Source organism: Pinus tabuliformis, chromosome X, assembly GCF_031772625.1.
Source record: "Pinus tabuliformis cultivar Carrire ecotype Pingquan chromosome X, CPIR1, whole genome shotgun sequence".
Taxonomy (NCBI): Eukaryota; Viridiplantae; Streptophyta; class Pinopsida; order Pinales; family Pinaceae; genus Pinus; species Pinus tabuliformis.
The window spans coordinates 274,351,100-274,423,188 of record NC_142308.1 but is presented as its reverse complement, the minus strand read 5'-3'; the positions used below and the strand labels follow the sequence as shown (position 1 = coordinate 274,423,188).

The 72,089-nt window shown below is 39.1% G+C and overlaps 1 protein-coding gene across 1 annotated transcript; it reads left to right on the top strand.

Moving 5' to 3' along the window:
• The first annotated feature begins 15,461 nt into the window (after positions 1-15,461).
• LOC149139457 (structural maintenance of chromosomes protein 4-like) lies at positions 15,462-61,293 on the top strand. Its single transcript, XM_089450723.1, has 21 exons — positions 15,462-15,626; positions 15,713-15,815; positions 15,871-16,024; positions 16,111-16,179; positions 25,790-25,850; positions 25,920-26,083; positions 26,302-26,338; positions 26,618-26,728; positions 26,823-26,957; positions 27,101-27,385; positions 27,566-27,634; positions 57,678-57,842; positions 57,949-58,154; positions 58,363-58,684; positions 58,865-59,550; positions 59,740-59,836; positions 59,953-60,179; positions 60,298-60,463; positions 60,552-60,663; positions 60,772-60,953; positions 61,074-61,293. Exons 1-21 carry the CDS (start codon positions 15,462-15,464, stop codon positions 61,194-61,196), a joined length of 3,639 nt encoding a protein of 1,212 aa, XP_089306849.1. The 3' UTR covers positions 61,197-61,293.
• The last annotated feature ends 10,796 nt before the right edge of the window (positions 61,294-72,089 follow it).

Genomic DNA, 72,089 nt, shown 5'->3' with positions numbered 1-72,089 from the left:
GATCTCACGCTCTCGAGGCAGCACACTTGGTTCCTGAAAAATACCATTATAGTCAGAAACAATTTCATACAATTATTTTTTATGAGTGGGATCACAACCTTGGAAAGCTTCAGATGCCTCCACATATTTTGCTCTCACAACCATGAGCATGCACCCTTTACGAGAATTGATCAATCTCTTCATATGATCTTTACTTACAATATTTGCACTAATCTTGGCATGATGAGCCCTAACAATGTATTCCACCTCATATTTCATGAGATGATACTTGTTTTCATGGCGAAAGAAGATTGCTTTCCTGTCATGCAAATATGGACTCCCCAATACAGTGCCATAAATATGAAAAGGTACAATATCAAGTTCAACCTCATCTACTAGTTTGGATGCAATCACAAATCTATCCCTACACTGTTTGGTCAGATGCAATTTGGCTTTGTCACACACCCAACTAAGAGGGTATGGTTTCAGATGAGGCTTGGTCTCCAACCCCATTTTCTTAATCAAGGATTATGAAATCAAGTTTACTTGTGAGCTCGGATAAACAAGGTTTCCACTTTAGTATGTTTCATCACAACTCTAATGTTGAACAATTCAGTCCTCTTTCATTTATTAACAAGAGACTCATTCGAATAACTTGTACTTGCATGCAATTTATAATTTACATTAGCATGAAGAGAAAGGTTACCTTATATGCCCACTATTGTGATTTGTGTCTTGTCACCGGAATTAGATCCAAGGTCTCGTTGCACAGTTGCCACCATCTTTTGCTTGCCCTTCCCACCAAATCTCTTTGGCTTCAACTTTGAATGAAACTTCCAACAAAGTTCATCATCACATCCTTCCTTATTTCAATGTGTGCAGGATGATTTTGCTCCTTCTTCTTTCCTGGTTGTAGGTTCCTTCTTGTCCTTTCCCTTGCCTTTTTCCTTTGAACTCACCATTATGAGGTTTGAAAGAAGATTTCTTGGGTTGATCCTCTTTGTCATTCTTGCCCCTGCTTTCAAGGTGAATGGCCTTCACACTAGCCGCATTAATAGTAGTAGGCTCAAATAACAACAAAGAATGCCTGATGTAACTATGTAAAGCACCAATATACTTTGCTATAGTTTCTGGTGAATCAAGTGAAGTGCCAAAATTCAAAGCTTGTTTTTTAAACTTTTATGTGAAGCTTTGTACATTTTGATCCTTTCTGTGTCTCAAATATTGCCATTCCATTAAAGCCTTTTGTCGATAAACCAAAAGATAGAATTGATCTATTAATGCAAAAACAAAATTGGACCAAGAAGAAACGAGATTACCCAAGTTATTGCTACCTTTCTGCAACTTGCTCTCCTGCCATATGAGAGCGGTGCTAATTGGATCATGGCCTCATCTTCCTCGATCTGCTGAATCTTAAAATAGACCTCAATCTGTCTAATCCAATTATTTAACTTCTCTACATTACATTCTGCATTATATGTAGGCAAATCAAACTTTACATCTAGCTTAAAAAAATGCTTTTTAGATGCATTCCTCTGATGCCTGTTAGAATGATGAGAAGAGTAAGAAGAATAACTATCACTGGAAGATGGAGAGGGATGGGGCTCTTCTCCTCCACCTCCATGGTTTATCGAGGCATGATCATTTCTTCTCATATTTTGCAAACGATTTGTCCACTTTCTCTGCCATGGTGAAGAATATCTTATGATAATTTCTCTCTTCCTCCATTCGAGCTTCCTCGTCTACCATTTTTCGTTTTCACGCTGCATTCCCCACTTCAGGATCAAAGGATTTGAGTTTTTGTTCACCTCTTTGGAGCTTGTTCCTAGTTAGCATTCACTCATGTAACTCACATCAAGAAGACCTGCTCTGACACCAAACTTGATCCAAATGTTTTACTTCAAGGATGCATACAAAATTTCATTTTAAAAGAGCATGTAACCAAGTGAGACATACACATGAAACAAGCGGAAATCAAGATCAACTATGAGATCAAAGGCACACAAACAATTTGATAAAAAATTTCACTCAGTGTGGGTTACATCTTCGGGCCCTACTCAATGTGGGGAGGCCTCTTTCATTAATTGGCAATGAAATCAAATTACAAGCAATTACAAAATGACAACTTATACCTCCACTTCCGGGCATGGCCTGAAAATGTAGACCTTTACTGAAGAAACAAACTGCATGGTTGGATTCCTGGCAAAAAATCGTGAAAAATGACTATAAAATCGATTGTATTATGTGTTGGTGACCTCTAGGGAATCTTTTAGATTCCCTACAATATTCCTTGTGGGAATATTCCCCAATACTCCCAAGGAATCTATCTCAAAAAAACACCCAGGTGGGGTGCCAATTTGGCTCTGGTCCTCCCACACGCTCTAAAATCTAGCCTCTGTCACTCCACGCGTCCTTCCCCCTCTTCGACACTTTGAGTGGTGTTTAAGTAGGTGTGGGTGGGTGGACCTATCAAAGTCCGACACCAGTGGGCCAACGGTTGGAGCCCGATTTAGGGTTCGGGTGACCCGGGATCGAACCCCAACTTGCACGTTGAAAGGTTTTTGGGCGCGTTATTTTTTTTATTTGAATTGATGTCGGTGCCAGTCCACAGCGGACTCGTCAAGCAAGTTCGACTCTTATCGTCGGCTTATATATAATATATATATGTTGTTAACCTCTGTCGTTGGCCGGTTGACGGGGTTTGACCGCCCGCCCACTAGTTTTTTTTTTTTTTTGTTAAGAGCCTCGACTATTTTCCTGCCTATTTTTAGGGGTCACTAGTCATTTTAAATAGGAGACAAATTTGTTGCTGTTGCCGAAAAGGTCCAAATTGTCGCCTCCTTAAGGAAATCTAGCGATGTTGACTGGGCTGCCACATGTCACACTCTTAGTGGTCCATACGACTGACTGGGCTGCTGAGGTCACCTTCCATGTGTCATGTTCTGGTTGGCTCTCCTTCATCCATACGACCACATGACCCTCTTGATGTCATCGTCGTAGATTGACGCCAGAATGCCAAGTGTCCATGTGGGTCCTTCTTGTAAGAAATTTAACTATTTCCAAAAAAACTTCAACGGGCCATAACTTTTTCATATGATATCAGATTAAGGTCATCCACACCATTGGATTCAGAATGACGAGCTCTTTGATTTTAGATTGGTTTCCCCGCATTCGAGGAATTTGAAAATTTGGCCTTTTAGGATCCTCTTGGATCATCGAGGTCCATTGCTATAATATCTCTCTCATACCACCCTGTAACCACTCCATCCCACATTTACCCGTCTTTACAAGCTCTCTAGGGTAAACATGAGTTGAGTGTTACTATGACATGACCTGACCTCCAAGTTCTAGTGATGGAAGTAGGGTCTACTAACCGGAAACATACTTCCATCCCTCAAGGAGACTAGGTTACCTAGGTGACTAACAACAACCACTGGTGATCAATCCCTGAACTAGAAATTTCTCTTCTCCAGATTTACACCCTAATTGCAGGCTTGACACACTCTGCATATGGTTGGAAGGCTTCAACCGCATGCATAAGCTTTCCTCCATGTGATTATAATCGAAATTATCTAGTTCATAGGGTGCAGTTGCGAGGTTTGGGCCACTTTTTCAAGGCTAGCCTACAAGCCACTTCCCAGTACCACCCATTGATCTTTAGAAGTCATTCTAGAATTCTAACCAAGTATGTACAATGAATACTAAAGCAAGAACTTGCTAAAACATGCCAATCACATGATAACCATTTCGTCAAACATGTAGTAAATATAGTAACTACAATTCATGAATGCATATCTGATCGTGATCTTCTTAACGTCATCAGAGAAATCATCAAGAAGGCTCAATGCCCTCTCAAGATATCTGCAACAACACATGTTAGCCCATGCATACATTAGCCATTCCATAACTAATCAAATCATGAAAAAGATCTATAATAAGAGCACATCATTCAACCATGACTGCAACCAACATATAACCAGAATAAAATCCATGACAAAACAACCATAAGATCAACACAATAACCATTACATGTGCTCATAGATCGCAATAGGAAATAATTCATACTAACCATATGCAAAATCCAACTACGTTAGGGACTTCCACGTACCACCCAACCATAGATTGGGCTCAACCAAACCTCTCCTTCAGCCAATCACCCTGGTGCCATATTCCAAGCATGAATGTGGGATCATATGGGTTAAACCAAAATAGAACCAACCAGGGCTTCTAAAGTCCAAACCACCTCAACCCTCAACCACAGTGATTTCACCTAAACCAGTCCAGAAATCACTGACATCAAAACAAGCTTGGTTGCCTTTGACTTCCTTCACTAGCTTTAGAGGAATTTTCCTGTCTCCACCCAACCATCAAGAGTTCCAGAAGAAATCCAACCTCCACCCTTGACCCTTGGGAATTTTCTTGAGACCACCTCAACTGGGATCCAAGCCTACTGACCATCCAAAGCTTAATCAAAATAGAGAACCCACTACATCAGGGTTGTCTAGGAAATGACAAGGCAAGACTAAAACCACTGTCAATCCAGGAAAATCCCATGTTAATGACAAAAAAATAACCAAAGAACTAGATTCATGTACCATGTATCCAAATCTCAACAAGGAAATCAAACATGCAAACTATTACCTGCAATGAATTCCAGTTGTAGCTGTTGATCCAACCTTCTTTTCCGTTGCCTGCAATTACTTTACTTGTCCTTTGCTTGCTTCTCTCCAAGTCCCAGTGAATGAAAAAATGTTGGGTGTGTGTTATATTCTTTCCATCAATAGATCCACATGTCGTAAGTTGCGTCGGGCGCAGTAGGGGATGATATCCCCCTGCACGAGGTTCGGGGAGACACCCCTGGATTTTTTTATTTTTTAATGCAGATCCAATAATAGTTGGGCAGACCTAAGGATGGGGGGCGGACCTAAAGATGACGGGCGGGCCTACCCATGGTTTTGTGCATGAGTTTTACACATGGTTTTGGGCATGATGGTTTTTTTCCCATGGTATTTTATAGATCCGGTCAAGAGAACTAGGGTTATGTTGTAATCTAGGTTAATGGATTAGGGTTTATGAATGATTCAACGTGTATATACATGTATTGTAACATTGAAATGAACATAATGAAAACTCAATCTGGTAGTCTCGGTTTTGGGATCCTGGGGAAAATCTCTATGTATATTTGTTTTTTGTTCTCGCCATTGTTTATTTTTTTGTTTGAAGAATTCGTTTGCAGGTAATTTCTGTACAAGGTTAAACCTACATGATGGTCCAAGAATGCTCTAAGTGTGCAAGAGTGTAAGAGAGCTAGAATGAATAAGAGCTTAGCAAAAAACTATCAAAAGCTATGAACTAATCAAAAGCCGAGCAAAAGCCCTCAATTGTTTCTGAGTGCCTTTTTATTATTGATGTCTAGTCTCTTCCTTTACATTTTCCTTTTTCTTTCCCTTTTCTCTAATTTCTTTTTAATTTGCTTGCATGCATATTTGTGTCTCTTCACCTTCCTTTTCTCCTATTTTCTTTTATTTCCTTAATTAAATGACATTTATTGCCTTTTTGCCTTTGCCAATTTCTATAGCCATTAATAAACCACAAGCAACGCTGACTATAATGTTTACCCACCATTTGGCTTGGAATACATGTCCCATGACCTTGGTTTAATTTACTTACATGGAAAATCAACCCAGGGTTGTTACACAATAAACTTAGGAATCTGCCTTTTCTTATAAGTTGGGGAATTTGGCTTGGGAGGAACAAAGTAATTTTTCATGATAAAGGTATATGCCCAAACCATATTGGAGCACAAATAATTGAATTATACGATCTCATTCCTACTGACGATGCAAATACAAAATCCCATACCATAGTGGAAGAACAAATAAAAAAATATTGACCTCTCAAAATGGAGGCATTGGGTCCTCTCAAGATGGAGGTATATGTGGGTGATGATCCATTCTCTACTTAAATGAAAATCACTCTTTTAAGCTAAAGAGTGTCTTGGGTCATGGATCCAACAATTATGCTGAAATTTTAAGCCCAAAGCTTCTTCTCTTCGCCATTGAGAAAGGACGCCAACAATTGCAGGCTTTTGGTGATTCCTGGGTGGTTATAGATTGGTTTAATCAACATAATATCTGTCGTGTGCACACACTCAAACCTATATTGGAGGAATTTATGTTGATTAAAAGGAAATTTAATCTTATCGCTTGTCATCATATTTAGAGGGAGAGAAACACTATTTTTGATGGACTTTCCAAGGAAGGCATGCTACAAGCATGGGGTGTATGGCAGATTCTAGAACAGGTTGGGAACGATCATTATGAGTATTATCATAGAACTTATGTCGATGATATTTAAGTGAATGTTTCTCGTGAATGATATGGATGCACAATTTTATCTGTTTCTAGATAGTTTGGTTTTTGGATAGTGTTATGCACCTGATGGAGACACTTTGACCATTTTTGTTTATCGAAACAATTAGATATTATGCCCTATTGCATTTTTTTTTTTGTATAAAAGCATATGCAGATTATATATATGGACATAAACTTATGATATGGTTGCAAAAGTCAACAATCTTTTTAATGTGCTTTTTTGAGCACCTTCAACATGTAATTTTCATCTTTATCTAATGGAAATTACGATTTTTCCTTGTGGAAAAAAAATCATAGGGTTTATAATATTAATCTTAGGTTTTATAATATTAATCCTAGGGTTTATAATATTAATCCTAGGGTTCGTAATATTATTCTTAGGGTTTAATATTAATATTAAGGTTTATGATATTAATCTTATGGTTTGTAATCATAGGGTTTATAATATTAATCTTGCTAGATTTTGTTTAGCTTGGAAAATATTTTCGAGAGAATGAAACCCATCGAACTGAGTTTGTTGGGCAATTCACCCAAAGTTGGGGTTTTGGACCCAAAGTAGTGGGTTTAAGACCTAAAGAAACTAATTATTTATTCTAAAGGGTTGAGAGGTTAAACCCTAAGTTCTAGTAGTTTCCTAAATGACCCAAGAGAAAAGAATAATTAGAGGAGACTTATGGAGAGGCTCATTATATCTCAAGTGAAATGGACTTCACTTGAGGAGTTCCTTTTTTCTAAGAGGGCCACATATCAAGAGAGAGTACTACATCCTATGACCGAATTTGAAATCTACTTAGTGGACGCATAACTAGGGTTTTCGGTCAAGTAATAGTCTAAGAAAGGTCGAGTAAAGAAGGGTTTCTGCCCTAGGAAGAGGCCGAATTGAGAAACTCTTCTTAAGGAGGTCGAGTTTGCTGGTTAGGATCTTGAAGGAAGGATATAGGTGCCAACAACTAGATAGTGTTGGTTAGTCGTGACCTAAAAGAACAATCTAAAGGTAGATCAAGGACTCAAAAGCATGGTGGTTGTGGTTACTTATGGCAGGGCTAAGTTAGGGTCTGAAATAAAAGTCATAGCAATCCATCCTTGTGTGATTGTTGAACCAAAAAGAGAATCCACAACAAGTAGAGGACGATTTGGGGGGTTTGTTATGTGTTTGAGAAGAGATTGAGTCTGCCCCAAGAGCAAGGTCAAATTACTTATATATGCAAGAGAGGCTAGAGGAAGAGAGAGGCTGCCAAGTGTTATGTCTATTGTGCAATTCTCTTAGCCGAGCCATGTTTCTAAAGGAGTGGGTTGAAGCCCTAAAAGCGACCTAATAGCCTCAAGTGTACCTACTACAGGAGGTCGAAAAGTCTCTGGTTTTGTGTAATAGGTTTTTTTTTTTTTGGGGGGGGGGGTGTAACCCTAAAGGAGGCTAAAAGAGGCCTCAACTTAGCAAACGATCAAGGCCAAAGAGATTTCGGTGTTGAATAGACAATTATAGCAAGGCCACAGGCCTAGAAGGAGTTCGAGAGGCCTCAGAAGCCTTAGGAGTAGGGTCGAGGCATCTCAACCAGAGAAAGAGGTTCGCACAAATGGTATTATAAGAAGGAAGAAGGTTTGTTGAGTTATTCATGAAGTCTGTTCACAAATGGAATTGTGAACAACATGTTCTCGAGGGCTAATATGTAGTGAGTTTGAAGGACAAAGCCACTATGTGTAGTTGAAGTACTTGGGATGATTATGTAGAGTATTTAAAGGACTGAATACCCTATGAGAAGTTGTGTATGATAGAGATCTAGAAGGATCTAGATCACTATGTGAAGGAGGTAAATGACTTCCAGGTAACAAGTAACAAAGAAGCTTGTTTTGTTCTTATTATGATGAGCAGATTGAAGATCTAATGGATTTGATGTCAAGCCATAATTTTGTATGTTGTGTATACTAGTTGTAATAGTAATTTGAAGGGCCATGATCCCTAGTACGAGATCCCTATGATTCTTTTATTTCCAGACTAATAAAAAGTGAGCTTTGGGCTCAATATCTCTATGTACATGATTGATTTCACTATTATAGATTTCAGTTGTGCAAAGTGCTTGTAAGTTGGGGGTTCCCAATGTGTTTGCATGTGTGATTAGCCTCATAATAGATCTAGGGCCTAAGGAAAATTCAACATGGTATCATAGCTACTTTGAAAAACACATGGATCAGAGTGTGTATAAGTAGTAGAGTGAGCTTGTGGAGGTTGTGTAGGCTTAAAGGGAGTATAGCTTCAGAGGGAGACTACAAATGATTGTTGGTTGCCCTATAGAATTTTGAATCTTTAGGTTCTAACAAGGTGAAGGAGTTTTTAGCCCATGCAAGGATATTCACAAACCATGAGAGAACATTCATGATAGTGCAAGGAAAAACCACATTGTATGCGAGGAAAGTCATGCACCATGCAAGACAAATCTTGATCAAGTGCAAAGAATATGTGGCACATGCAAGGACAAAATGGCCACGCAAAGGAAAGCCATGACTCATGCGAGGACGGTCATGCGAATGCAAAGAAAGTCACGGAGCTGGAAGAGCGAAGGGAATACCTTCATCACTAAGAGGGAGTGTTAGATTTTGGGTACCTCATAAGGCATTTTCAAGAGAAGGAAACCCATTAAAGTGGGTTTGGGTCCAAACTTGGGGTTTTGGACCCAAAGTAGTGGGTTTAGAACCTAAAGAAACTAATTATTTATTCTAAAGGGTTGAGAGGTTAAAACCCTAAGTTAGAGTGGTTTCCTAAATGACTCAAGAGAAAATAATAAATAGAGGATACCTATGGAGAGGCTCATTGTATCTCAAGTGAGATTAACTTCACTTGAGGATGTTGTTTTCTCTAGGAGGGATGAAGATCAAGAGAGAGTGCTACAACCTATGACCGAATTTGGAAGATTGTCACAGGAAGTCAAGCTAGGGTTTTTGGTCAAGCAATAATCTAAGAGAGGACATGTAAAGAAGGGTTTCTACCCTAGGAAGAGGCCAAAATGAGCGAGTCTATTGGTTATGAGCTTGAAGGAGGGTCGTAGATGCCAACAGTTAGATAGCGCTGGCTAGTCATGACCTAAAATAACCTTCCAAAGGCAGACAAAGGGCTCAAAAGCATGGTGGTTGTGGTTACTTGTGGTAGGATCGAGTTAGAGTCTGAAATAAAAGTCATAACAATTTATCCTTTTGTGAATTTTGAACCAAGAAGAGAAGCTGGCATAAGTAGAGGATGATTTGGGAGGTCTGTTATGCATATGAGAAGAGGCTAAGTCTGTCCCAAGAGCAAGGTCAAATTACTTATCTATGTGTTGGAAGAAGAGAGGGGCTACCAAGTGTTATGTTTGTTGTGTGATTCTCTTGGCCAAGTTCTATTTTTGAAGGAGTGGGTCGAAGCCCTAAAAGAGGCCTAATAGCCTCAAATGTAGCTACTGTAGGAGGCCGAAAGGCCTTCGATTTTTTGCAGAAGATATTTTTTTTTTTTTGGGGGGGGGGGGTTAGCCCTAAAGGAGGCTGAAATAGGCCTCAAATTAACAAACAATCAGGGCCGAAGAGATCAGCGTGCTGAATAAACAATTATGACAAGGCTACAGGTCTAGAAGGAGCCCGAGAGGCCTCATAAGCCTTAGGAATAGGGCTGAGGTGTCTCAACTAGAGAAAGAGGTTTATGCATGTGGTATTTTGAGAAGAAAGAAGGTTTGTTGAATTATTCATGAAGGCTATTCACAAACGGAATTGTGAACACCATGTTCTCAAGGGCTAATATGCAGTGACTTTGAAAGACAAATCCATTGTGTTAGTTGAAGTATTTGAGTTGATTATGTAAAGTATTTGAAGGACCAAATACCTTGTGAGAAGTTGTGTACGACAAATATCTAAAAGGAGCTTGGTCATTGCGTGAAGGAGGTAAAGGAATGCTAGGTAACTATCACAATGTCTCGATTGAGGTCATGTTTAAACGTTTTTTGTGGGAGTATGATGTAAAACAATGGCTCGATTGAGACATGTTCTTGGTTGAGCTACATTCCTTGATCGAGACATTGTTTTTCTTAACTCGCAAGTAGTTTGATTGATGGTTTATTAAATCCTCAATCAAGCTATTTCAAATTTTACATAAAGCTCTCGATCGATCTTTTTAAGTGTTTGATCAAGCTTTTGAGGGCCTAAAAAACATAGTTTTAGCTCCCCTTCTATAAATTTCTCTGCAACACCATCTTGTAGCATGATAGACTTAAGACAATATTTGTCCTTAGGTTGCGGAGTTGATCACATTAGATTTGTGAAGGAATCCTCTATCTAATGGCATACGAGTTTGACATTTTCGAACTCATATGATATTTTTAATTTAATTTCTTTTAAACCTTATGCTTGAAATTTTTTTGGACAATTTCGAAGGGGTTGAATGAAAAATCAATAACATAAAATACACAAAATGAAACAATTTCAAAAAATTGCATTCACTTCATTTATGCATCCTCTTCAAAGGGGTACTCTTGGTTTTTGAATTTATTTAAACAATAGAACAAATTCATGTATGAACACGTGTTTGAAAAATGCAATTCAAATATTAATTCGCCAACTTCGAAAAATATTAAAAAAAATAATTTTGCATAAAAAAATAAAGTTTCAATATGCATTGATTAATGCTCTTTGTGTAGATCATGCTCATAAATATAATTTTGCATAAAAAATGAATTTTCAATATGCATTGATTAGTGCTCTCTGTGTAGATCATGCTTGTATATATATACATTTTAGACTAAGTTATTTCGCATGAACACATGCATACATAGTAAGATGCGCGAAAAATTGCAAGGACAAACATTTAATTTAATGGAAATTTGACAAATTATATGAAACTAATATTTTTTGAAAAAAATATCATTTGAACAACAACATAATTCTCCACAAATTGTCTTTTTTACTCCAAATCAAAATTCACAAAGCTTATATGAATTTCTAGGGCTTCAATTCGATAAAAAAGTAAAAATTTGAAATTTCATCGTCACATTTGGCCCAAATGTGTAACTAATCTTCATGGATTTACTCACCAAGTAACAAATAAGCATGTTTTGTTCTTGTTCTGATGGGCAGATTGAGGATATAATGGATTTGACCTCAAGCCCTAATTTTGTAGACTGTGTACACTAGTTGTACCAGTTATTTGAAGGGCCATGATCCCTGGTATGGGAGCCCCACAATTCTTTTAATGATGGATTGATAAATAAATGAGCTTTGGGCTCAATATCTTTGTGTACTTTATTGTTTTTGTTGTTGTAGATTTCTGTTGTGCAAAGTGCTTGTAAATTGGGGGTTCTTAGTGTGTTTATGCGTGTGATTAGCCTCAGACCAAATCTAAGGCCTAAGGAAAATTCAACAAATCTTGGGGTTTAATATTAATCTTAGGGTTTATAAAATTAATCACATGGTTAAAACTTAGGGTTTATAATATTAATCTTTGCCTTTATAATATTAATCCTAGGGCTTATAATCCTAAGGTTTATAATATTTATCCCAGGTTTAGTATTAATCTTAGACTTGATAATATTACACTTAAGGTTTATAATCCTAGGATTTGTAATATTAATCTTAAGGTTTAATATTAATCCTAAGGTTTATAATATAAATCTTCGGGTTTATATTATTAATCTTATGGTTTATAATATTGAGTTTTATAATATTAGGGTTTTATAATATTAAGATATTAATATTAGAGTTTATAATATTAATGTTACGATTTAATATATTAAATTCTAACACTGTGACAATAAATGTTGCAATGTTTATAAGCTTAGGGTTTATAATATTAATCATAGGGTTTATAATCTTAGGATTTATAATCTTAATCCTAAGGTTTATAATATTAATAGTAGGTTTTATAATCCTAGAATTTACTATATTAAATATAAGGTTTATAATATTGGGTTTTATAATGTTAGGGTTATAATATTTGGTTTAATCTTAGAGTGTAATGCTCTGAAGTTGGAATGATATGAAAATCTATCCAACATTGCATTGTGATAAGCATTGTTACAATGAGACAATCAATGTCACAATGTTACATTATATTGCAATTTATTCAATGTCGCATTGCGACATTTCAATATTATGATTTATAATATTGGATTTAATATTAATCTTAGGGTTTATAATATTAGTCTTAGGGTTTAATATTAATTTTAGTTTTTATAATTCTAGGATTTAATATATTAAACATAAATTTTGATATATTAATTTTAAGGTTTATAATATTAATACTTAGGATTTATAACATTAATATTAGAGTCTTAATATTTATTCTAGGGTTTATAATATTAATTTTAGAATTTAAAATCATAGGGTTTATAATGTTAATGTCAAGGCTAAAAATATATTAATCTTCACGTTGATACTATTGACTATAAAATTTATATATTTATTCTAGGGATTATAATATTAATAATATATATAATAATATTAAATCTTAACTATTTATATTATTGTTATATTAAAATTAAGATTATAAACCCTATATATATATATATATATATATATATATGATGATGATGATGATGGTGGTGGTTAACGTCCGCTGAGACCAAACAAAGGTCTATCGAACCTAAAGAAACAAATTATTTATTTTGATTTAGGATTTTATTCCTATGCTCAAAAAGCTTGGAGAGAAGCCTCCCGAGCTCACTATAATTTTGACATTGTAAAAGGCTAGGAAGGTCAGTATTGTAACAAAGATTGTGAAACTGAGATCTAATGTGGTTGTACGCGGGGCACTCTAGGAGGAAGTGGTTTTCATCCTCGATGTTCCTATTCTCACATATATGGCAGATCCTTTCCATCCATGGCGTTTTAGGCACTGCCCAACGACCTGTTTCACTATGGAGCTCATGAGAATTCGTTCTAATCTTTGCTATATTAATTTTCTTCTTTGAGCTAGTTAAAATAGAGAGATACTTTTGATCTTCTAGGGTGGGGTTGATGACCTTCTTATAAGAACTTCATTTTCTTTTAGCCGCTAAATCTTTCTCACACCACATTTTTTCTTTGAACTTAGAAGTAACAATATCTTTAATGTTATTTATGTTTTGCAATGCATCATTTTCGTTGATCTCCCAATAGTTTAACCAGGCCCTTGTGTCTTTATGCCACCCTCGATTGAGCCTTAGGTGGTTTTGGCTGGAATTTAAAGCTAGCTTAGGAAGTCTATGATCGTCTATGTTATTGAGTTTGTGCTTGTACAACAGAAACCTAAGCATAGCTAGGCTCTCAATAGGGGAAAGACCTGCTTCTATAAGGAGAATAGGATAGGGTGTATTACTTTTAATTTTCAGGTTATAAGTTATAAAACGCTTCTGGATTTGCTCAATCTTTCTCCATGATTCTTTGGAAATGCTGCAACCCCAAACCTCACAGCCATATAAGATAACAGGAGTGACTAAAGTTTCAAAGAGGAACTTCTTTTTATCCCACATTACGAGGTTTGCTGTTTTACAATTATTTTCAAGACCAAAATAAGCTTTCCACCCCCCATTAATCCTTTTCTCAATGCTATGGTTCCAGTTGAGCTTGTGATGAATATCAATTCCTAGGTACTTGTAAGAATACACTTCCTCCAAGTTATTATTGTCATACATAAAATTAGCGTAAGTGTCCTTCTTGGATTTGATAATCATAACTTTTGTTTTGTCAGTGTTAACAGTCATACCCATGGTAGAGCAGAAATCCTTAAGAAGCCTGAGTTGCTTATCAAGATCAGATGGGCACCTTGCCAAAAGAACAATATCGTCAGCATAGAGAAGAAGGATGACGACTATCCCGGCTAAGATCGTGTCATCACATCCTGCTTCCTCTAAATAGCCTTCGAGCTTATCAATGTAAATGCCAAATAGGGTAGGGGAGAGTGGGCAACCTTGTTTAACTCCGATGTTACACTTAATATCTTTCGACCACCCCTCATTGCTCTTTAGCTTGGCAATTACATTCTCGTATAACCTTATAGCGACAGCTCTCAACTCGAGAGGAACCTTTAGCTCTAATAATCTATTCCAAAGGTTGTATCTAGGAACCGTATCGAAAGCCTTTCTAAAGTCCACAAAGCAACAAAATAAATTGGATTTATCATTACGACATTCCTCTGCAATGATCCTAAGCGTAACAAGGTGGTCTGTTGTTGAGTGATGCCTTTTGAACCCTGCTTGGCCTTTAGCCCGCTTACCTTCACTTTCAAGCCATATGCTTAACTTCTTTTCCAAAATACTACCATATATATATTAAGATTTATAATATTAATATTAATATTTAATAGTTTATAATATTAATATTAAAATTTAATAGTTTATAATATTAATATTAAGATTTAATCTATTAATATAAAAATAATAATTATCATATAATAATAATTTATTAATTACTATCAATATTAATATTAAATCTCTATCCTGTATATTTATCTATGTATATCAATCACATTTATTAATATGGTTGTGCATATATACTTCTTTTTTTACACTGTGGTTCATGGACAAGGGTGGCCGTTACATCTACGGGAAAATCTTGACATATCAACCCTCAAAGAAATCTTTTAAAGCCCGTCGATCAAACTAGCAAGGTCTAACCTCAAAGGCCTCGAGGAAAATTGACCCTGTGACTTCCTGAAAGAAATCTTTTAAAGCTCGTCAGTGAAACTAGCAAGGTCTAACCCCAAAGGCCTCAAGGAAAATTGACCCTGTAACTTCCCAATCGGCGAGGGACTTAACAACGAGGACTAGGCCACTAAAACTAATCCTTAAGGCTCTTGTGCATATATACTTATATGTATGTTAACTACATTTACAAATATAATTGTGTATATGATAATATATACTTATCATTTATAAATTGCATTAACACTAATAAAACTCAACAAATATGTTTTAATAAATATATCTTATATACCTTTTTCAAAATTAAAATTAAATGTGAAGGCTTGACGGCTCTCCCGCCAAACCACAAACCAACCGCATAATAAGAATTGGTATCTTTTAATCACGGCAATAGATTTCTCGCCATGGGAATACCGGACTTATGAAAGGTGAAGTGACCGCAGAGAGTTGCAACACAAGCTACTGAGTAATAAAAATGAGTTGCATAGCAGAAGAGGAAGGAGGGGAAGCTACTCAGCTCCAGCCGCTGCTTATTTACTCAATATCAGTGCGTGCCTTTAAGTCCTTTGAACGGAAAATCAAGATCTTTCCTCTGACGCCCTTCGCATGCATTGTCGGTCCCAATGGCACCGGCAAGAGCGTATCCATTAACATAATTGAAAACGAGTGTCATTTAGACCGAAGAATTCGCATGAAAATGAATTCCCTTAACCAATTCAATTGCAGGTCATCGGCGAAGCCCTGGCATTTGCTCTCGGGGCATCGCCCAAAGCCCTAAGAGTCAATGCATTTTCTTCGCTCGTCAATCATCGTTCGGCTTCAGCTTCAGCTTCTGCCAAGGTCAAACTCGTCTGAATTCAATTTTTATTTTCTTCCTCTTGGTATGAATTATAGAGGTGAATATACAGTGCAAGGGAAATTGCAGGTGAGTGTAGGCTTGGAAAAAAGCGATGGCAGTGAGAAGGTGAAGATTTACAGGGTTTTGTCTGGATCCACCACTAAATTCTACTGGAAGGATGATAATCAAGCCCCCAAGAGGCATGCCTGCTCAAATTAATTCAAATCTCATAGTTTACCTCTTTCTGCTTTGTCTTTCATGTCTGATGAGCATTTTCAAATGGCAGGGAAATTTCATTATTCGAGTTGAAACAGAAGCTGGCTAGTTTCAGTATTCCCGCCAATAATCTAGATAGGTGATATTTTTCATTCTTGATCTCTCTCTATATATATGGTTAATTTAATTTAATTTGAACATAACAATTAAGCCAAATTTTATGTTATTAATTTTAAAACGGACAACAATATATGTATAGCTATACTTCTTATATTTTAAAGAATTTATTTAATTTGTATAAAGAATTTAGCTATTTTAAATTAAATTTAACTTTTAATAAAACTTTTTCCTCGCTAGTAAATCCAGGTCCTGTTGGCCTTTTCATGATTTTTAAACAATCACACTTCTCTTTGGCTTTTCCAAGTAAACACATATTTTCTTTGTCTCGGCTCCTTCAAGTAGAAATCCCTGTGCTTTTCAGCAGCCTCGAAGACACATATGTCGCTCTTCATAACAAAGAAAAATAACTTATTGACTATGCATACTGACCTCACCTCCGTCATTTTCTCTCAGGTAAAAATGATCTACCTCTGACATTTTCACATAAAAACAGTCTCCTTACAGCCATACATTATTCAGTGTCAAAACCACCATCACATTACGGTCTTCCAACGTAACGTTTGGCCGCACTCACTAAAAACAAAAGATTCATCAGAATCTCTCTGCAGGAGCTTTGAATCAGCGTAACTTATGAAAGATATTTCTCCAGGAAGAGATTCCCATTCTCTTGTTTCCGCTGCCGTGAGCCCTCTTCTTGGAGAGTTAAAGCTTATTTCGATTCTTTATCCGCTCTTTCTGTCTCACTGAGCTCTCTGAACTATGCAGAAATTAATATGTCTTCGTACCTGCTTCTTACTTCTGACTATTCCATTAGAAGATTTAAAATTAGGTTCTCTATCTTGCAAAGCTTGCTAACTCCATTAGCCCAGTCGATTTCGAGCCTTGAATCTTCCGTGATCTGTATGCCTTTTACTCCTTTGTCAACAGCTAGGATTAATAGCATCCAAAATGCACACATTTCAGCTCTTTTGTTTGTTCCTTGGGCACATTCTACTTTGAAAGAGATATGATGAGTTGCAGATAAATAAAAAATACTACCAGATCAACAAATGCCGAGTTTTCCTTGACTTGCTCCATCAAAGTAACCCTGGTTTTTTTGTGTAATCAATATCTGGGAGTTTCAAGATTCTTGAGTTTTTGTCTTTGCTGGATTCCATATTCCATCTTATGCGCCTTATTTGATGGCTTACCTGAATTGGCAGGAACTCTTTTCCTCGCAATATCATTCCATTCCTAGCTTACCATAAAGCCCATGCAACTGTACATGGCAAAGCTTTGTGATCTGTAACTGCTCTGTCCAAACGCTGATTTCTGAAGCAAACAGAGATAGATTCTCCTTTCCTTTTCCCCTTGACATTAATTAGTTCTGAAGTTTCTTCTCAAGTTTCTTGTCACACTGTTTTCGCAAATTGACAATGCACTAATAGATGGTCCAGTAACTCATTGATTTTACAGAGCACAGACTTCTTTGGACCTTCCTGAGACCGCTTTCTGCAATTATACCAAGTTAACACTTTGTTTGCTAATACAAGCAATACCAATATTCTAGTTTTCAGAGAACGTCTCAGTTTCCAGATTACTTTCCACCACCATTTTCTTTCACCTTCCTCAGTCTCAACTGCCTTTGGTTCATAGCCCAATTTAGCTGTGTACATTCCTGAAGCTTTATTCGTTGACCGTATTATCTCGTCTTCCTCATCTTTTATGAAGTTTCCTCTCACCTTCTTCACTCTCAACTGTCTTTGGTTCATAGCCCAATTTAGATGTGTACATTGCTGAAGTTTTATTCTTTGACCATATTATCTCGTTTTCCTCATTTTTTATTTTCATAGCACTGTGAGTTTATGGTAGCATCAGACAGGTCTAAGAGGTCAAGGAACACTAGATCTCCAAAACATATAGAAAGTTTTGTGAGATAAGCTTGGGAAACACTTTAATTAAATTAATTTGCCATCGATAAATTATTTCTTAAGTCTAACTTAAGAAAAGTGGTAAATTAAAGTTAATTAATTAAGAATGTTGTCTTTGGTTCATAGCCCAATTTAGATGTGTACATTGCTGAAGTTTTATTCTTTGACCATATTATCTCGTTTTTCTCATTTTTTTATTTTCATAGCACTGTGAGTTTATGGTAGCATTAGACAGGTGTTCTAGTTTTAGATGATGCTAAGAGGTTAAGGAACACTAGATCTCCAAAACATATAAAATTTTTTGTGAAATAAGCTTGGGAAACACTTTAATTAAATTAATTTTCCATAGATAAATTATTTCTTAAGTCTAACTTAAGAAAAGTGGTAAATTAAAGTTAATTAATTAAGAATGTTCAAGATTGGTCTAGAGACTTCTATTGATGAAGTCTAATTGATCCTAAAATTATAAGAGCAGCTGGAAGGGATAGAGAAAGACACATTGACCATTAATTAGATCAGTGTGATCAAGGCAGATCGAGCTACCCAGTTTGCAGCTTTCAGTGAGGACGCGGTTCGAGCTAGGAAAAGAGCATCAAAGAGAGGAACCAATAGATATTGGGGAAGAGCAAGATTTCGAGTAGTTTCCCCATGTTTTTCTAGTGTTAGAATTACAAGAGAAAGGAGGTCGAATTATCTATAGAGAGGCCTGCTATAGCTAGTGGGAATAGCCATAAACTCCAGCAAGAGTTGTCGGAAGAGGGTTTGTTTAGTCGTTGGAGGCAAGATCTAGTTCCAGAAGGCAGAGCAAATTTATTCCAAAGGTAGTGGGAGGCAAGATCTAGTTCCAGAAGGCAGAGCAAATTTATTCCAAAGGTAGTGGGAGGTAAGACGGCTCATCCAGAGTTAGATTCCAGACTGTACGAATTTACCTTCAGCCAGTAGTGTGCATTTCAGGTGGCCAGTGCAGTGAGTGCGAGCAGGCCAAGGGAGGCCGAGTTGATTGCAGAAGAAGATGTTTTACTTGTATATTTGTCCGAGGATTGCCAGTTGGCATCCATTTGAAATTATTTTCAAATTGCTGCATAATAAAATAAACTCTCATTTAATGCACCAATGTTTTTCTAGGGACGTTTTTTTTCTAAAAATATTGGTGTCATTATTTTGTGTGTGTGCATCTATTTTTCAATTCTTGATTTTATACTCTGCAAATTATTTTGTTGTGAAGAATGCATCAGCGATTCGTTATTTGCCGTAAATAAATAATCCGCTAATCAATTATAAGAATAAACTCCAGTTGGTGAGTTCAAGGAAATTTCACAAGCACTAGGTCTGAGACTGGTCTTATACATCCCAGGGTCGTATACATCCCAGTACTCATTTGGTAAATCCCCTAAAGGCCTAGTTGTGAATCAGATTTACGTACTTGGTTCCAAAGTGTAGAAGCCTGATTTGCTGCATCTAATAGACTATAAATTTCAAGAGATGATTAGCAGTTTTAAGAGGATTTGATAACCTATATTTATCTGAACAACCAAGCAAGCGTCTTCCCTTATTTTATTTTACTTCCTCCTCTAATCTTCCATGGCAGACATTTACCTACAAATGGATATGCTTTAACTAATGCCTTTTATAACACAGATGCCCTAGCCTTAGATGGGGTGACATTCGAGAATGAGGGGGGGAGGGGGTTACAAAGGTCTGTGCGGCCATTATGAACTATCCAAATGCGCAAATGAAGGGACAACGACAGGGTATTTGTGGTCTATTCGAGGAGATGAAGTGTGCGGAGTGCGTGTTCATTATGAATATTTCTTGATGTCTTATGCCTGGGAGTGTACAGAGAAAGTTGTAGTGGTAAACGAAAATTAAAGTGTGCCACGGTCGCGATCAGTAGCGAAGGAGACTAAACTCGAAAGATTCTGGGATGTAAGTAGCAGTGAGAGTAAGTGTAGAACGGGAGAGCAACCAACCCAATTGAGGATATACCAAGACGAGATTGTAGTCAGCTTCCAGACTTGGCATATTCAACTGACAAAAGGTAAAAATGTATGGTGCCTGTATTGGTTTTCTCAAGTTCAATTGGCTAATTTGTAGGAGTGTTAAGTGGGAAATCGGGTTGCCACCGCCCCACCTGGCTAATGAGGTCTGTGCGGCCATTATGAACTATCCATATCTGTAGTGAAGGGACGACGATAGGGCATTTGTGGTCTATTTGAGGAGATGAAGCGTGTGGAATGCGTGTTCACTATGAATATTTGCCTGATGTCTCATGCCTGGGAGTGTATAGAAGAAGTTGTAGTGGTAAAAGAATATCAAAGTGTGCCACGGTTGCGATCAGTGGTGAAGGAGACTGAACTCGAAAGGTTTTGGGATCTCAGTAGCAGCAACAGTAAGTGTAGAATGGGAGAGCAACCAACCTAGCTGAGGATATACCAAGGTGCGGTTGCAGTCAGCTTCCAGAATTAGCAGATTCAGTTGACAAAAGGTAAAAATGTATGGTGCCTCAGTGTTGGTTTACTTTAGTTCAATTGGCTAATTTGTAGGAGCGTAGGCGAGGAAATCAGGTGAGATAGAAACTTGTAGCTTTTTCCTTCTCATTCTTGGTATTTGTTAATTACCACTCCTTTTTGGTGTTTGTTGTGGAATTGGGTCCATTCCTTGACTGAAGATCAGAGGTATCGATCTTGGTTTCCTTTCTCTGGTAGTGGATATGATTGTTGTTTCCTTTCAACGACATAGAGATTATTTCCTTTTTACAAGTTTGTTACAGTGACTGCATGGAGATTCTGGGGTTGTCTATAATTCTCTGGCTTGGGGTTGGGTAAATTGTTGGTGGTGGCAGTTGTTAGGTGGTACTTCAGGTGGTGCATTACCTTTTTAGCTAGCGACTGTCTCTGTATTGTCTCCTTGGCAGTGGGTTGTGGTTAGTTTGGTTCTCCTGCTATTTCATTTATTTGTTTGGGGCTGGGTGGTGGATCGTTTCCAGGAGGTTGGGGGATTGTAGCATTGTCTCTTGTGGTGTTGTTTTAATCTAGGAGAGGCTTCGAGTTCTCGGTCTTCCTTTGATTTGTTATTGGTAGTTTTGCCATTGGGTTTGGGAGTTCCTTTGTGGGTTTGTGGGTTTCGAGTGGGGCAGAAGTGTGGTGGAGAGGGGCAATTGGGTTAATTCATTTGTGCTAGTCCCTGCTCCTTTCTTAGCCTAGTCCGGATTTTGTAGTTTGGGGTGTTTTCCTTTCCGCTATGGTCTAATTAGGCTGGTAGAGTCTTGGTCCACTTCGGGGATTTCAGTTGATTGGTCAGTCATGCAAGACAAAGGGCTCGTGTTAGACAACGGGGAGCCTATTACTAGGAGAGGGCCCACTAGGGACATATATGGATGCACCACTGTATAGAGGGGTTCACTTCTTGCAATCGAGAGCTAACACTAGGTATAGAAGAAGAACTTACCCGGATGGAAGGGGAGGCCTCCTCTCATAGGACCTCCCTTGTAGACACTGCATGAGGTCTTGACTGAATGGGCTAACTGGATCCCGGACATTGGTCATACAAAGGGCAGGTTTAACCACTATATGTAGATGGCAGACTTTTACTGGCAAATGACGTTTCTATTGGGGAGGACTATCTTGGATTGTCATGAATCCCACTTGGACATTCTCCAATCTTTGGAATATCTTATAGACATTTACGTGATCTAGATTGGTGGATGAAGAGGATTGAGCACCACTTAGGCATTTCCCCAGTGGCAGGAGACCTCTAGATGATCCACATGTACACATATAGGTTGTAGGCTCGGAATTGGACCCCTCAGCATGATGTTGATATGGATATGTTTTCTGCTTTCCTTAGTTTTGTTACTCTTGTACAAGGCTAGATAGGCTAGCGTGTCAATTTTACCTTGGATATTTTTGTCCCTATTTGCTCTCAGCTGTCTCAGCTGTCTATATCCTCTTTAAGGAGAATTTATTTTTGGCTATAGTCAGGTCTCCCATGCGAGAGACGGATTTGATGTAATCCCTGATATAAACTCCAGTTTTTTCAGTTAATAGAAATTCACCTCACAAAAACAAATATCCTATACTGGCCATGGGGATCTTTCACCACCCTACCAATGATCAAATTCGAAGGGCCGGTCTTAATTTTATTTGGAAGGGCATATATTTATCTAAACCTTCAAGGATGAAAAGTTATAAAAAAAATTGTATTCTATTAAAAAGTGTATATTAAATAAACTCTTTATAAAAAAAATTGCCAAAATGAAATGGTGTCCTTCTAAATCTTTAAAATTTAAAAAGTGGCTACATTAAAACACTATAAAATTTCAATAGAATTTAGTAAATAGGCAAACATTTTTCTCAAATTCTATTAAAAAAGGTAAACATATGTTTCTTCTATTCATTAGATAATCTTCAAAAGTATTTGAATTTACATCATTGAAAATATAAATCTATTTGCACAATGGAAAAAGTTTTTTTAGTTTTCATTTGTTTCTAATTTATACTATATGTTTTGTTCAGCTTGAAACAATTTAAAGCAAACAAAAAAAACAAATATATACCTTCAACAACCAAGGGAATTGAACTTTTCTCTTAACATTGCTCAATCAAAGAACACTATCAATAGACTTTCATCTCCATTAAAAACTTCAAGCTCTATAGATTCAAAAATTTATGTAATTAAAAGGAAAGTTTTCCATATCTAATAGGGAAATATTGTAATATGTAATACACATCTGCAGTGTTGTTGTTGTATGGCTTGGTTGGTTGTTTTTTTTGTTTTGTTTAAGAATGGTTTTCAAATTTGGTCCTTACAATGAATTCAAGTTTGGTTGATATATTTTTCTAATAATATGGTTTCTTTTCGTTGATGTATTTTTATAATAATATAATTTCTTTTCATTAACAATGTCGTTTAATTTTTCTATGATTTCAACATCTCCTTAAAAACCCTTCATAGCAGCAGCTACATGGACACCCACATGCACAACTTATTTCCTAGATGCCGAATGGAGAGAATGAAGCGGGAGACACAATAGTAGTTGTATGGATAGCTATTAGCATTCTATATCTTTTGGGAAGACCAACCGGAAAAAGAAAATTAAGTTATAGCCATGTAGGCAGACCAATCTTCAGTTGTATGGTTATTAATATAGCCCTAAAGTTTCATTTTAACACTTCTCCTTGGTTCAAAACTCTACATAATTTTATGGGAAGCACACTTATTATTTCTCAATTTTTTTTTTTTTTTTAGCATTAATTTCTTTGTTTTCAAAAAATAAAGAGTTAATAAAGAAAAATGCTTTTTAAGATAAGAGAAGAAATATGGGGTTTTAAATAAAGTTTGATTTTACAAATGCTAGGCTTAATAGTAAGCTTGAGTATGGTAAGTTCAAATGGAAGCAATGTTAGGTTTTTGTAAGCATTATGGTTGTCAGTCATGAAATCATCTAAAAATAGAAAAGAGATGGTAGTAGTTATTTACAAGAATATAAAAAATGTTTGAATCATTAAGCATAGTTACCACCATCTAATGGGTAATTTCATAATTGAACAATCTTGTCTGAATGGTTGGTTGAGAAGAAAGAAAGAAAGAAAATTTTGTAAATTAAGAAAGAAAATGAAGATACAACAGAAAATGTAGTTATGATGTAAAAATATAATATTATCACTTTAATCTATTTTTAAACACGATAAAATTACATCTTTAACTAATTGATTTCATTTATTACTATAAAATGAAAAATTATTCATTTATTACTATAAAATGGGAATGTATTCATTTATTACTATAAAATAAGAATTCAAATTAATAAAGAGATTACTTTGTCTATATACCAATGTTCGCTAAAAAGAAACCCTAAAGAAAGAACCTTATCTGTCTTATTATGCTATCTCAAGATTTCCATGTCGAACATAAGAGTTTCAAAGTAATGATGTCTTCATGGAAAATGTAAGGAACCCTATCGGCTTTATTATACTATATCAAGGTATCTATGTGAAACATCAAAGTAATGTCATGAATATGTCCTCATAAAGGTAGGATGGAAGATGTTTTCATAGCGGTAGGATTATCAATACTCGGATATATTCGGCATGATCAGTACTCGAATATATTCGGCATCCTTGAAGATGTAGTAGATAGTAGTAGTTATTTACAAAATGAAAAAAAAATGTTCGAATATATTCGACATCCTTGAAGATGTAGTAGATAGTAGTAGTTATTTACAAAATGAAAAAAAAATGTTCGAATATATTCGACATCCTCAAAGATGTAGTAGATAGTAGTAGTTATTTACAAGATGAAAAAAAAGGTTTGTGAATTAGTAAGCATAATTATCACCATCTAATGGGGTAATCTCATAATTGAATAATCTTGTGTTAATGGTGGGTTGACAAGAAAGAATAAAATTTTACAAATTAAGGAAGGAAAATGGAGATACCACAGAAAATGTAGTATGTGGTTATGATGTAAAAATGTCAATACTGTCACTTTAATCTATTTTTAAGCGTTGAACAAGTATGAAAAATATTGTTTCAAACGCTGAACTGCATACCTGGTGAAGGCCATTGATTGGGACCGTGAAATTGCTTGTCGTTATCGACGCTTCAGAAGCTTCATAACTCCCCTTCCAATCCCCTAGAAAAACGAATATATGAAAAAATATGAAGTGAAGTATTTCAATGGATTGATTTTTCAAAGTTGAGCAGAGCAAGATGTAACTACAAGCAAGAGTAAATATAAAGAGATACAAATCCAAATCAAACCTTCGGGTTGAATGGAAATATTAAGAGATTTTGCTTGATACAAAGTGTAACCTTGATGGTTCTCATTCCATAGCAATTTCATCGTTTCCTTCTCAGGAAGGGAAAAAAGCCGTCGACTTTGCTCAAAGACTTAGTCCAAAAAATCTTCATCGATGACATGATGGACTATATAAAAAAATCCCGAGTCTATGCATGACTATATAAAGATCAATCAACCATTCCATACATAATAATTTTAATCGATTCCGCCTAAATCAATCAACTAAATGAAAGCGCAGGGAAATGAAAGTTGAAAATTAACACTGAGAGTTAAAAATACCTTGTGAACTTGTGCTGCACTCGCCGTAAGGTTGGGATTGGAAAAATCAATGCATGCAAGATTCACAGGCTCAAAATAATCTATCTGAGTCATTGTTTATTATGTCTTGTCATTTGTTTTTTCTAGATCTCCTATACCTTCAAAATATGCCATGTTCACGGATACCAATACATAGATACTTCTCCTCTGCTATCAATGAATGTGAAAAGAAACCTCTGTTATCAACGAATGCGAACATAAACTTCATATCATGAATGCTAACTCTGTCAGTGTTGCCATTATGACTGATGGCCTGGGAATAGATAAACAACCTCCATTACATCCCATTGAATTTTCGTTGCCAAAACCTTCTGCAAACTTTAAAATGTTACATCAGTCAGACAACTGGAATTTTTTGAAATTTCCTACGCACAGGCAACCCTTCAGGGGGCATTTTATAATATTATTTAAATTTAAAAAAAAAAAACCTGTAAAATTCAAAATTTAAAATTTAAATTTCTTTTGACTGGTAAATTTCATTGAGCACTTCTCTGACGTGCTAGAGTGCTTCAAAAGGGTTGTGATGTGTTCAAATTTGAACACTGCACCCTACCCTTTAAATAATCATAATTATATGTCCCATCTCGTTCTATTCTGCAGGTTTATAGTGACGCAGAACCGAGTTTCTGCAAAAATTAAACAACCACAAGAGTTGATCAAGGTATATGGTCTTAAAACTGTGTCTGTTTCGCGATTTCATGTGCTGTGTCTAAATATTTATGGTTAGCAGCATTTGGAACTTGTGATCGGAACGGCCCACTACGAAGAGGAGATTAAAGAAGCGGACGAACAAATTGGTAAACAAATCACCGAGCTGGAATGTATGCAGCAAAGCTTGTCGGAGATTGAATTGAAAAGACAACAGCTAAACCCCGAAGTCGAGAAATGGAAGGGGTGAGTGTAATTCTTCCGTCAAGTCAGTTTTATGTTTGTTCATGTCAAGTTGGTTGTTGAAAATTCATAAGTAACCTGTTGGAACCTCGCAAATCACCATGAGAATATGTTTGCATAATCAGCATGGAGTTACATTTGTGCCTTTAGCTTCTCCCCGCCAAAATCATATGTATAGTAAATGAACTGAGAAGCCACGCTAACCCCACGTCGACTTTCAGGTTTACAGAAAAATGGGATCAATTCTGCGAGAGGAAGGTAAGCTGTCTCTAGTTTTAGGAAGCTTTAAAGTTTCAATACAGAAAAAATTCTTGCTAGCACAGAGACAGAAGAAACAGTATACTATATAAACATATATTGTATTTGTATATCTGATACAACTCTATATAGAACTGTACAGATTTTATGTACTCTGTTTCGAATGATGTCTCATAGATCCTGTTTTCCTTCCAAGGACGATAATAAAAAAATCATTCATTCATTTGCATTTTGTCTCTCTCTTTGCCGCTCACGTTTTTTTTTCCTTAATTTGGGCAGTCACTATTTCTCAGACGCCAAGAGAAATCCCTGCATGCAAATTTGCAAATATATAGTGACCAGAAGAAAGAGAAAGAACATGAATTCCTTCAAATTCAAAACAACCTCAATGTATCTACAACTTTCTCTGCCTTTGCTTGTCACAATTGAATTTATTGAACTGAAGTGTTATCCAGCATTGTCTTTCTTAAACATGATTCATTAGACTTTACAAGGGTCATTAACCAAGTTGAATTTGGAGAATACTGAATTGCATACAATCCTGCAAGATTGTCAAAGCAAACACAAAATTGCAAAAAAACAGTACGATTTGCAAAGGATCAAAATGATCAAAGAAGAGGTACAAATTACAGAAGTGTCAGCCTTTCTGATTTTTTCTGAGCCTAATGTTTTGTGATAAGATTAGATCATCATATGGGTTTTTTCCTTTTACTTCCAGAAATTAATTCCTGAAGTGGACATGCTATGCATTAATATTTACAGGTTCAGTTAAAAGAAGCTGAAAAGGAGGTTGCCCTGCAGAAAGACCACGATCAGAAGGAACAGAAATCTCTTGCAAAACGTGAGAAAGAAGTCCAGAAAGAAATTAACTTGCTTTCTATGGATATGAATGAGCTTGAAAGGAAGAAACAAGTGATTTGCAAGGAAAAGGAAGAGTCTGAGCAAAAACGAGAACTGATTTTAAATTCAGGGTCAAATAACTTGAAACTTTATGATTCTACTGTACAAGAGGAAGCTTTCCTTACCATGAAGATTGCAAGAATGCAGGCATGTCATAATCTAATTGAGTTCATACCTTAGTAATGTTACAAAGAAGTATGTGCATTCTCAAGTGTTTTTATTCAGTTGCTTGTTCAGTACTCAAAGGTACTGGCAATGGCTATATTCTGGGAACTGCTGTTTATCCAAGAATATCTAATGCTAGAGGCATATGTTGAAGCTTTGCAGGAACGACTAAACATCTCAAATGAGAGGAGGAGAGACAATATTTCACGAGCTGCACAGTTAACATTGGAGGTACTGTTTGGATTACTGATTTAGAAAAGCTGTTTTAAGAAGCCAGGAAGCCATACTTTACTGGCTTCCCTAAATGATTAAGGTACTTATTTCCCAGAAGAGATTTATCTATGATGCAGCAGTAACTGTGTAGTTCCTTGCTTTCTTATGTAGACAAACTTGCCTCCTCCACAAGCTGATTTACCCTGCAACACACATCTGTTTACACTGCAAAGAAAAGAGAAAAAGAGGGAAAAAAATACACAGCTGTTTTACACTGCCAAATAAATAAATAAAAAAAAATGAAAAGAAAAGAAAAAAGAAAATAAATAAGAAGCAGCTTTGTAGAACCAACACAATTTTATCAGTATAAAACAGAGACGGCAGAAAATCTGATATTCTTTAGGTTTGAAACTTTGATTCATATCTCAGAAAGAAAATATAAGAACAACCCCTCACCAAAGAAAATCTCATAGTATAAATACACATCGTGCAACCTGAAAACCTTACATGCCAAGAATGGACAGTTTCAGTAAAGATAAACAGGCTGCTATGGCTAAACATAAAACGCAGAAAGGATCTGTCCACTTGGCATTTGCGTCACATCCTCCCATGGCCAAAAAATTCTGAAATTCCTCATTCAGATTCATAGGGATTTTGGAGCTATTCTGAATGTACTTCATCAACTTCTTTTCAGCTATCCAATCATTGTCTGAATTTGGTAAGCCTTTCCACTTGACTGAATAGAGTTTGTGAATTCCTGCCTGCATAATTCAACTAAGTGTCCACAAGTTGTTTAATTTCTCCATTTCTTCTTTGCTAGCTGCTTTATTCAGTGCATCTTCTCCACAGTTACAACGGAATCACCAATTGGTCCTGCATGATATATATAAATGTCTGAAGCGTTGATTATTCAACTCATTTCCAACTCCTCTGGCAGGGCAATAACATATGAATTGTCACTTATTTGCTTCACACTTTTGCATGGCTCAATCATTTTCTACTTCAGCTTATTGTAGATACCCTCATGATGAGACTTACTAAATAGTATATTTTATATGTTTGCACATCTCATCTACCAATTGTAAATATCTTGCTTAAATCTTCATAAAATATACTTCACCAACCACTTTTGTACTTGTAGTAAATATATACCTAATGAACTATAAAAAATGTAGTTTGTATAGGTCGACAGCGATTTTCTTGCTCTTCGCTTCTCATGTGAGTATCTTTCCTTGCTGTTTCACTTATGCACATATCAATTGGCATCAGAGCTAAGTGACACATCCAATGGCAACCATTCTAGATTTTCAGCCTCCTTTGACTGAAGATACTCTATTTCAAAATTCATATCTATCCTTGAATCATTATTACTAGACAAATTTAGACAATCACTTGGTTTGCTCCAAAGGCTTCTTAACCACCTAGGCTAAGTGGATGTCCCATTCAGTTTTTGGGTAGGAGTATCCTCATCTATAATGGAAACTGAGGACGTGTCTCTCTATGCAGGAAAGAAATGATGGGACTTAGTCAAATGAATAAGCTTACTCAATATTGTTTAATGTTTGCATTTTGTATTTCTATTTTTGTATATTTGACCTACCTCAGTGATTGATTGTAAATGTTGAAAATGTAGCGAGCAAGGTCTTTTGGCTTGTGCCTTAGCCAGTGAAGACCCCGAATTGTCCTCATGAGTTAGACTTTAGTTAGGATGAGTTAATTCTAGTTTACAGGAATAGTAGAGTTGGAGCTTCAATTAAAGAGGAGTCTTCATCAGTTTGACTACAGAACGAGGTGGCAGTTAGAAGTTCAGTTAGAGCGAGTTAGTCTTCAGTCTTGACTGAAGGAAGGACGAGTTAAGAACTCCAGTGTTGATTGGAGAGAGAATCAGTTGGACTCTCAATTAAATTGTCAATCAAAACTCGAGTTTTGAATTTGAATTGGGCCTACTTGCATGTTTGATTTGGGCCTAGCACAAAGGTTTGTGACAAGACAAAGCTCACGAGTTTGTGAGAGAGCCTTGATTGCGGAGAGTGCAAGAATTGTGTCCTAAGAAATAGGAGGCACAAGTGTGCTAGGATTTAGGATTTGGTTGTGCACAGGGAAGAGGAGTTGGATCCTAAGAAATAGGAGGCAGGAAAATGTGCAAGGATAGAGGGATTTTCCCTATAAAATAGGAGGAATTGCGCCCGGATTTAGGGGCCTCCAGTGTGCTAGGAAATAGGGACCTAGTGCGCAAGGATTGAAAAGGCTTCTATTGCGCAGAAGTGAGCAAGTTTTGTAGAGCAAGTCAAGGAGGCAATAGAGAAACAATTGTGTGCTAGAGGGCTGAGTTCAAGTAGTGATCAAGGTAAGCTGAGATTAATTGTGTTAGCTGAGATTTGTGTGAGAAGCAAAACACTTCCTCAAGAGAGACAGATTGCTTTGTAATAGATCCAAGTGCTCAAGAACAATCAATAAAATAGCCACATCAAGCAAGCAGGTTTTCCCTATTGGGTTTCTTGAGAAAACAAGTGTGCCAATTTGTGTTTATGTGTTTTTACCTCTAGTGTTTTTATTCCATTGCTTATGAATTGTTAAAATGCTCTGTATCTTGGTGAAAGTAAACTAGATTTCAGCTTTCAGATATTCATCTTAGTAGTTGCAAAGTTTCATGGAAATTTAACATGGTATCAAAGCAAAGTTCAGTATAAAGACCAACTGCCAACACCAGATTGACTAGTTAGTGGACAATGCAGATCAAGCAAAAGGCTTGTGCTAGAGTTTGAAGAGTAGAGCAGTTCTTTGGATAGCAGTATGGTGTTCCAAGGACTAAGGTCAAATCACAGTTTAGAGGGAGCCTCGAATTTCTGTGCATGGAAGGAGCGCATATCACTGGTGTTGGAAGATAGCGGGGTGCTAGAGCTTGTGAAGTAGCAAATAGTGCCATCTATAGATCCCCAACAATTGGCCTAGCATAACAAGAATGACACTAAGGCGAGGAGGATCATTCTTGAGGGGATCAGAGACCATATTATCCCTCATCTGTATGAGAAGAAGACAACATATGATATGTTTAAAGCCATCTTAGATTTGTATCAGGGTTTTGGTGATGCTAGGAAGCTTTCTATCAAGTGGAAGCTAAGAAGTCTTTGGATGAGAAAAGGAGAGCCCATCATCACATATCTTTCAAAGTTCACTCAGGTTCGGGATGAGCTAGGTGGTGTGGGCGAGATGGTAGCAGAAAAAGACCTTGTGAGTCTTGCACTTTTGGGACTCCACAAGTCTTGGTATAGTTTCCAGGATGCAGTAAGTGGCAGAGAGAATATTCCCAGTTGGGAAAGGTTATGGAGTGACCACGTTCAAGAAGAAATCCGAAGAGGAACAAGAGATGCTAAAGAAGCTCCAATAGAGGACGAGGAGAACTTTGCCCTGACAAGCAAAGGTAGCAGAGCCAAGGGCAATAAGGGTGAAGGAGAGGCCGAGTCCAGTTAGAAGGGCGAGAAGAAGAAGAAGGATATGAGCAAGATCAAGTGCTTCCATTGCCATGAGTTTGGGCACTGTGCGACTAAGTGCCCTAATTAGAAGGAGTCCAGTAAGGATCATGTGGTTGCATTAGTGCTGCCCAGTTCGAGAAAGATTTCTCATTGATAGCTTGCATGGCAAGCTCAGCAGATAACAATGTATGGTATATTGATTCAGGGGCATCCTTCCACATGATCGAGAACAAGAAGTATTTCCGCCACCTAAAGGAGAAGGACATGCAATTTATTGAGCTAGGAGATGATGTCATGTATGCGACTAGAGGAGTTGGTACTGTAATTTTTCAGAGGGAGTCAATTAATCATCTCCATATTAGAGATTTACTCTATGTTTTAGGCCTGAAGCAAAATCTTGTTTCAGTAGCTACCCTTGCGGACAAGGGTTAGGATGTCATCTTCAACAGAGGTAAGCCTTACTTCCAACACTTAGCTTCTGGATGTAAGAAACAAATAGGTGTGAGGATGAAGAATCTCTACAAGTTTCAGTTAGAGACAGGCACACCCTTGAGCAGTAAGGCAGGAAGTGCTCGGAGTAAAGAAGTGATGGTTGATGAGAGTAGGGCTCTAAGAGAGTCCTTAGAGCAAGTTTAGAGTACATGAGAAGAAGCTACTGAAGATGGAGCCTTAACCAGTATCTCAGTTTGAGCCTCAACTAGTTGGAAGTTGGGCCAATTAGCAGGATGATGAGGATCGGAGCCTAGGGTCAGTGGAGGAAGCCACTTAGTTAGTGAGTCCCAGTTAGGGAGAGTTTGAGCCATGTGGGCGAGGAGTTGCTTAGGGAGAGATCAAAAGAGAGTTGGACCTCCCAGTACCACCTTCAGGTAGAGTAAGTAGCCACTGAGATACACGGGGAACATGGCACTTATGACTGAGGTGATGGACTTGTAGAGCATGGTTGGAAAGAACAGGTCTTCAAATCAGATTCTGCAGGAGAAATTAAGGAAGTCTTCTAGTTCAGAGGGAGCAACTGCAACAACGAAGAACATGGTAGTGTTAGAGACAGATCCAGGTGGAAGAGGTTCCTCTAGAATTACCTTCTGTGCTGAGAGGGAGTGTCGAAAATGTAGCAAGCAAGGTATTTTGGCTTGTGCCTTAGCCAATGATGACCTCAAATTATCCTCGTGAGTTAGACTTCAGTTAGGATGAGTTATTTCTAGTTTACCGAAATAATCAAGTTAGCATGCATAGAGATGGAGCTTCAGTTAAAGAGGAGTCTTCATTAGTTTGACAACATAATGAGGTGGCAATTAGAAGTTCAGTTAGAGCGAGTTAGTCTTCAGTCTTGATTGAAGGAAGGATGAGTTAAGAACTCCACTGTTTATTGGAGAGAGAATCAATAGGACTCAGTTAACTTGTCAATCAAAAGTTCTAAATTTGAATTAGGTCTCCTTGCATGTTCAATTTGGGCATATAAAGAGGAGGATGAAGGCACAAGGTAGTTATATTCTTTTGTGTGCAAAGGTTTGTGACAAGACAAAGTTCACGAGTTTGTGAGAGAGCCTCGATTGTGGAGAGTGCAGGAATTGTGTCCTAAGAAATAGGTGGCACAAGTGTGCTAGGATTTAGGAGCTAGTTGTGCACAGGGAAGAGGAACTAGATCCTAAGAAATAGGAGGCAGGAAAGTGTACAAGGATATAGGGATTTTCCCTATAAAATAGGAAGAATTGTGCTAGGATTTAGGGGGCCTCTTGTGCGTTAGGAAATAGGGACCTAGTGTGCAAGGATTGAGGAGGCTTCTAGCGCGCAAAAGTGAGCAGGTTCTGCAGAGCAAGTCAAGGAGGAAACAAAAGAAAAATTATGTGCTAGAGGCAGTGCTTTAAGATTTGGCTGGCTCGGAACTGATTTGGCCGAGTTGGTCCGAGTCAAGGCCTCATTGGGTCGACTTGACCAGTGCGCCGGTTCGGCCGGCCGGGTTATTACTGAGCCGACTGAGTTGTTAGCTGAGTCCGAGCCTACTCGTCTGGATTGGATGACAACGGCCTGTGAATTTAAAAACAACGGATTTTTTTAAATTTTTTTGGTTTTGGGGGACTCCAAGGTTTTCACGATAATACTTTAATGGTTTTTTGTCCCTAAATAAGTTTATCTCGCTTGATCTTGAGAGGTTTGTTTAGGTGGTATCACATATGTAGTAGAGATTCTTTAAGGAATAGCTTCATTCTTCTTCAAAACCTTCCAATAGGTTCTTTTCCCATTTCTTAAAGCAAACCTAACTTTATGGCCCCAACCTTGGCCCTCCAAAGATGAGCATCGAGCCTTGAGTTGATTCCACGTGATGCTACACCCCTTGATGAGCCTCCAAATGCTAAAACACTAAACTTAAAAGCTTGGACGTTGGACTATTTGATGATATGCCCAAATGGACTAAAGATGCCCCCTCGCTGGCCTTGACCCTATTTTGGTGGATGGTGCCTTCTTCCAAAGCATAGATGAGGATGGTTATCACTGAGATGACTTAGGAGGGCTAGCACATCCCTCTTTGATGCCAATGCTTATCCTTAGGGGTGTCATGTCACTCACATGCTTGAAAAGGGTGACATAGGGTCTCTCCTAGATGACATCATGGTGGAGGATGCACCTTTTGAAGGTGTGCACATGCACTTTGGGATTTTCTTGGAGTGAGGAACACTCTTGGACCCTTGTATTAGTTCCTTGATGACTTACAATCTATTTTGGAGGATAACGTCATTTCTAGCCTCTTTGGTTATGTGTTTTTGTTTTGATCTCTATATCATCATCATGTATGTATTGGGACAGTGCACTGGGTGCCATTTTGATATAATGGATATATTCATGAGCCTACTTTGATCATATGTTGTCTTCTATCTATATTCTAATGCTGTGTGTTTGCAAACATGAATGAAAATCTTTAAAACTATGTTTTTTTATAAAAAAATAAATATTTAATGTATTTTTTACAACGATCGAGTCATTGAAATCGAGCTGACCGAGTCAATACCGAGTCGGAGTCAACCCTCGGCCGAGTCGGAGTTTTAAAACATTGGCTAGAGGGCCGAGATCAAGGAGCGATCAAGGCAAGTCGAGATCAATTGTGTTAGTTGATATTTGTGTGAGAAGTAGAATGCTTTCTCAAGAGAGGCAAATTGCTTTGTAATAGATCCAAGTGCTCATGAACAATCAATAAAACAGTCACACAAAGCAAGCAGGTTTTCCTTGTTGGGTTTCTTGAGAAAACAAGTGTGTCAATTTGTGTGCATGTGTTTTTATCTCTGGTGTTTTTATTCCGCTGCTATGAATTGTTAAGAGGCTCTGTATCTTGGTGAAAGTAAACTAGATTTCAATTTTTAGATATTCATCTAAGTAGCTGCAGAGTTTCATGGAAATTTAACAGTAAATATCTCACCTAACTCATTAAATATTCGCTGCCTACCAATTTTGTTCCCATTGGAAATTTATAGTGTACAATGTGCACCGTTTGGGAATTCTATTCTTGTACTTTGCTTTTTGTGTTACTATTTTTCATTGTTGTTTCAGTTGTGCACTCATCACCTCAAGAAACCAATATTTTTGTAGATGCACCATCATCTAATCTCCTTGAGTAATCTTTTCCTTACATGAGGATTTTAATGCTTATAATTTTTTTGTCCTTTTTTACAACTTCTTCCTCAAGCCTTCATATGTGGATTCCAACTAATTTGAGTAAGGAGTTTGTTGAGGAGGATAAAAAATGTAGTCTTTTATTGTATTCCTTGGAGAACTAGTGAATCTAGGAAAGCAATTACTTTTTTATTGTCAGAGGAGTTGAGCTCAAACTATATAAGGGTTTTCTCTCTCCCTCATCCCTATGGTTAGGATTTTGTAGATTGATGAGCTCTCCCATTGGAATTCATTTGTATACCACATGTTGTACCATGTTTGACCAACTTTTGCAGTCAGAACAAATTAAGGGGGGGTGTTGTGTGCTATGTAATTTGTTTTCCTCAAAGCTGAGTTTACCTTGGGGGGTTGGAACATTGGGTTCCTTGGTAAACCTCCCTTGTTTTATTTTGTAAGCTTGGCAGTTCCTTTCCATTTATTCATTTCAATAATCAGACAGGTTACAATCATAAAAATCGTTCGATGGCCTCAACCTGTCCAATGAGAAACTAGGTCTGTTGGCCACCAAACTGCATTATAAGCCATCCAATACATAAATAGTCTGAGTCTGTTTATCCAAGCTTTATAAGACTTATAGTCTGTAAACCATCTAGTAAACATAAAACTATAAATATAAATGCTACTCAACGTATACATCAAAATATAAGCCAAAAATGATCAAACATGACTTCCAACAACTAGTCATGTGACGATTCCACCAGAGTAGGATCTTTTGCACTTGAACCTGGCAGTTCAAATTGGGCAAACATGGAATGTGGTGCTCAATGCGGCCAAGGCGGGCATTCTGGTGCTGTAGTTGGAGTTAAATTAGCTGGAGTTCTTTTTGAATGTCTCTGAGACTCAACTCAGAATCCACATTTGCATCTATGTTGAGGGAGGAAGTCATTGCTTTAGCCACAATACATTTCATAAGCCAAAAAAGATGAATATATTGTTTATGCAAAGTGTGGCGGCCATGGGTATAACCAGGGTCAGGGATCAAATCACTCCAATCCTTTGCCGGCGGCTCAATCTCAACTTTCAAGTTTAATTCTGCCTCCCAGGTTGAAATCAGATGCTTCACCTGGGCCGGGGTCCCTACACAATAGGCCTGATAGTATTATGGAAGATCTCAGCATCCATTTTCCTACTGCGCTGGCGCTGAGTCTTACCAGACGTCGAGCCTGTTTCCTTTCCCTTGCCACCCTGATTCTTGGGACCACAACCTCCGCAGCCAGAGGCACCACCACAAGGAGGAGTCTTTGCCATTATGAGTAGAAGCGACTTAGGCGGACCTGGAGTAACAACAATACAGAAAACCACCTGAAAATCAAACATAAACTTAATGGGAGGGCAGAAGAACAGAGGTAGCGTCGGACGACACTGCACCACACCATAAATCCACCACCCGAGCCAATATGCAGAGACAAACAAGAACCCTCCCGGAGTGTGAGGCACCTTCTGAATGAGAACAACGACCCCCTTGCACCCCTGAGACTAGAGTCCGTAGACTCGGCCCTGTCCAGAAATCTAAACCCTTACTCTCCACAGGGTTTTCCAGTGCAGTTCTAACTTGAAATGGTAAGGCCCACATTCAACATGTAGAGGAAACATAATAAAAAAGACCTAGAAACCAGTAATCATGCCCATACGAGATAGTAAATTGCCAAAAAAGATGGATATCGACATAACATAGTCGAGAAAGCCAGAGCTTTTAGTCACAGAAACTTCCAAATTAACCATTGTTCCTTTTCCCCTCCAAACGCGAGGCGAATCACGAATTGCAGCCCCCAACCCAGGGAATAGGATAAGCATGGAAACATACCAGACTATGTGCACCAACCGCGAGCAAAGACAGATTGCTACCGAGTGTTCTCCCCGTGTTCCAAGCGCCACGAACCAACAAACAGTTGCCTTAGGCTCCCTAAGATACCAGTGACACCAATTCGATGGCTAGACAAATGTTCTCAAATAAACCTCCGCTCCCACCACCTGTAATTGTAATGGCCTGCCAAACTGCACGTCGTGGATCCGCTGTGATCTACGACCCTTCATATCATTAAGACGAGAAAGCGTGTGAGGGCGTGGGAGAGACCACCCACAGTCCCAAGCATTTAAGCGATCAATCATGTTGATGATCCCTAGATGGATCTCTAGCTATCTCGCACCCCGATCGGGGGGTAAACCTCACCTTGTTGGAAAAAGAGAGTCGACTGTTATTGGGAGTCGATCGACAACTAAATATGTTTGATCGTGGCCACATTTGGATCCTTAGATTTACTTTTTATGGACAGTTACAACAAAATGGTGCCATGGTTGTTTGGTCCATATCCAAACCTATTTATTGATGGTCCCTTGGATCATCTATCATCATCGGATCATGAAGATCATTTGTTCTTCAGTGCAACAATGCCTTTAGATACTATCACTGCTTTCGAATCCTTTGTTCTCCTCTGTAGTTATTTTCTTGTCCCAACAATTTCTGTATGGGATCTGTGATTGAGCAAAAATCTGAATTTTACTATTGTTGAAAGTTTCCATTTCCTAACAAAAGTTTTTTGAATCGCTAGTGTAAAAGGTGTTAGTTGAGAATGCGTAGAAGTTATGTTGATTTTCTAGTGCATCCAAGACTAGTGTAGTTTTTCAAATTTGGTAACTACTTCCAATAATATATTTAGTATTTTTTTTTGCATTCCAACCATAAAGCAGTTATACATGAAAAACTTCAACAATACAATTTCATCAACAGAGCAGTAGAGATCACATGAACAGTAAACAAGAGACAAGAGACACTATAAATTAGGCTTCAAGCCAGGGCAAAACCCATAAGGGGAAAACCCAACCAATTCTTTTCTTATTAGAGAGAAATTTTGTTTATCAATAGTACGTCAAAATATTCCAACAAGATTCCAACAATCTAACCTCAAAATGTCTAAGTCAAAACCAGTCAACGAGGAGAGAGAAAAGTCAACGTTGGTCAAAGATTACAATCTACATAGAGGGGCTGAATAGAGGGCCGAAATTCAGTCCTGAAGTTGCGTCAGAAACCATTCAACGAGCCAGTCAAAATCTTTTGTCAAAACCTTGGTTAAAACTTAAGGCATGTGGTCAACACCAGTCAACAAGCCAGAACAGGGACGAAATCTTAGCCAAACAAAGTCAAGATATCTCTGTAATCTTCGACCCTCTACGACAGTCAAAATCTTAGTCAAACAGATGCGAAATAGCCTAAGTCAACAAAAGTCAAACAAAAGAATAAACGTTGGTCAACGTTGACTCCTTCACATGTGTGTTGTCTCTTTGTGATTTCAAATCGAACTTGAGTGTGATGAGATGGTTCAAATGAAGTCCAGCGATGCCATATTTATACTAGTCATAAGAGGTGGCTTTTTCACACATGTAGGGCCGACTTGATGATCATGAGGCCGACTTGGTCAAAGTAAAAAATATGAGTTTTCTCCATAGATTGCCAATGAAAATGCCAACCATAGCTACCCAAATTTTCAACACTCCCTCTTAGCTAGGGAGGTATTTTTCATTCTCTCTCAAAATCAATTTCCTTGACCAATCCATAGGTCTCCTGCCTAAGGGATGAGCACAAGTACAAGTCTCTCTCTTTCTGTCAAGATCAATCTCCTCGACCAATCCATAGGTCTCTCGACACAGCCTAAGGGAGAGATCATCAATCTCATCATAAAGAAAGATACACAACATCAACACATCCCACAAGCCACAATACCATTGACCGATGGGTCCAAACCAAACACATGCATAGGGTACATCTTCCTGGCCATACACGAGGTCTCACAACCCATAGCCTAAGGACAGAATCCCTATCACAATCACATACACATGGTACATGTCCTAGACCACAAGGTCTCTCGACCCACAACCTAGGGGAGGAATCCCTATCTCAGTCCCAGACTATATAGTCTCCCGGCTCATGACCTAAGGGAGAGAACACAAAATCAATTCGTACCTCATAACCAATCTCCTCGACCAAACTCACTAGTCTCTTGGTCCATTGACCTAGGGGAGTGAGAATATTCTCAACCAATCCATAGGTCTCCCGACTGTAGCCTAAGGAAGATTGTCCATCACATGATGTTGTATAATCATTGCCCCCTCTCACTCAGAGAGGGGTTCTCAACAACTCCAAGTTATTCTATGAAATAAGCAAATTTCGAATGGGACAATGACTTTGTCAACACATCAACAACTTGTTCATTAGTAGGGACATATTCGAGCTTCACAACTCCCCTCTAGACAATATTCCGAATATAGTGATACTTAATCTCAATGTGCTTCGACCTGTCATGGAACACTTGGTTCCTAGAAAGCTTCACACAACTTTGATTATCGCAATATATAATGGTTGATTCCAACACTTAATATGACAAACCAACAAACAATTTTCAAAGCCACACAATAGGTAGAACATGCAACAATATATTCAGCTTCTGCGGTACTTAGAGCAACATAAGTTTGCTTTCTACTAGACCATGAAATCATAGCGGAGCCCAAGCAAAAACACAAACCATAGGTGCTCTTCCTATCATCAAAGCTACCAACCCAATCAACATCAATAAATCCATGCAACTGCCATTCACCGTTAGAAGCATATTTCAAACCATATTCAACAGTACCACACAAATATCTCAAACTGTGTTTCGCTGCAACCCAGTGTACATGGAGAGTCTCAAGCAAGAATTTGCTCAATGTGTTCACGACATAACAAATATCAGGTCTAACATTCACAAGATAGTTCAATAAGCCAATTAGTTTGCGATACATAGAGGGATCAATCAAATCGTAATCACAATCCTAGATCTTCTTCAAATTCGTCGCCATGGGTGTGTCCATGGACTTACAGTCCATTATGCCAAGCCTTTGAATGATCAAAATAATGTATTTGCCTTGGCCAACAAAGATTCCATCAGGCTTTTGCCAAATTTCCAATCCCAAATAGTAGTGTATGAGACCAAAATCCTTCATTTCAAATTCAGAAATCAACTCCCTCTTATACTGGACAATCAAATACTCAATCTCGATCATAAACAAATCATCCACATATAGCAGCAACATCAAGGGCTCCCCATCAACAACTTTAAAATACAGGTTTAGATCAACATTGCTCTTTTTGAAACCAAGACTCATGAAATAGCCATCAATATGGGAATACCATGCACGAGGGGGCTGCTTCAGCCCATACAAGCTTTCTTTAATTTGCAAACATGTGTTTCTCTATCATGGACCTCAAAACCATGAGGTTGCTCAATATAGAATTACTCTTCAACGACCCCATTCAGAAAAGCAACTTTGACATCCATTTGATGCAATTTCCAACTTGCAATGCAAGCAAGAGCAATAACAAATCTAATAGATGCATACCTGGCAACGAGAGCAAATGTGTCTTCATAATCCTCTCCCTCTTTCTGGGAGAATCCACGAGCCACAAATCTAGCCTTGTACTTTTCAACACTTCCATCGACAACATGCTTAATTTTATAAATCCACTTTGAAGACAAAACAAACTTTCCTTCATACCTTGGCACAATTTCCCACACATCCTTCTTCTATATAGATTGATATTCTTCAGTCATAAAATCTTTCCAAATTTGTTCTTAAACTGCTTCTTCATAAGTGGATGGGTTAGATTCAATGATTTTGCACATCAAGGCTGTATAACCAGAGTACCTCTTCGAATTCTTGCTTTCAACGAAGGTCCCATGAGTTGCAACATGTCCTTAAACTTCCTTCAGTGCCCTTTCAAGCCAGGCATGTCTCTTGCTAGTATCAGGTACAATGGCTCTTGGAGGTGTGAAAATTCCTTGAAATGCAACAACTGGAAATTATTCTTCTAACCGATTAATTATTAAGCAGTTTATTTGCTACAACAAATAACGAATAATTCACACTGTAATTCTTCACAAATAAAAAATTACGTCACAGAAATGAAATATGCGGAACTAAGAAATTTAGAGCAATCACACATAAATTGACACTGTTATTTTTGGACAATTGTCCCCAGGAAAAACCCAATGTGGGAAAATCGGTGCAACAGATGAGGGTTTTATTATTATCCAGCAGAAGAAATTTTGAGTACAATAAAATGGACCCCAAATTGGCAATCCTCTTTGAGAGAAATACTGACAAATATCTAAGGGAATTTACCCTCCTCGATCAATCTCAGCTCAATCTGGCAACTCGAACTGGCAAACTCAGACTCCTCTGCGCTGCTCCTACGTCGCCTCTGTGCAGTCCCTCAAACGCTCAGCCCAATCCTGCGTCGAATCTGCTTGTGATTGACTGTTGCTGCGCTAGAAAGAATTCTCCGACTCAGAGGAAAATTATCCTGGACTCCGACAACTAAATCCTGCTCTTGCTCAGCTAAATCGAACTGCCCTCTTGAGGCTCTGCGCAACCTTTTGGCGAAATAATATGTCCTCCTCTCCTAACTCTTCCAAAATTGGAAACTCCTCCAGAAATCTGCTACTTTGCCCCTCTGCCACCTGCTACTTGATCACTGGCTCAATTTCACTATTGAATCACCTGCTACTTGATCATTGGCTCAATTTCACTGTTGAATCACCTACTACTGGAAAATCAAACTGCCTTGATCACTGAGTATTTGCAACTGGTGTGTATGTTTTCCATCTACCCCATCAATCCCTTCTTATAATTTCTGGTTGAGACTTCAACGAACATGATTAAATCTTAATTGATGGCTGAGGTCATCTCTAAGTCGATCCATGTGAGTTTCTAGAGAATTCTCACATTTCTCAATTAATTCCTATTAATTAATTGATTTCCCTAAGTTAGACTTAGGCAATTTTTAATTATCGATCAATTAATTTAATTGCATTGTATCTTGGTGGAATTTCTAGAAACGATTTCTAGGTTTTGGAGAACTCATGTGTTTTAGCCTCTTCACAAAGTTTGAGATTTGAACACCATCTGATGCTACAAAAACTAACACTTCCTCTTAGTGAGGAAGGTGTTCTAGTGCTGCATTGCTACAACACCCCGTCTCTGCATCATCGTCCCATACACGTTGTTGATGTCTGACAACTGTAGTTGCCTACCATTGTCCATCAACCACTGCGCTAACTCAGATTCATCTGCTACTGGCTGTAGCTGAACCATGTTGCATCTGTGCTGCTGCCGACATTGCATTGTACAACTTGTACTGCTGCCAACTCTGCATTTGGACTGCAACCCAACTAACACTCCCTCTCATTGTTAGTGTTGTTGTTGCAACTACTGCAACTAAGAAGTATCTGAAGCAATCGTGTCTTCGTGTTGCAATTGTCTCTTGAGTCTCTTACTGCTACTAGCCTTTCCATTGTCCACTACGAAATTTGCACTGATGTTGACTCTGCACTGTGCCTCTGCACTGCTATCAACACTTCTCTCCTCCCCTCAACATCTGACTGCAACTAGTTTGCAACTGTCACTCTGGAACTGACTGCACCAACTGACACTGATCCTCTTGCTATTGAATATTGTGGGCCCCTGTAGCAACGTATGGTCTTGCTGCCACAATCTACGCTGTACCCTGCCTGGATCTTTGCAACTCTAGGAATAAAGCTTTACATCGTCCCATCTCTCTCTTGAAGGTATAACTGCATACATGGCGAAATCTTCCTCTAGTCGAGAGGAAAGATTATTGATCTCTGTGGATGTTGCCGTCTGATCCTGCTTCTCCTTCATGTGCTTCTTCCTTTAGGGACACTGGGTACTGTAGTGGCCAAGCTCGCCACACTTGAAGCACTTGATCTTGGACAAATCCTTCTTCTTCTTCTTTTCTCCTTGCGAGCCTTGTCCTTGATTGGGACGTCTTGCTTTCCATTTCGATGCAAGGGCTACATTTTCGTCCTCCTTCACACCCTTTGATCCTTTGCTGCTACTTCCACTGATGGAGCTCTTTACTAGAGCTCACCTCATCTCCTCTTGTATGAGATCTGCCCACATTTGGTCCCACCTAGGCAACTGATCTTGTCCCAAAATGCCTTGTACGAAGGTCTCCCATTCCTTGGTGACATTGTTGAGGGCCAAGCGCGCAAGTTTTGTAGGTGGATGTGACTCTCCTACGATTGCAATCTCATCTCAGATATCCTGAATTTTGGTGAGATAGGGATTGATGCCTTCACCCTTCTACATTGGAACATTACTCAACTTTTCCTTTAGCAACATCCTCCACTGCTCGAAAGGATTTTGATAGCATCCCTCATTTCTTTGGCCGTATTCTTGGCTGCAACTATGAGCCTATATGATGTCGAACTCCATCGAGAATCAACTGCTTCGCCTTGGTCATCTTCTTATTGTAATTCGCTAGCTGATCTGGATCTGGAAGTACGACACCAACGTTTTCTGCTTACTGATTCAGACCATATTTGTCTAGCAAGAATGCCATCCTGGCCTTCCAAATACAATAGTTCGATGCATCCTCTAATTTTTCCTAATCTCGGAGTCCTGCTGAAGGCATCACTGCAAAAACTCGACTTGGGACGGAAATATCCCTCTTTCACCTTCTCAACTGTTAGCATTGCTACTCGCACTCCTTCCTAGTGTGAGAAAATCTGCCTATGCTACTACCTACTACAGCTGGAAGTTTTGGATTTTTGAAACTAGAAACCCTCTAAGAGAAACTCCCTCTGTGTGTGCAATTTCTCTTCCTCTTCCGCTCGAATCTTCTCAATGATTTTGCTGTGCTGCTCTCTGGAATTACTTTATGGTCCTATCTCTGCTTGTTGGAGCTCTGCTCTGAGCAATTCAAACTTTTCTTGCCACTCTGCAACTAGAAATCAAACTTCTGCTCTGCGACTTGCACTGCGTGGATAGGCCTTGCACAGATCCTGGAGAAATTGTGTTGCTTCTCCCTGTGAACAACAAATTTCTCCCTCTTTCATCTTTGAGCTATTGATTTGATCAAAACTGCTCTGATACCATGTGAAAAGTCCTTGAAATGCAACAACTGGAAATTATTCTTCTAATTGGTTAATTATAAAATAGTTTATTTGCTACAACAAACAACGAATAATTCACATTGCAATTCTTCACAAATAAAAAATTACGTTGCGGAAAATAAAATATGTAGAACTGAGAAATATAGAGCAATCACACGCACAAATTAACATTGTTATTTTTGGACAATCGTCCCCAGAAAAACCTAATGTGGGAAAATCGGTGTAGCAGATGAGGGTATTATTATTATGATGCAACAAAAATTCCGAGTACAATAAAATGGACGCCAAATTGGCAATCCTCTTTGAGAGAAATGCTAGCAAAAATATCTGAGGGAATTTACCCTCCTCTTCGAGCAATCTCGACTTAATCTGGCCACTCGAACTGGCAAACTCAAACTCCTCTACGTAACTCTTGCGTCACCCCTGCACAGTCCCTCAAATGCTCAGCCCCATTTTGCCTCGAATATGCCTCTGACTGATAGTTGCCACTTTGGAAAGAATTCTCCGACGCACAAGAAAATTATTCCGAACTCCAACAACTGAATCCTGCTCCTGCTCAGCTAAATCGAACTACACTCTTGAGGCTCTGCGCAACCCCTGTACAACCTCCTGAAGAAATAGTACGACCTCCTGTCCCGACTCTTCCGAAACTAGAAACTCCTTCGGAAATTTGCTACTCTGCCTCTTTGCCACATGCTACTCGATCATTGGCTCGATCTCACTGTTGAATCACCTGCTACTAGAAAATCAAACTGCCTTGATCACTAAGTATCTGCAATTGGTGTATATGTTCTCCATCTACCCCATAGATCCCTCCTTATAATCTCCTGTTGAGACTTCAATGACCACAATTAAATCTTAATCGATGGCTGAGATCATCTCTAAGTTGATCCATTTGAGTTTCTAAAGAACTCTCACATTTTTCAATTAATTCCTATTAATTAATTGATTTCCCTAAGTTAGACTTAGGCACTTTTTAATTATCGATCAATTAATTTAATTGAGCTGTCTCAAGGTGGAATTTTTAGAAACAATTTATGGGTTTTTGAGAATTCATGTGTTTTAGCCAATATTCCACTGAGTTTCTGGGACAGGGAAACGCGGGAGTGGGGATACGCACAAGGGGGACATATATAAGCAAATCCAAAATTTAGGGAAATTTAGGGGAAACGGGAGGACGTTAGAGTCTTAAAAATTATAAAGTTTACAATTTTAATATATAAAAATAAAAAATAAAATCCCAACAATATGTCGATAACTAAGTAAATAGTAAATCTTAATAATTATGAAATGTATATCTAAATATGATCATCCTTTCGTATTAGACTATTATGAATCATAATCATAATTCAACAATTTTGCAATTATCAATGTAAAATTGTAAATCTTAAAGTAAATTACTAAATTGAATCCATCATTTGACATTATGCAATCTTCCATCTAAATTCATCATTTGGCAATGGGCATTAATATTATGCAACGTACATCTAAATTAAAATTTGACAATTGAAATTACACAATGCACATAGAAAGTAAATTCATCATATGACAATGACATTATGCTGAAGTCTAAAATAGCCATAGAATACAAAACTAAAGGTAAACATAGAAAGCAATGAAATACTAGTAAATTTCTCAAAAAGTTCTAAATAATAAATCATAGATCCAATCTGGTGGCTCCAAGTCACAAAATGAAAATCGCAGCTCCAATCCGGCAACTCCAAGTCACAAAATGAAAATTGCAGCTCCAAATGTCTCAGGCCCCCAGTTGATAGTAAATCCGAATCACAACAAATTGCAGACGAAAAATGTCAAGGATGACAACAGGAAAATCTTGGGTGGGAAGTAAAAACGTAGGGTTAATGAGAAATGAATGAGAAATGTGAATGATTATGTTTTGAAGTTTTTTGTTCTTGTTGTTTTAATTATATTAAAATTTGTAATTTTTTATGTTTTTAATTGTTATTAGCAAAAAAGAAATTGGGGGGATGCTTTTCGTCACCAGGAAAAAGTCCACCCGGAGTTTCCCAAAGTTTCCCCAAAAAGGACATGGGGAAACATTTCCCCAAGAGTTTCTCTGTCCTCAGAGCGTGGGGAGTGAGGAAGCGTGTCCCCGACCCTGGGGGGCGCGTCCACGGGGAAAACTGGTTTTAGCCTCTCCACAAAGTTTGAGACTACAACATCATCTGATGCTACACAAAATAATAGGAGGGTCAACAATTTCATGATCATCAGATTCTTCATGAGGGTCTTGGTCCATTGGTTCAGTTTCTTTAGCTTTTGATTCCACATTCTTCGGAGTCACTTGTATCTCATCATCAAAGTCCAAGTGTGAACCCTTGGACTTCCAAAAAGAAACATCTTCATCAAAGATAACATCCTTGCAACTTTCAGTATAATGTTGTCTTGGAATATAGACCCTAAAGGCCTTTGAATCTTCATTGTAGCCCACAAAAGTCCCCTTCTTCCCAGAAGGCTCCAACTTTGCCCTCTTTTGCTTAGGAACATGAACATAAACATGGCAACCAAAAATCCTTAAGTGCTCAACATTGGGGTTTTTTTTTTTGGTCAAAGAAGAGTGAAGCCTTCTATTAATTGCAAGAAATATTACATATGTTACATGGCTTTACAAAGTAAGGATCAACAAAGGCTAACCCTATGAAGGGTAACCAAATCCATAACCAAAAACACACCCAAAACCACCTAAGAACTCATGTGATTTGACGATCACAAACACTCTCGCCTCGGCAAACTGCGCCCCTTTTATCCGATTCACGGACCCGAAATTAATGTGAGCCATTGGTTTATAAAAGTTCAGGTCCATTTTGAAACTTAAGCTCTGATTACTTGTAGAACCCGGCCATTGATTTGGCAGTCCTTCGAGATATCGGAGCTCAAACCTGCACGGTCAATAACTGCCTTTTCAGACCCGATGAGGATTATAAACTGTTAGACTAAAGAGCATTGGGTCCGCCTTGTTGGTCAACCTTCAATTGATTTTTCGCTCGATGGCCATTAGATTGCGCAGGCTGTCAAGATCCGTGGCCGGCGACCAACGAAGAGACCTGTTGTTTACCAAGAGCCTCTCCCCTGTGGAAAGCATTTATCTTCCCCCCTTTTTTCCTTTTCTTCTTTTTTTGAAAATTAACGGTTAAAAAAGACTTCCACTTCCGCTTTCTCCTGCTTCCACTAGTCTTCCTTCTTGTTCAGTTCTAATAGTTTGGAAGTTTTCCATGTCTTTGTCCACCTGTCTTTGACAATCCTCATGCAATTTCCCCAAGGGTGTCGAGTCCCATGCATGCCTGCTGTAAATTTCTTTGCAAAACACTCCTTCATTCGCCAGACGATCAGCTAGCATATTGGCTTTTCTTCGCACATGAACAAAGTTGGCCATTCTTAGGGTTTGAAGGTGGGAATGAATATGCTGAAAGACCTGCAAAAGTCGCCAATGTTTTGATACTTTTCTAGGTGCTTTTCCATTGCAGATCTTCTTGGCCGCATTAATAACCAATTCCGAGTCTGCTTCAATGATGACATTATGAGTATTTGACTCAATTAGTATTTCTAGGCACTGCTCTAAGGCCATGAGCTCCGCCATGTTATTTGTGGCAGTTCCCAGATGACTATGAAAGATGTCCTTTATGCACCCCTGCTCATCTCTGATGACCCCGCCAAAACCAGCCATCCCTGGGTTTCCTTTAGAGGCTCCATCTATGTTAATTTTCAAGAAACCATGAGGAGGAGGTTGCCAAAAGTCTTTACCAACGTTTATCCGGCTCACATCCTTGTGTATGCTTTGGGGAACTAGCGAATGGAGACCCAACTGTAGCAGTATACGAGTGTCCTGGGGCAGAGTTTGGTTCTCAGGAGGTCTCCCTAACATGGCACCAACAGTGTCTTTGAGTTGTCTTAATATCTGTGCAATAATGTTCTGGGTTGAGCCAGTTTTTCCCTTGAAAATCATGCCATTGCGTTCTTTCCAGACGTCCCAGATTAAGAAGCTTGGAACCAGAGTCCAAGCGTTGTTGATGATCTCATTGCCTGAGAAGTTCCTTCTCCAATTCCTCAAAGTGTTAGTAATACTGAGGCCATCCCTGTCAGTTTGCCTGAAGACTGAGGCCACCCAATCCCACAATGTTGAGGTGAAGGGGCAAAGGTTGAGTAAGTGTTCCATCGTCTCCTCTTGTGTGCCACACAGATAGCATTTGGAGGGGCCAACAAAACCTTTCTTTAGAAGATTTTCCCAAGTTAGAATTTTCTTTTGTTGAACTAACCACATGAACAACTTTATCTTCATCCAATGCGGGTGCTGCCAGAGGTTCTTCCATGCCTTATCAGGGTTTTGATAATCGAACCCTAGAGCTAATTGTTTGGCTTCTTTTAGGTTAAAGTTACCTTCTGTGTTTCTTCCCCATCTCAGTTGGTCAGGCGAGGATGAAACCAAAATTTTCCTTTGTTCCAAGTCCATAGCAAGAGAGTTTGCTTGAGCTTTCAAAGGGCTCTCTTCCTTGTAGCCTAGATCCTTCCATATTCTCCATTTGCCATTGTTTCTTACCTGCTCCCAGAAGTCACTTACCATGCATAAGCCTTTGTTGTCGGTGTCATTCTTGAGATCAGTTAGTTCTTCCCTAAATAGGTTTGGTTCTTGCTGCCAGTTGTCCTCCCAGAATCTTGCTAGGTTCCCATCTCGGATCTCCCAGAAGCTGTGCTGCTGGACAATACCTCTATTTTCCCAAGCAAGATTCCATATGTGGGAGCCCTTGATAAGCCCAGACATTTGAATGTGATCCCTTTCCTGCCAATTTCTTGCATATTTATGTTTCCAAAGCTTGGCCCATGGGGTTGTCGACTCCTTGAGCCACCTCCACCAAAGCTTTGCACCCGAAACTTTGCTGAGGGTTTCGGGGTCATGAAGCCCCAATCCACCATGGGCCTTAGGTTTGCATAGCTTGTCCCAAGCTACCAAAGCCCACTTCTTTTTCTCTTCCCCTTTGCCCCAAAGAAAATCTCTTTGAATGTTCCTGATCTGTTGTGAAACTCCTTTAGGAACAGGAAGAGCAGACATTATGAAAATGGGTATGGCCTGCAGGATAGCTTTTGTGAGCACAAGGCGCCCTGCTAAATTTAAAGATCTGCATGTCCATTTCCTGACCTTATCCTGAAGTTTGTTAATGACCGGCTCCCACACTCCCCTGCTTAGAGGTTTGTCTGTAAGGGGCATTCCCAGGTACTTAGAGGGTAATTGATCCCTTTGGAACCCTAGAATTCTGGTAAGATTTCTCTGAATAGCAATGTCAGTGTTAAAAAAGAAAACTTTTGATTTGTCAAGGCTTACCTCTGTACCAGCAGCCATAGCAAAGTCATTCAAGATTTGTTTAAAAGCTTTGGCTTCCTTGACTGTGGGAATGCCCTGCAGCATAGTGTCGTCCACAAATTGTTGGTGAGTTGAGGTCGCTCCATCTGTGGTGAGTTTCAAACCCTTGATTCTTCCCTCAACACTTGCCATTTTTATCGCTCTGCCTAGCCCTTCCATCATGAGCACAAAGAGGAAGGGGGAGAGCGGATCTCCTTGCCTTAGTCCCCTAGAGGGCATGAAGGTTCTTGAGGGCAAGCCATTAAGCAGGATTGAGAAACTGGTCGTGGATGCAAGGGCCATAACCCATCTGATCCAATTGTGGTCAAAACCATAAGCTTTCAACACTGCCCTGATGTAAGACCAGCTTAGCTTGTCATAAGCTTTCGCTAGGTCAAGCTATATGATCATTCCAGCTTGCTTGTTGCTTTTCAGAGTGTACCATCTCATGAGCTTGTATGATATTGTTGAGAATCTGTCTTCCTTCCACATAACCAGTTTGCTCCTTTGAGATGAGAGCTGGAAGAAGGGGCTTGAGTCTGTTAGCAATCACTTTTGAGATTATCTTGTACACCACATTACATAAAGCTATGGGTCTGAATCTGTCCGGTGTGATGGCTTTCTCCTGCTTTGGAATCAAAGCTATGAAAGAGGCATTGAGAGCCTTCAGGACCGATTTGGATCTTCTTGAGTCTTCCACCACCTCAAGGATGTCTTGTTTGACTGTTTTCCAGCATGCTTTGAAAAAGTCCACATTGAAACCATCCGGGCCAGGAGCTTTCCCATTTTGCATCTCATTGATAACTTCACTGACCTCATCTTCGGATACTGGCCTATTGAGATTATGATTGTCTTCCCTTGTGACAAGCTTGGGAATGTACCTTGTGAATTTACTAATGAACTGTGACCTGTCTAAGAGAGGCTCCTTTGCAATGCTAAGGAAGTGTTGTACTAGGACAGATTCCATTTCTTTGTGGGTGACGAGCTCTTTCCCTTGAGAATCTTTGAGTTTTAGAATTCTGTTGTGTGACCTGTGACTCAAAGTTGACTTGTGAAAAAACTTTGTGTTTCTTTCCCCTTCTTTAATCCACTGTACTCTCGATTTCTGTCTCCAGAAAATCTCCTCTTGCCTGCATCTGTCATCCCATTCCTTCTGAAGAACATCTGCTTGAGATTTCCTTTCCTCGTTAAAGCCCTCTGTGATCATAAGCTGATTAATCCCCTGAAGTTTCTGTTCAACTTCTTTTTTGGCTTCGAAAATGTTACCAAACTGTTTTTTGTTCCAATCTTTGAGTCTGACTTTAATGTGTTTAAGTCTTTGTTGTAGCATGAACATTTTGGTGCCTTGAAGGGGCAACTCTTCCATCCACCATTTATCAATATTGTTGGTGAAGTCAGGGTGAGAAAGCCAGACATTTTCAAACCTGAAAGGTCTGTTCCTCGGTGTGCCCATAAAAGTGGCTTCAAGCTGGACTGGCCAGTGGTCTGAGCCTCCAAAAGGAAGGATTAAAGCTGACATGTCAGGGCCTGTGAGAAATAGGTCCCCTGAGATCATGAATCTGTCTAGTTTAGTGGCAACTTGAGAAGCCCCTCCTCTCTTGTTGTTCCAGGTGAAGGTGCCATTTATTGTTTCAGCATCCACTAATCTCATGTTATTTATGAAGTTCTGGAAGGCAATGGAGTCTTCTGGTGCCCCCTTTTTTCTCTTTAAGAGATTTGATCATATTGAAATCCCCTACCAGAATCCAGGGAATATTGGGATATCTCTCTCTTAGTTCCTCAAGGGAAGTGAGAAACTTGAGTTTGTCTTCTAGTTTTTGAGGACCATAGACATTTGTAATCATGTAACTCTCCTTATCACCCACAGGTTGTATTACCAATGAAAGATAGTTCCTGGACGCTTCCGCGTCCAAGATTCCGAGTTTTTGGGGATCCCAGAGCGTGAGAATCCCTCCTGCCGAGTTATCTGCCTTAACCTCTAGATACTCATACCTGCTCAACCATTTGCTATGTATTTCTCTGATTTTATCCATCGAGCATTTTGTTTCCTGAATGAAAACCATGTCTGGTTTTCCTTCTTTTATTCTACTGCTGAGATTTCTTTGTTTCCTTTTACTTCCTAGGCCCCTAATATTCCAGGTTGTAAACTTCATTAAGAAAGATTTTTAAAAGAGTAACTAGTTAGATCTTTCATCTTACCTGAGTTGATCATGAGTTTTCCACATTTTGTTAGCAACTCATTCTATCTTTTCCTTCCTCTTTTCCTACCTAGGTTCTTGGAAGAGTGCCCTGGTGTTTCCTCCATTGTCTTCATCCCTCTATTTTCTTGGCTTTCATGGTTTCTTTTGACTCCAGAGCTTTTCGATTGGGATCTCCATAGGAAGAGTTGTTGAACCCTATCAAACTCCTCTTTTGGCAGGGAGTCAACTCCTTTGGTAATACCCTGCTCCAGAAACTTTTCTAGATCCAAGTTTTCCTTCTCAAGAATCTCCTGTAGTTCATGATCCTCCGTTCCCGCCTCACTTGGGGTCATCTCATGGTCCCTGCTGAGCTCCACCATGCTCGGTAGATCGTTCTGTTGTTGACTGTTCTCTGTTATGTCCTCCATGCTAGTGTCCCTATCCTTCTCATTGGTCTTGGTCTCCAATTTCTGGTTTTCCCTGTTGTTTCCCATTTCTTCTTCTAAGATTTTGAAACTATTGTGGCTCCGTTGTTCGTCCTTGTTGGCTTTCTTTTGGTGCCGCTTTCCTCCTTTCCCCTTACCCCCCACCTTAGTGAAACCCTCGGGATCTTTGCTTGTGGTGGTTTTTTTTTTCGCTTTCCAGTTTGTTTAATGGGCAGTCTTTGTATAGGTGCCCATGTTCATGGCACTTGTGGCACCTAAATGGGACATGCTCATAGTCCACTGCCTGCACCCATTCCTCATCATAAACTTCTAAAATGATCTCGTCTGGGTGTGCCCCAGATAGGTCCATTTCCACACAAAGTTGGGCGAAGGAAGTGTATTTGCCTCTTAATGTCGCATATGATATCTTTATAAAATGCCCTAGTTTATTGCCAATAGCCTTTAGAGACTCCGGCAGCCAATAATCTAAAGGAAGGGAGTATAGTCTTATCCATACCGGTACTGAAGTGAATGTTTCTCATTCTGGGACAAAGTTCATCACCCATGGTCGCATGTACAGTCCTGCAGCAACGTAAAAATAGGGTCCTCCCTCGAACACTCTGTCTTTATCTTCTAAGCTCGTGAACACCACCGTGAAGAAACCCTTGGATCCAAGGTGAAGGTTTATTTCTCCTTTCAGTTTCCAGTTGTACCTTATCCATGCATGTAAGGCCTTCTTCGTCGGCCAAGTCCCCATAAATTTGCATATGATCACGTGTTCCGCCATGTGATCTCTGTGCACCTGTAGCGCTGGATCACTTAAAACAACCCGGGGAGTGATGGTTGACTTGGGTTTGCAGCCCCCTGTCGCCCTCAAAGGTGCAACCTTCTGACTGCTGCCCTCTTTCCTCTTCTCCCTACTATCTTCCTCATGATTTTCTCTTTGTTTGTGAGATTTGATTTTTCCTGAGTTAGTGTCCTCAGTGATCCCCTCTGTTGGTTCCTTGAAGTGATGCAGATCAGATTCCTTGTTTCTGTTCGCTGCTATGTGATTGTAGGAGGGAGAAGAACTCCCTCCTCCACGACCCACCATAGTCACCAGCTTCAAACTCTGACTCAAACCCTAGAACCTCTCTTCCCAAGAATCCTAGAGGTTGTTCAGAAATTTCTTTTCTGCTCCGCAATAATCTTCAATCTCAACATTGGGTCTTTCACTTGTAAAGACTTCTCTATTTTGAACATATACAACAACCTTCGCAACTTCTCCCCATAGAAACATTGGTAACTCTTGATCATGAAGCATGGCTTTGACAACTTCCATAATAGTCCTGTTTTTTCTCTTGGCAGTTCCATTTTGTTGAGGATAGTAGGGAACTATTAGCTCCCTCTTAATTCCAGCATCCTTGCAGAAATCAATCAATTCTTTGGATACATATTCTCCACCATTATCAGACCTCAAGATATTGATTCTTCTACTTGTAGCATTTTCAACTTGAGCTTTGAATTCAGGAAATTTTCTCAAATACTTGATCCTTGGACTTTAGAAGACAAATTTGTGATTTGCAAGAATAATCATCAATGAAAGATACATAATACAAGTTGCCACCCAAGGTCTTAGCAGACATAGGCCCACAAACATCAGAGTGCACAAGATCCAAAATTCCTTTGGACCTACTATCACTGCTTGTATAACTTCCTTTCACATTTTTCGCAAGGGCACATACTTTACAAATACCATCATGATCAACCTTGATTTTTGGTACACCCTTAACAAAATCTTTCATTCTAGTCAAAGCTTTATAGTGAATATGAGCGTACCTTCGATGCCATAGCTCACAAAGATCAGTAGTGTTATGAAGCAAAGCTTGAATTGAATGTCCAAAGAGACGATATAGGCCTCCAATTCACACACCAATGACCTTTGTAGATTCAAAAGAGGCATCCTTTTTCCATGCTAAGACTTGCCCATCAACAATATCCTTTGTCTTCAAGAGATGAGATGGACAACAATTTTTTCTTCAAACCAGGGACATAGATGAGATGGACAGCAAATTTTTCTTCAAACCAGGACATAGATGAGATGGATAACAATTTTTTCTTCAAACCAGGAACATAAAAAATATTGTTAAGTTTAACATTACTTCCTGAATCCAATTGAAAGGATGATAAGCCAATACCCTTGAATTCATATTTGCCATTGTCTCCAAGCTCCACTCTTTGTGCTATCTTATTTTCAACCAATTCATTAAGATGATCACGATTCCTAGTCATGTGCCTAGAGGCACCATTGTACACCAACCATATCTCATTATGACCTGCAATGGCACCTGTAAAAGCAGAATAAAATGAGTATTCTTCTTTAGTATCTCTTTTCTTAGGCCTCCTCTTGGATTCATCAAGGTCAACAGCAGAAGCATGTTGCTTCCTCTTTCCATTCCTTTATAGTGACCATATGCTTGGCAACGATAGCATTGAACATTAGTCAAATCTCTTCCATCTGTTCTATCTTTTCTATCGGTTTTCTTGGAGCAGATCTCAAATTTGGTCTTCTACCAGAACTTCTTTGAAACCTTCCAAAATTAGGTCTTCTTTTATTCTTCTTGGAATGAGCTGCTAAAGCTTCTTCATTTGTATCTTCAATAGGGTCTCTTGAAGGAAGTCTTGACTCTTCTTGAGTGCAGGACGGCCATAGCTTACCAAATGAAGGTGCATTCTCCTTGCACTAATGCTTGCATTCTCCTTGCACTAATGCTTGCTGCAAAAGGATCCCAAGATCTAGGCAAGCCACCCTAGCCACAACTACCAATTCCTTGTCAGATACTTCTTCTCCAATGGCCTTGAGTTGATCTCTTATTCGAGATATCTTTACAAAATAGGAAGCCACTGTATCATTCTTTGTCATCTTGATATTGCAAAGTTGATCCCTCAAGTTTATAGATTGATTGATGTTGTTGATAGTGTAAACCAGTGATGGCATCATACATCCCTTTGGATGTTTGGTGATCAGCAATATAGGGAATTAGATTATCCCCCACAGATTCTATAAGGATGCTTCTTGCCAAATTGTCATCTTCTTGGAACTCCTCTTTTCCTGCATTATCAGATGGTTCAGTGACCTTACCTGTAACAATGCCCAAAACCTTATGTCTTGCAAGTACCAGATCAATCCTAGCCATGTATGCCCTGTAATTAGTAGCTCCTTCAAGCTTGTTCTGTCTTCATGACGAAATGAATGATGAAGACCTCCAAACTCTTCAAGGTGCTTTCAATGCTTCTTCAAGGTGATCTCACAGCTCTTTCTCTTCACCAAAGGTCTGATCCCATGTTGATTTTCTAGTGCATCCAAGACTAGTGTAGTTTTTCAAAATTGAGAACTACTTCCAATGATATATTCAGTATTCTTTTTGCATTCCAATCATAAAGCAGTTATACATGAAAAACTTCAACAATATAATTTCATCAACGGAGCAGTAGAGATCACATGAACAGTAAACAAGAGACAAGGGACACCAAAAATTAGGCTTCAAGCCAGGGCAAAACCCACAAAGGGAAACCCAACCAATTCTTTCCTTATGAGAGAAAGTTCATCAATAGTACATCAAAATATTCCAACAATCTGACCTCAAAATGTCCAAGTCAATGCCAGTCAACGAGGAGAGAGAAAAGTCAATGCTGGTCAAATATTACAATTTGCACAGAGGGGCCAAATTTCAGCTTGTGGTAGCTGAACAGGGGGGCGAAATTTGGTCCTGAAGTTGCCTCAGAAAACCAATCAACGAGCCAGTCAAAACCTTCGGTCAAAGCCTCAGTCAAAGCATGCGGTCAACACCAGTCAATGAGCCAGAACACGGACAAAATCTCAGTCAAACAAAGTCAAGATATCTCTGCAATCTTCAGCCCTCCAAGACAGTCAAAAGTTAAAACCTCAGTCAAAGAGATGCGAAATAGTCCAGGTCAACAAAAGTCAAACATAAGAGTAAATGCTGGTCTATGCATATTAGAAAGCCTCCTTGACTCCTTCGCACATGTGTTGTCTCTCTGTGATTTCAGATTGAACTTGAGTGTGATGAGATGGTCCAAATGAAGTCCAATGATGCCATATTTATTTGAGTCATAAGAGGTGGCTTTTTCACCCATGTGAGGCCGACTTGGTCAAAGTAAAAAATATGAGTTTCCTCCATCGCTTGCCAATGAAAATGGCAACCATAGCTACCCAAATTTTCAACAAGTTATTGGTTCAAATCGTGTGAAGTAACTTTTGAGGCTTAAACAAAATTCACCAAGTATCATTTCTAGGAAGCAGCTATCAGTATTTCTGAAGGGTTCATTCCCAAAAATCTGATTACAATTTTCCCAATGGTCAGGGAAGAAGCTATCCGATCCAATCCCTACTTTCCCAATGAGTGGCATCTTGGAAGATTGTCTGAACATGCTATCAATCTGATGTGGAATCAAGTGGCCACAAATACTTTAAAACTGGCTCAAGCATGGAGTGTCCGGCTATTGTACTTTCACCCACTTGTTCTGCTTCTTTTCCTTACCTTTGATTACCTACTTGGTGTGATCTGGACAAATCTCCTTTGAATTGTTGGTTAGCTCCCCTCCTATTTGCATCTTGCCTTTGATTGTGTTACATTTTTCCACTGCCTTTATTGCACACTGGAAGACCTCATCTACAGAATGTAGGTTAACCATCTACATCCTGTCTTGGATATGAAAACACAGCCCATAAAGCTATCTAGCTAGAGCTTATTTTTCATCTTAATGCAGGTATCTAGCTGAAGCTTATGTTTCATCTTCATGCATAGCTATTCTGGTTTGCAGTTTCATAAACTGCTCCATTACTCTTACACTGGCATATCCTTTTGTTTCAAGTTGTGATATTGCCTAGAGAAGGTCTTGTGATAGTTTAATTGCAATTATGTAGTCTGCAAATGCTTCAGCATTTTTCCCACTATCTAATTTTCTATCTGCCTTGATTCACCTGATCCTTCTGCAAGTGATTCCACCATAAGCCTGCACTGTATTTCATCTCGTCATAGCAAACTTTCCTTGGGTAATCTCACCTATGCTTTCCATATCAAAGTGTTGCCCCAGCTCCTGAACACAATCTATTAATGCAACTGGGTTATATATCCTACAAATATGTTGACTTTATGCTTCTTTTTGGTTCCTTGTTTGGATCTTGCCTCTATGAGCCTCCCCCACGGGGTCAAGTGCTACAATCTGAGTGGTGGCAATACTTCTCCCTTCATCTTCAGAATCAATAATCCTTAATCTCCTCTGTATAGCCTCTAACCTTTTGCAGACCTCATATCCAAATATTTTCTGGCTTTAGCGATCTGTCTTCATCTTCTTTCCTAACCAAAGACAATTCCTCCATGAGTTATCCTGTTGCTCTGATACCAAAATTGATATAACAGTAATTGTGAAGTCTCTGGCAGTCTTCTGTAGACAGAGTTGCCTTGGCAATGTGAAACACCCCGCAACACAACTATTCTATACTGGGAAAATACAATTTTTTTTAATAGAGCAGACAATTTTAACAGCATGAAGCAGACAACAGATCTGATATCCTCTGAAATAAAAAAAACCATGATTTATGTTTTAAAAGAACTCAGGAGCACCCTCCACCAAAGATAAATAGGCTGTTACTGTGAAAAAGAAAAATTGGACAGTAAGAATCTGTCCACTTATTTGCGTCAATCTGGATGTGGGGTTGAATCTTGCTTATTGTCTTGGGTGCAAGTGTCATGACTCATAATTTGGTGTGGGAAGGGGGAAGATAATTTGTAAAGGCTGTGCAAAAATCTAGGCAGCCCTCTGCTTGACTGTCATTATGAAGATCAATATCTGCATAACCTAGCATGAATGACGGGGCTTTTATAGCCCTGATGAATTACTGGAGAAGGCACCTTAGTTTGTGATAAAATGATTGTTGCAACAATTATGCTATGCTATGTATCATTTCTACCCATCAAAATTTGAAATCCTAATTCTAGTGATTATGAACTTTCAGATTGAGATCTCAATGAAGGCTTTGGAAGAATGGCATAAGTTCGGAGAGGATCATGAAAGAAAAGTTTCAGCCACAAGAACTAGATTATCTCAATTGCAGAGAGAAATAGCCTTGATATATGATCAGAAGCTACCTAGGTTGAGAGAAGAGATTAGTAAGAATGAAGTAAGCATGCCTTTATCCATTGTTCGATATTTCTTTCAAATAATTCAACTTGGTCAGAGACTATGGCTTGAAGAAATTTGATTGCATGAATAAATCCATTTAACAGGTGGAAATGAAGCATTTACTAAAGAAGCGAAAAGATATTCAAAACAGAGCAGATAAGTTATCTCGAGAAGATGAGGCTGCAAATGTTCTCATTCAAACATTAAAAGGAAAACTGCATGGGAGGATTACAGATTTGGCTACAGTTAGTGGCCTCTTGGCAAAAGCAGTAAATTCCATTCTTTGTCATCTTACAAATCCTGCAACCACGTAAGTTGAACTCAATAATATTTTTAATTTAATGGTACTGCCATTTAGATTGCATTCCTAATACAAACTAACAAAATATCGATTTTCCTTGTTAAAACTTATATTTTGAAAATTATTATATGTGACAGAGTATGAGTTGAATTTGATGGAATGCAAGTGATTTTTTTTTGGAAACCTGAAGACTGACATGGCTCATACCTGTGTGCAGATTTGTAGTTGATGATAGAGATACAGCAAATAAAATTATCTCATATTTTCAGGAAAACCGCATAGGCATTGCAACATGCGATATTTTATCTGAGTTAAGTCTACAATTCAAGTGCAGAAATATTTGTGAAACTGGACCATATGTTAGACCAGTTTTGCAAGATCTCCAGTGTTTAGAAAATTATCGGCCCGTCTTCCAAAAATATTTTGGAAATTGGTGTATAGCAAAAGACCTTTATGCTGCAACCACATATTTCAAAAGAAAGCAAGGTTATTCTGAGACATATGATGTTGTGACTGAAGATGGAGTTATCTTCAAAAAGGTAAAACTAAGCCTTGTTTATGCCTGGCTTTAAATATAACATTAATTATTATCTTTATATGTTGCATTTTGAAGTTGTTTATCATGAGTATAATATTCACTCTATGCTAGATAATCAAGCATTTTCAGTCGAGTCTCTAATTTGGAAATTCATTGACAAGTACTTCTTTGTTCAATTTAGGATGGGGAAGTAATTGCTGCTAACTGGGACACAAAAGGGAAAGCAGCATTTAAATCTAGTGATGATATCTCTAAGCAAGATGAATCAAAAACCATTGTAATATTGGAGGAGGTCCTAAAAGAGAAGGCTAAAGAGAAAGATAAGTTAGAAGCAAGTCTAGCGATAGTACTAACTAATTTGGAGCTCATAAAATCTCAAGAACAAGATGCTTATGAACAATTGCAGAAACTAAGAGAAAGTGAAAAATCTCATTTGGTCTCTAATACAGCAGCTATCAGATTGAAGTTTGAAGAAGAGCAAATTGAGCTTGATACTATTAAAAAAGCAGTGGAAGATGATCGAGAGGATCACAAACTTCAAAAGGAAATTGAACATTTGAAACAGGAGCAAATGATTTTGAAAAGCAAATTGGGAGTAGCTGAAAATTTTCCTTCATACAACCCTGAACTGGTTGAATTGAATGAGAAAATTAAACAGCTTAATGAAGCAATGAGATCATACACAATCGAGATGCAACAGAAAAGATCATCTGTCAAGATGTTAAAAAATCAGTTGGAAACGGTAAAATCTGATGGTAAGTGTAAGTCATCACTCTCAGAAAAGTTAACAGCTCTTGCCACACACGAAGAGAAATTTATCCACACAAAGCAACAATTTCATGAAGCGGAACTTCAAATGTCCACCAGGTTGGTTTTAGATAACTTTAATGATGTCAGTTCAGCGTAGTTGACGGGTTTTCATCCAACAATTAAAAGAAAATACGGGTTGGCATCATATAATTAGTCATTTTTTTGCATGATGAATGTTTTCTTGTCAGACCTATTGTTTTTTTATCTAAAACTCCACTAAGGAACAATCAAAGAATGCACATGCAGGAAAACAGAAATCGAGAAAATGAAAGCGGAAGTGATTGAATTTGAAACGAAGATTTCTGAGTGTAACAAAGAAGAGAAGGCACTAAGGTCAAGAGAGGTAATTCTTAAACTTGTTCTTATTCCTGTATGCAATTATTTGCAGATGACATATTACTGTAGGTTAAATTCTAATTGGCATGACTAGGGAACCTTACAGAACAATACTTTTGGTAGGTTTTCATAAAGGGTGAATTAAATGGGTTGGTGGCCTCTGAAAAATTAGCAAAGGAACAATTAAGAAAGATTATTTTGGCGCTGCAAGACAGTAGTCGACCTCAGCTCCACAAAAAAGTATGCCACGAACCATCTGATCCATCCTTTGAAGCACTTGCAAATGAAGCAGAAGACGAGGAAGGCCTGGTCTTGGCTCAGGAGGAAATGTCTCTGAATGAAATGAGAAGGCAATAATTCATTTATTAAACATTTTTTTACTTGGACTCGGGCAATGACTAACTGAAATGTACTTTGTGGTTTGCTTTCATTGATTCATTATTTCTGAAATGAGTTTATTTTCTACAGAAACATTCGTGCCGATGCCTTAGAGGAGGATGTAAAGTACAGAAAGAATGAATCTTACTTTTTGATAGAACTTGATAAACTTAGTGAAATGATAGAATCACAAAGAAATCACAAGGACAAGCTAGAAAATGAGAGGTTTAATATATTTACAAAATCTGTCAAGAAGGTAAGTTTGATCTAGTTAATCTGGTTGATTTTCAAAGCAATTATAGATGCACTTTTTATGTTTCAGACTAATGTTTTCAAGCTTTTAGCTGAATGGCGTACTGTCAAAAACTTATCAAAGCCTTACACAACATGGAGATGCATATCTCTCTTTCACAGAGGAAAAGAGTCTTCTGTTTTCTGATGGAGTAAATCTACAAGGTATTGATAAATCAAGCTACTGATTTTTCCCCAAACAATATACTCTGAATCAGTTCGCCTTGGCAAAATTTAGCTACTAAATACTCACATTTGAATTTGGTTAACCAGTGCGCCCAGATCGTCATAAATGGCGGAATTTCAATTCTCTGTCCGGGGGCCAACAAGCTCTAGCCTCTTTAGCCTTGTCATTCAGTTTACAAGCAATGTTTCCCTCACCCTTTTACTTCTTTGATGAGATTGATGCTTCCCTGGATACAAAGAATGCACGACTAGTTGCAGAATACATCAAGGTGAACCTATCAATGTTCCCTCTATAATTTCTTCCCTGATTTTTCAGACACCTGAAACTTTCAATTATGTGTACGACATTAACAAGTTTTGTATGTTTCGATTTGTTTTGTCCTCTTCAGAATCAAACTTCTGCTCAGTATATTGTGGTTTCACATCGGCCTCAGTTATATGAGCTTGCAACATCTTTGGTGGGGGTCTATCATTACAATGGTTCCTCGACATGTATAACTGTCAAAGTCTAACAATCAAGATCAAGTATTTTACGTACGAGGCATCAGTTTGATATTTACACACCTCTTAGAATGATAGCACCTCTTAAAATCGCTCATTCACTTCTCAAAAGCCAGATACGTAAAAATGTCAATTGTGATAAACAGCATTTGCACATTTTATGAAAACTAATTGTTATAACATAAAAGTTTATAACCAACACAGTGAAATCTAAATATGAGTAACATAGAATCATAGAATCATACATGCATGGTTGTGGACCCACATACACACTAGGACTCCTTCGGTTCAGGTTAGATAACCGCACCACCTTAATTTTTTTAAAGTTGTACTTTGGTTGTAACATTTTTTTTGGGGTAAGTTTTATTTCTATATTAGTATAATACAAAAAGAGTTGCATCTTTGGGTGTTTTAAGGTTTATTAAAAGAAAATCAGATATTAGACAACAACCATTCAAGAGCTTTTTCAAAATTTCCCAAACATTTATATTTAACTCTTCATAGTCATAATAGTTTACCTGGATAGGAGCAATAGATTCAAACAAAACATTGACCATAAGACATTTAAAAATGTCATAAAACCTAGATTGAGAGGGGCATGGGTGAGACAAGGTCTCCGGTCCTTTTTCCTTGTTGGAATGGTCTTGCTTTGGTTCATCCTCAATGATTATTGGGTTCAAACTAGTGCTTTGCCAATAAAAAATGCCCATGAGCTCCACCATTTCTCTCTTTGCTTGAGCCTTCTCCATAGAGTTTGAAATTGAGCTTGAAAGCAACCCTGCATAGCACACCAAATTTGGTCTGTTGCCCACCAATAGTGGGTGACCCCATAGGAGAATTTTCCTCCTAGATTTGTCTTCACCTGGCAGCCAACAACCCCTTGTAGCCACCCGATAGCTTTGATGTGCTACTATTCTCCGCCCCCTGAGCCAGTGGTTGTGTACACTTGCTCATTTGTCATGAACGTATGTTTGGAGGTGGGCTATCCAATCTTGAAGGTATGATTTTTCATTATGTAATTGAGTGTTTATGCTTTTTTTTTTCAGCACACTTGGGCATGGATTATTTGATGACTTAAAAGAAGGAAGGGTCTCGACTGTACTCTTGTTCCCTTACCTTAGCTTGGGGGTTGATCTTGTATCCTAGTCCCGTGGAATCTCCTTTATTGGCTACTAGCTTTAGGAGTGGCATTACATGGGAAACTTTGATTGTGGTTGCGTGCTTCCGCTTCCCGATACCATATATCTCACTCCCCTACGCTCATTAGAAGCCCTTTTCACATTTTCCCCATTTGGGTCCATATTTTTCCATTGGATTCACAAGGTGCTAGCCTCCCCTTCCCCTTGTCCACACCTTGGGTTGGGCTTGGAACGATGCCCCAAAGGTTGATGCAACTTGAAAATAAAATAAAAGCATAACATGGCCACATACAACAAGAAATGTACCACAAAATGCAAAAGAAGGCCAGGACAATAAAATTTAGCACGCGGCCAAAAGCCAAACATGAGCTCTACCCCCTATCATTATGGCAACCACCCCAGTTCCTAGGGCCCTTATTAGTGCCCCTTGCATCATTAAGGAACCCAAATTGTCCCAACCCCTGGTGGGTGATGAATTGCCCCGTCTTAGGGGGTTAATCACTGCTGCATCTTACACATCATGCTCTCATCCCCTTGAGCCCCGAGCAATAAAATGAAGAAAAATCAATAAAAGGCAAAAGACAAATGAAGAAAGGTGGAAAAACAAAGGCTGGGGTAACTCGTGTGCCACGATAGCTCCCTCCTTACATTCATACACTGAAGGTGTTCGCCTCCTTCATCATAGCTACCCTTGTACAGTGGCATGTGGCTTGGAGCCTTCCCTTTGTCCCCACTCCATTCCATCATTATTTCACATGACAACTACCACTTAATGGGTGTACCTTGGACTTGTCACTCCTCTAGAGGTTGAAACCACCTAATAAGGTCCTTCATTAATCTCTCTTGCCAAGGAAGGTAACACCAGTGCATGTCTAAAGCCCCAAATTTGGAAGGGAATCCCACTATGAAGTGTCCACTTCTGCGCTTGATTGGCAAGCTTATTTACTTAATTGCACTAATGAATCATTGTATTGGAAGGTGGGGAGAGATATTGGATCTTATACAGGATTGCAGGTGGGTTCTCATTTTGGACTTGGCCTCCTTATTCGAGATCCAAGCCCTTAAGAGGATCACAATGGAATTTGTAGGGTGAACATTGAGAGCCATGGGTCTCCAACCATGTAGAGCATTGATTGCCACACCATGGGCTTCTTCAGCACCACCACTTGTTTACTCATGCCCCAATTATTGTTAAAATTGGCAACTAGGGCCAGACTCCACGTGGGTCATCTTATTTATGGCAGTTGATATTTTTCTTGGATTCCTCTCATCGAGAGGTGTAGGATTGATCTAAAGATCATTCGATTCCGAAAAGTATTCATGGAGTTATGAATTTATTTGTGTTATGGGACAATTCGTCAAGGTCGGCCAGCAACCAAATAAATCCCACATGTGCTCAACATTTTAGTATAAAAGGAGATGACTTTCGAGTCATTTTACACACACTTCTATCTCGATTTTTCTCCACTTGTCTTGGGTTTTAGTGGAAGAGGAATCTAGGAGTGGAAGCCCTAGACGTAGGAGGAAAAGAGGTTGCCCTAGTCGCAGCAAAGAAGGCAGGCCAATGAAGCGATGGAAGGGTTCTATGCCTTGACCTAAAGGAGCTCAAGGAAGGCGACCCTAAACGTTGTCTTAAAGGTAGCCCTAAATGTTGTCCTAAAGGAAACCCTAAAGCAGTCCAAGAAGGCAGCCCTAACGCTGGCAGCCCTAACGCTATCCTAAGACAACCCTAACCTACGCTATCTCAAGGGTATCCTAGCCGCTGTTAAGATGAAGATAGACTCTGTCCTAAACATACCAATGGTGCCCTAGCCGCAGGCATATGGTGCCCTAGACGCAGGCCTAATGCAATTGAAAGGGAGGATTGTTTTAAGGCCTAAAACAAGGCATCGAGTTGCTGAAAGGAGGCCGAAGGTAGAAATGTTGTTTGGGGCAGTGAAAAGGTGGGCTGTAGGTGACAGCGTGGGACTGTGGTAGGCTGCAGTCCTAACCACCTCAAAACAGGGACAACATGGAGAGTTTGAGGGCTCAAACATGCCCAAGACAACAGTGCTAGTAAATGGGATAGCTGGGCTACATGGTGCTGCTCAGACACATGGGACAACAACAAGGTATGGCAAGGCTAAGGGGACAACAACAAGGTATAGCATGACTGTTAGGGACAACAGCTATAACAATATATCTAGGCAGCAGTGGCAAGGGACAACTGCATAGTAAATGGGACAACAAAGGAATGCTAAGGCAAACATGGGACAACAGCAAGCATGGACAAGCATGGACAAGCATGGCAAGCATGGCAAGCATGGACAACATGGCAAGCAGACAACATGACAAGCATGGACAACATGGTGCTGCAAGCACATGAGACATGTTGTATGTCAACATGGTTCAACAACCACATGGGAGAGCAGTGTGGCAACATGATGTAGCTATGGCACATGGGACAACTGTGGCAGCATGGTGCAACAATGGCACATGGGACAACAATGCAGCGTAAGGTGCAACAGTATGATGTGTACGGTCCAACATTGTGATGATGGGTGCAACATGGTGCAGCATGATGAGGTGCAACATGATGACGAGATGCAACACAATGATAGGTGAAGGAGTCACCTTGGAGAATCAGTTGAAGCAGCATGTCTTCAACTGATCTCATGTATCATCTTCTTAGAGATGATCTATGCTCTTATCTAGATAAGTCAAAGTGTTGACTTCTGTTGTAAATGTACTATCTCTCTCTCTCTCTCTCTCTCTCTCTCTCTCTTTGTTGAACTATTGAAGAACATATAAGAATAATTGATTAAAGGTTTCCCCACATTGGGGTTTGTCCTTGGCTAGTGCCACATCTTGTGTCCTCTGACACAAGCCCTTTCTCACTTTCTCTCAACCCTTCCATAATTAGTTTCCCAAAGGAAACTTAATGGTCATTGTCTTGGTTTGTCTTCTGCGATTTATGTTTATGTTCTATCTGCAGTTTACTTTAATGCTGATGTGATTGCTAATCTATAAAAGCTATTGAGCTAACTATGAAAATTGAAATAAATTTCTCTAAGCATAGAACATACCTAAAATTAACATGGTATTAGAGCTAAGGTGAAGACAAAGCCCAAGCAAGAGTGAACAAGCAATCACCGAAGACAGTTGGGAAAGGACAAAAGGATCAATGGATTCCTCATCCCTCTTCAGATTCACCGACGGTGAAATCGAAGCAGAGAATATTATCAGAATGGCGCAACAGAAGCTTTTGATGACCTACCTATAAGATCACTTTATTGGGAAGTCCAGATCTAAGGGTGGAAGGAAAGGTAGATGCCTTGGTTGTAATAAGTCTGGCCATTATGCGAAGGAGTGTCCGAATGGTAGGGACACATCACTTGATGATGATAACAATCATTCAAGGGACATCTTCAATGATCAGAGGAATGACAGGTAATGCAAGTCATCAAGGAAACAACCGACTCTTGAAGAAAGCAAGGAACCCTAGGTATGCAGAATCATTTGTTGTTTATGATAAGATAAAGAAGCGTTATCTTGTATTGGCCCTCTCCTTCAGATTCTTTGGGAATCTGGCTTATTTATTGTAGTGCTTCAAGGCACTTCATCAGATAGAAGGGTGTAATCTTTAATTTAGTAGAGATGGAAACAATTGTGGGATTATACTTGGAGCTGATGCCACCTATCTTGGAAATGGTGCAGGGAATGTTACCCCTCAATTGAATGAGGGTAACTCGCTTCATTTACAAGAATCTCTTTTGTGTACCGATTGCAAGAAGAACCTGGCGGCCATTTCGGAAATGGAAGTCAAAGGTGTCAGGGTGGCATTCATCGATGTAAAGGTACGTATTTGAAAATGGAATTTTCAAAGATGCTTTTGAGTTCAGGGTTGTATCAAGTTGCAAGAGGTCCATTGGGGACCATGTCAGTTGTCACATCTCATCTATAGCACCGAAGGTCTACTTATTATGGGACCCTACCCGATGTGAGTCAGATGATGACAGGGATCCCTGAATCCAAGAAGAGCATGAAGGTACATGTTCGAGATGTATCGAAGGAAAATCTTACAAGGGGACCATTCCCCTCATGTAGTAGGTCCACAGGTTTAGAACGACCCGAGGGGTTTGAGATTTATGATCGAGAATCTCATGTATGCAGGTGGAAGACTATGGCTTGAAGCAAAACTCCCTGGGCTTAGTATGAGAGGATTGATAGTTGTCTGATCAAGCTGAGATTCACTAGGAGTGAAGCCGATTCAAACCATTGCTTGAAGGTTGTGGATGATAGACCTCTCATACCAGCACCTTCTGAGGACGACCTCTTTCTGACAGGCGCAGACCCTCTCATTTGCAAAAGTAAGAGGGAGTTGGATTCTGGATTGGGAATGGTGAACTGCAAGCCCGTGACTACCTCGATGGAGCTTAACTTTCAGAAGTTATGTGGTAGTGACACAGAACCAGATTTGGGAAATGCCTCTGAGTTTCATAAACTCATTCGCATTGATGTTCTTGGTGAACTTTCGTCCGGATATATGTTTGTAGTTAGCATGTTGGGCTCATATTTGGTTGAGCCTCACTAGATTGGTGCCAATATTTTTCCGAGATATCTTCAGGGCACAATCTCTCATGAATTGAGATACACTGCCGAAAATGTGAAGCTGCATGACTATTCGAATGTTGACTGGGCAGGCAATGTGGAGGATCGCAAGAACACTTCTGGGTGTTGGTTCTCTTTGGGTTCTGCTTGATATCCTGAATGAGTAGGAAGCAGAAGACAGTTGCTTTGAACACCGCTGAGACCGAATACATAGTTACGAGTATGATCTCGTGTGAAGTTGCTTAGTTGTGGAAGCTCTTTAGTGAGTTGTTTGTACACATGATGGATACCACTGTGATCTTTTGTGTCAACCAGGGGGGGATTCGATTATTGAGGAATCCCGTATTCTATGATTGCTCCAGTATATAGACATCAGATACTACGTTATCTGGGATATGGTACGTCGATAAGCGAGGAGGCTCTATCGCATAAAGACTGATGTATAAGTCGCAGACATTCTGTCAAAGCCTCGGGGAAAGGTCAAATTTGTGACTTTCCCGAACGACTTGGAGTTGTTGAAAAACTTTCTTATGAGGGTCCTGCATGTTGCATGCATTGAGCTCTGGGAGCTCTGGGGGGCTTGGGGTACTTATTGGAGCAACCACTAACCATTGGGCGAGGGTAGAAAGGTTGTTTGGGGCAGCAAGGTGGTTTGTAGGTGACAACGTGGGACTGTGGTAGGCTGCAGTCCTAACCACCTCAAAACAGGGACAACATGGAGAGTTCGAGGTCTCAAACATGCCTAGGACAACAATGCTAGTAAATGGGACAGCTAGGCTACAGGGTGTTGCTCAGACACATGGGACAACAACAAGGTATGGCAAGGCTAAGGGGACAACAACAAGGTATAGCATCACTGTTAGGGACAACAACTACAACAATATATGTAGGCAGTAGTGGCAAGGGACAACTGCATAGTAAATGGGACAACAAAGGAATGCGAAGACAAACATGGGACAACAACAAGCATGGACAAGCATGTCAAGCATGGCAAGCATGGCAAACAGACAACATGGCAAGCTTGGACAACATGGCAAGCATGGTGCTGCAAGCACATGAGACATGTTGTATGTCAACATGGTTCAACATGCCACATGGGATAGTAGTGTGGCAACATGATGCAGCTATGGCACATGGGACAACTGTGGTAGCATGGTACAACAATGGCACATGGGACAACTGTTGCAGCATGGTGCTGCAAGCACATGAGACATGTTGTATGTCAACATGGTTCAACATACCACATGGGACAATAGTGTGGCAACATGATGCAACTATGGCACATGGGACAACTGTGGTAGCATGGTACAACAATGGCACATGGGACAACTGTGGCAGCATGGTGCAACAATGGCACATGGGACAACGATGCAACATAAGGTGCAACAGTATGATGTGTACAACATGGTCATGAGGTCCAACATTGTGATGATGGGTGCAGCATGGTGCAACACGGTGAGGTGCAACATGATGACGAGATGCAACACAATGATAGGTGAAGGAGTCACCTTGGAGAATCAGTTGAAGCAACATGTCTTCAACTGATCTCATGTATCATCTTCTTAGAGATGATCTATGCTCTTATCTAGATAAGTCAAAGTGTTGACTTTTGTTGTAAATGTACTATCTCTCTCTCTCTCTCTTTGTTGAACTATTGAAGAACATATAATAAGAATTGATTAAGCGTTTCCCCACATTGGGGTTTGTCCTTGGCTAGCGCCACATCTTGTGTCCTCTGACACAATCCCTTTCTCACTTTCTCTCAACCCTTCCATAATTAGTCTCCCAAAGGAAACTTAATGGTCATTGTCTTGGCTTGTCTTTTGCGATTTATGTTTATGTTCTATCTGCAGTTTACTTTAATGCTGATGTGATTGTTAATTTGGAAAAGATATTGGGCTAACTGTGAAAATTGAAATAAATTTCTGTAAGCATAGAACATACCTAAAATTAACAGTTATTAAGAGATGATAATGCATTTGGACCACGTTTCCCAACCAGCTACACATTGCACTTGACACTTGGCAACTAATCTAGGGCCCAAAAGAGGTTATGTCTTTCCTAGGGAGACATGGGAGGGCATGTGTCATCTTCTAGCCCTCATTGATGGAGCATAGACTTCTGACCCATTTGGAGCCCACAAAGCCCAAATAGGGGTTTGGAGATGTCTTGCAACATATGGACGACATCCCCCTCTTCTTCATCCTTTTTGAGGCCCTCACTCTCATCCTTAGCACATGAGGCCTCAACGCTGCCCCTCTTGGCCTCCACATTAGTCTTGTGTGGGCTTAAGAGGGCTAATTCAACTTTATTTTTGAGCTATCATGGTTGGCTTGTAACCATGGGTGGGTTACTTGACATTTTAGGCATTGGAGGGGCTTTACCTTTTATGTTTTGAACTCTTAGTACTTGTATAAATAAGAGGAAACTGGTCTCCTATCATCATCACTTGGATTTTCGGCCTCCTTGAGAGAATTCAAACCTATAGTTATGGATTTTTTTTTATAGATTTTGAATGAATTTTGATGTTTGGATAAATTCACTATTTTTATTGGAGCTTCTTTTTGGCAGTATTATGGATGGATATATTCTTCATTATCTTTTATGTGCTATTTGATGTTGTATTTTTGCTTTTGCTAATGTTTATTGCATGGAATATTATGTCATGGTTATTAATGTGCTATAATTGATGAAATTGTCTAAAAATTATAACTATTGTGATAATTTTGCATGTATGATTCATAGATAATGAATGAATGAATGTTCCTAGAGGATATATTGCATTTGCATCCTTGAAACTCCACTAATAAGTGTCATCGAAGTATAAATATCTAAAGTTGTCTTGTAATTGCCTCCATTAGGGACAACGAAGCTGCTTCTTTAGGTCTCCTTTTAAGAGCGAGTTGCCAAAATTGAGATTTTCCTTGATTCTATAACATCCCAATGGTTAGACATTGATCTTAAAATCCTTGGTAATCACTTTGAACTCAAAGATTGTCTTTCTTTTCACCTTTTACTTTTTGTCCCTTTAAGGATAGGGAGGCTCCCTAGGGTTTGGTTCGAAATCCATTAGAAGGAGGCATTTTGAATTTCACTTGGATAAGGTTCTTCCTTAGTGTCTCCCTTAGGGATCCTCAAGTTTTAGAGGAATTCCCACAGTGGAATCTCCGTAAATTTGACGCCCTAGCCATCACACCAAGAGGGAACCCTAGAAGCTAATCCTTCAACTTGGGGATTCCTTGAAAGCATGTGCTTTAGTACTTGTTGAAGTAAATCATTCATCACATTTTCTCTCAGCTACCTTGACCTTGGATGCACTCATATTTCGCTATATATCTTAACCCTAGTTCTTGTGTAGCCTTCTTTTTGAGGGTTTTTTCGTGGAAAATCTCACTAGCTTCTCCCAAAGCTTGCACTTTCATTGAACCTTTCCATTGAAAGAGCCACCTTCCCTCACTTCAAACCCACCATAGATACACATCTATCACAAGTGAGGCATACTGGGACTCCTCACATCAGTGAAAATCTGAGAAAAGTAGGGGACTTAGGTTGTGGTGATAGTGAGACTCTGTCCTAGGTGTTGTTGTGCCCTCTAGTTTTTGCCTCTTTATGAAGTCCGTTAGTTTGTGCAACAACAATTTGGCACTGTTGCCGAGGAATACAAGATGCGTGTCTTGTTCCCATATGACAATATTGACACATCTTTTGGCGACTCCATTGGAAGAATGGAGCCCTAGTTCTTCATTGAACTTCAAAGTCGATGCTTGTAGGGTGAAACAAGCATCTCTCAAGGCATTTCAAGTTCACCCTGGTGACTCCATATTTTAGATTTTATGAAAACTTGCATGGCAATAAATGGCTCATTGGAAAGGCCTTTTTGATATGTTTCAAGATGATGATCCTCCATCCAGTGATCATGATTTCATTAGTAACCAAGAGGAGTTTGATGCCCCTCTTAATGAATCTCCTGGGAGCCATGAAATTGATAAGCCTCCCTAATGCAATGAAAGGGGGTTGTGGTTCTTCCCAAGATATAATGATTGTACTCAACCTTGTTCCTTCCTTGATAATCATGATGATGTGATTGTGGATGTGTATGAGCAATCTGCCTCTTCATGCCATAGGGAGGACATGCCCGAGCTTGCTCTTCACCAAAAGTTTACGAGCTTGCTCTTCACCAAAAGTTTACGAGCTTGGTCATTGAGTTCTCCATATTCTCGTTGCAAGAAAAGTTGCACGAGTTGGGCTCGTCTTTTCCCTCCTCATCCATGATCCTTGATGCATGGTCCTTATACGTTCCTGTCGCCCCCCACCCTTACCATTCATAAAACAAATCTTGCAAGGGGAAAAGTGATATTTGGGTCCCTTGCCTCATGATGGTTTATAAGGGAAAGTGAATTTATATTAATCAAATAATATGTTGGTTATGTTGGCAGTATAACTATACTTATCATTTGCACATTATGACAATGCATAGTAGAATAGGATGCATGATATGTTGAGTTTTGCATTAGAATTTAATGTCATATCTTGTTTTCATGCTAGATTAAGTGCATTTAGATTAGACTTACATTTTAGAGTAGATTTTATTTTTGAATTTACTATCTAGCAAAGGAATGGGTGATTAATGTACACCTTCAACAGATGTTGCCCTCATTTGTTTGTTTTTGATGTGCAGGTAACATGTCTGTGGTCCCAAGGGATTGCTAGTGTTCTCATGACCTCCTCGTTTGAGTACATGGTTTGTGGACTCTACTAAGAGCTCATGTCTCAATTGGTGCTAGATGTTGCCCATCACCGATGGGTGACCCCATAGGAGAAATTTTCTCCTAGATTTGTCTTCAGTCGATAATCAACAACCCCTTGTAGCCATTTGATAGCTTTGATGTGCCACTATTCTCTGCCACCTGATCCAACCGTTGTGTACCCTCACTCATTTGTCATGATCGTATGCTTGAAGGTGGGTCATCCAACCCTAAAGGTATGATTTTTCATTATGTAATTGGGTGTTTATGCTTGTTTTTTTGGGCACACTTGGGCATGGATTATTGCATGATTTGGAAGAAGGAAGGGCCTCGATTATACTCTTGCTCCCTTACTTCAGCTTGTGGGCTGATCTTGTATCCTAGTTCCGTGGGATCTCCTTTATTGGCTACTAGCTTTAGGAGTGGCACT

Coding starts and splice junctions, on each gene's coding strand:
- LOC149139457 (XM_089450723.1), top strand. CDS start 15,462: ATGAGTTGCATAGCAGAAGAGGAAGGAGGGGAAGCTACTCAGCTCCAG. Junction 27,635..57,677: donor CTGCACAGTTAACATTGGAG/GTACTGTTTGGA, acceptor ATGAACTTTCAG/ATTGAGATCTCAATGAAGGC. Junction 58,155..58,362: donor CTTACAAATCCTGCAACCAC/GTAAGTTGAACT, acceptor ACCTGTGTGCAG/ATTTGTAGTTGATGATAGAG.